This window comes from Acipenser ruthenus, chromosome 34 (assembly GCF_902713425.1).
Source record: "Acipenser ruthenus chromosome 34, fAciRut3.2 maternal haplotype, whole genome shotgun sequence".
Classification (NCBI taxonomy): domain Eukaryota; kingdom Metazoa; phylum Chordata; class Actinopteri; order Acipenseriformes; family Acipenseridae; genus Acipenser; species Acipenser ruthenus.
The window spans coordinates 12,442,435-12,514,523 of NC_081222.1; the positions used below are offsets into that span (position 1 = coordinate 12,442,435).

At 41.6% G+C, this 72,089-nt stretch overlaps 2 protein-coding genes across 2 annotated transcripts in view; one reads left to right on the forward strand and one right to left on the reverse strand.

Moving 5' to 3' along the window:
- Positions 1–11,684: 11,684 nt before the first annotated feature.
- LOC117966882 (phospholipid phosphatase 3-like) lies at positions 11,685–43,091 on the forward strand. The gene is made up of 6 exons (XM_034913730.2): positions 11,685–12,489; positions 29,691–29,848; positions 34,054–34,337; positions 34,739–34,796; positions 37,596–37,772; positions 40,092–43,091. Exons 1-6 carry the CDS (start codon positions 12,291–12,293, stop codon positions 40,194–40,196), a joined length of 981 nt encoding a protein of 326 aa, XP_034769621.2. The 5' UTR covers positions 11,685–12,290; the 3' UTR covers positions 40,197–43,091.
- Positions 43,092–71,381: 28,290 nt separating this feature from the next.
- The window catches only part of LOC117409810 (gap junction alpha-3 protein-like), a 3,326-nt gene continuing 2,618 nt past the window's right edge, over positions 71,382–72,089 (reverse strand). The window contains exon 2 of the mRNA XM_034910414.2: positions 71,382–72,089. This exon is cut by the window's right edge and continues 1,430 nt beyond it. The gene's annotated coding sequence lies outside the window, so the exon portion shown is untranslated.

Sequence of the window (72,089 nt, forward strand, 5' to 3'; positions counted from 1 at the left end):
AGTCGTCCTGGATAAGGGCGTCTGCTAAGAAATAAATAATAATAATAATAATAACAACCGGCCAATCTGAACCCATTATGTTGCCAACGTTGCCATGTCCGTCAGGATGATAGACCGCTGTGCTAACGCCATTTTCCTGTTACTGGATGCTTCTCAGTGTCACACAAGTGCAAAAGACTCTCAGCGTTAGCCTCCCGTTCAGATAGGTCTGAGATGGTAAACATGGTTTATTTATTTGTTAATCTACACGCAGTGTCATGTGACTGATGAAAAGTGCTTCTGTCTGGAAGACACCGATTTGAAATGCACAAAGAAAATACCCCTGTGGATGTTGTGGTTTTAGGGTTGTTGCCTGCATTGTATCTGTAAGCTTGTTATTGAAATATTAGAAGGGGGAAGTGAAATTCTTACAGCACAATACTGTTGAATATTAGTGATATCCACTAAGACCTCCTGCTTTGGTATTCTTAAAGATATAGTTAGTAAGGTTTTCAAATCCATCTTCATTATAATACCAGTGGATTACTCAAGCAGAATTATCATACCCTTGCATCATTGTTACTTCCCATTGAAAAGCCATGCAAACTAATCTTTTGCACAATCCAACCTTATCCCTTTTCTGATACGAGTTCTTACATTTGCAGTGCGAACATATTTTCACATGAAGTACATTGGAACTCTGCATCATAACCAGTGGTGTCTTAAAGTACCGGAATTCAAATCTACATTTTTCTAAAACAAAATTGAGGTCACATTTAATAGGTAAATGCGTCTTGCATTTACCTATTAGTCAGTCCTGCCAGATTGGCGTTTTTCCAGCTAAATGTGGCTTGTTTTGAAATCATCTAGCAGGTTAACGTTTGGTGGTTTGGTTATTTTTTGGCTATTTTTATCATGCATGTTTTTTTCTGTTCCTTTCGATTATGACATCACCAGCGCAGAACTTCAATCTCCACGATGCCCTGTAGTTAGTGTTTCACATCCTCCCCCCTGTCTTTTTCTCCTGGAGCTCTGCATCCAGTAAAACTATGAATCACACAAATGCCCAGTTATTTTTATTTTCTACATTCATCGCCAATTTAAGAACAATTTAACTGTACACTACATTATGAATATTTTTTATTTTATTTTTTCCCCTGGATTAGATTTAAAAACAGCGTTTCTGGTAATGTTAAGTTGTGAGGAAACCACAAGCAAAAGCAGCTAAATAAAGAGTTGATCACATTACTAACCAGTGTCTTTTTTATTTGTATTTTCAATAAATGTGTAGCACTTTTGTAATGAATACTCACTCCAATCCCCTTTAAACCCACGTTTATGGCCACAGTCGTAGGATGCGCTTCTACTAAAAAATTGCAAAAGCCTACCAGGAAGGAAGCCATAACAGCAGTACAGTATTTCATGCTAGATTTCGAAATGTTACATTTTTCCATTTTTGTCAGTTTTCCATGAAGTATATGGAAAACTACAAAATGGTATGTATGTCAATATGTTAATGTGACATTATTCAATTGGTTTCATTCAACCTTGTGAAGCAAAACAAGTTAATTCTGTCGGGTGATGCCACACTTTTGACCTAGTATGTGCATCTACAGACCACATTAAACATTTCATGTGGTTTACTTTTTAGCATTGCACTTAGTTCAGCTCGGATCTATTAATGTTACAGAAAGGTTCTAAGTCCTGTATTTTTAAACTCAGTTTGGCTTTTGAATATATAAATGTTACACTACAGAAGTCTGTGTTCTCTAATACCAGATAGCCAGTGCAGGTGTTCAAATTCTCAGAGTAACATTCTTCTGTGTGGAGAATGATTTTTAATCTTTTGTTGGGTTCCAAAACACTAGTCAGCTACATACCTCGACTGTGTATTCAACAGTGAAAATGACGCAAAATACATGCAATCTATGGAATCTTTTAGACAGTCAGAGACAGAGCAGACCACAAGAATTAACCCTTTAAGGCACACAAAGAAATTAGCAGTTGTTCAAACGGTTTCTTTTTCAAATCCATTTTGAGAGCGGCTCGAGCATCGCGAGGAGGACACTGACCGTGTGGATGACCAGATCCAACCCGTCAGTACATTTTAAACCGTGTTTCATGCACCCCCTCATTGGAAAAATAAGAAAGCTGGCATCATCTGTATATGTGGGACACATATGTCCCTTGTACATAAAAGGGTTAAATGGTTAATATGTTTTCCTTAGAATGGTGTGTGCTATGTGTTAAGGGAAATAGTACCAGAAAAAAACTGTGAAAAGAGGAGTGTTCTCCACTGCCTCTTTCAAAAGGCCTCTGAGTGTGACTGCAAATGGTTAAAAAATAATAATAATGAAACTGATGCCATTTCCGTAGGCTTGCCATGATACAGACCCAACAGGAACTCTGTCTCTGATTGGCTGGACTGAAACACTGATGTCACAGTCTACCTGCATGGAGCTGCATGTGTTTCCACAGATGGCCTACAAAGATACCACGAAATGTTCCTGTCAGGACAACTGAGGATGTCGGCCCTTTTTTTTTTTTTTAAAGTAACAAAAATGCTTATTCGCTGCCAAACATGAACTACTTTAGATGTGTAATGGCTGCAGTATAGGATGCTGACCTTAGGTTTAGGGTTTCGGTGTTGGGAGAGGATAATTCATTGTTTTATTAACAATAATATGACAACCAATCAGAGTGCAGTGTCCTGACAGGAACGTCTGGTTGTACCTTTGTAAGGACAGCTGTTTCCACTCATAAGCAGTTCCCTCGACTCCTTACCAGACGAAAACACATTTAACCCCTTCAGGTTCACAAGGAACTGAGCAGCTGTTCAAACGTTTTCTTCTTAAAATACAGCTACGGCCACAAGTTCAGAATCACCTAGAATTTTAGGGCAGCAGTGTGGAGTAGTGGTTAAGGCTCTGGACTCTTGACCGGATGGTCATGGGTTCAATCCCAGGTGGGGGACGCTGCTGCTGTACCCTTGAGCAAGGTACTTTACCTAGATTGCTCCAGTAAAAACCCAACTGTATAAATGGGTAATTGTATGTAAAAATAATGTGCAGCCTGTCATCAGTCTGTCATCTTTAAAATGCTGTCAAAAGGAAAAATGAAAAAAAAAATGACTGGATGTATTTTAATGCATCCCCTGTTTCATTGTAGGCATCGGAGCGAAAAACATTTCCATCGCTCACACTTACCAGTTCGTAGTTCCATCCGGCAGTGAAATAAAGCGTGTCGCTGTGAACACGGAGTTCTGTGTTGCTTAGCAGAGCCAGAGAGCACAAACAAAGTGTTCGTGTCAAGGAAACACACCCTGGAGGTGTGATTGAGTCAACAGTGCGATGTGGGATGTGTGTTTCAAAAAGGAAACTGTCTTTGCATTAAGACAGTGTAATTAGTCACAAATAAACACTGACGTTTGTTAACTGTGTTGTTTCCCCCTTCCGTTTGGGTGAAGACGCTGCTTCTCACCGGAAAGCTCTAGATGAGTTAACAGAATCACATTGGGGACCTGTTGCGGGGACAGTAGTCATCCATACAATGTTTTGAGAAGTCCTGCTTTTTGACACCAACCCATTTCAGGTTCCTGACGTTGTTTTGTGATGAGAATGAACTGGCTCTTACTCCGACTCAGGCACAGTCTCATCAATACCACTAAACTGGAAGATCACACCAATCACACCCTCCACCCTCCGGGTCACACCCTCACACCCTCTCACCCTCCAAATCACACCCTCCCAATCACACCACTCACATCACCCCCCCCCCCCACCCTCCAAGTCACACCCTCATACCATCCTACCCTCCCAATCACACACTCACACCCTCCCAATCACACCATCACACCCTTCCACCCTCCCAATCACAGAACTCACACACTCCACCCTCCCAATCACACCCTCACACCATCCCACCCTCCCAATCACACACTCCATCCCACCCTCCCAATCACACACTCACACCCTTCCACCCTCCCAATCACAGAACTCACACACCCCACCCCCCCAATCACACCCTCACACCCTTCCACCCTCCCAATCACACACTCACACCCTCCCACCCTCCCAATCTCACCATCACACCCTTCCACCCTCCCAATCACAGAACTCACACACCCCACCCCCCCAATCACACCCTCACACCCTCACACCCTCCCAATCACACACTCCACACTCCCAATCACACACTCACACCATCCCACCCTCCCAATCACACGATCCCACCATCCCACCCTCCCAATCACACGATCCCACCATCCCACCCTCCCAATCACACGATCCCACCATCCCACCCTCCCAATCACACAATCCCACCATCCCATCCTCCCAATCACACACCCCACCCTCCCAATCACACAATCCCACCATCCCATCCTCCCAATCACACACCCCACCCTCCCAATCACACACGCCCACCCTCCCAATCACACACTCACACCATCCCACCCTCCCAATCACACGCCCACCCTCCCAATCACACGATCCCACCATCCCACCCTCCCAATCACACAATCCCACCATCCCATCCTCCCAATCACACACCCCACCCTCCCAATCACACACGCCCACCCTCCCAATCACACACTCACACCATCCCACCATCCCAATCACACGCCCCCTCCCAATCACACGATCACACCATCCCACCCTCCCAATCACACCACTCACACCCCCCACCCTCCAAATCAGACATTCACCAAAATCTGACAGTGTACCACTTTCTGACATTACACGGGTCAAGTTTTGGTATGCTGGCCCTCCACCGGGAGCACAATACTACACCTCCTAAGTACCTGCCTGCTTATTTTCAGGCAGGTGTTCCTCATTACACTAGTGTCAGTGCTAGTCATCCTGGTCCTAATTCCAAGCCCCACGGTAGGGGGGATGTAGTCCTGCTAGCCATTTAACCCCAGGACTACATTTTCCTTTTTCATCCCCTCTACTCTGTTACAATATATACAAAACAGACTTCTGGTATCATTTTGTTCCCCCATATTGAACAACATTATAAGCCAGTGTTATATAGATTACAGTATACAGCCCATTTGAAGGTCGCAGTGAGGTATAACCTCCTAATTTTCTTTGACAGAATGCAGAATGCATGCAGTGACATAGTGTATTTACAGTGGGTATACAGTTGTGTTCTCTCAATGCACTTTCACTACAGGGGGTAGATGTTACCTGTCTCACTGCCACATTCTGTTTGGACATTTTTCACATTTTATTTCATTTTTTTTTTAGAATTAATTCGAACCCCTTTTGTTGCATTTCTAGACAGCAGATACGCAGTACGGCTGCTTATGTCTACCCCAGCACTGCAATTATCTACAATATAAAAATGCACTGAGGAGAAAGTCAAACTTCAAAATCTATGACAAATATTCGTCTGACACATTCTTAAATCAGGGATCCTCAGATAGCAGTGATGCAATATCCATGAGCCATTTCCACTGACATCTCTAGCCAATGACGACATCGTCTTGTGAGAGTGACTCATGCACACTGATCTGGAGAAATTCCTGTTGTGCCGTAGGAGTAAAACTTGAAGGAATCAAATATGTTTGCTGTGCTTAGGTCGCCATCTAGTGGCTAGTAATTATTTATTTTTTATTATTATTTATTTCTTAGCAGACGCCCTTATCCAGGGCGACTTACAATCGCAAACAAATACATTCAAGTGTTACAATACAATTCATACAATAAGAGCAAGAAATACAATAATTTTTTCAAGTGTGACAAACCACAATTCAATAATACAGCAGATAATAGTGAAAGTTACATCAGGATATGATTAAATAGTGATAGTTACATCAGGATATGATTAAGTACAAAATACTACAGGTTAAACACTTGGCAGATTACAATATTCTGAAGTACAGGATTAAATGTAGTAAAATAGGGGGCAGATAAGAGCAAAATAAAGCATATTTAAATGAAGGGTGATAGTGTCCCAGGATACAACAGAGGAGTTCTACAGGTGCTGTATGAAGAGGTGAGTCTTAAGGAGGCACCGGAATGTGGTCAGGGACTGGGCAGTCCTGACATCTGTAGGAAGGTCGTTCCACCACTGCGGAGCAAGGGTGGAGAAGGAGCGGGCTCGGGAGGCAGGGGAGCGTAGTAAGTGCATTACGATTAACAAGATACTGAACATACAGCTCTTTGAAGAAGTGGGCTATTTTTAACTTCATTATTTAACTGACAAATTCTCTCACTGTTGACCCTTCTAAATATTAACACATATACCAAGAAGATCTTGGTTAAAACTCCACAAGGACTGAGTCGTCATCATCAGGCCTTGTTTCATATTTTGATGATATCCTGGTTTATAAAGGGAACCGTTTTTTTTGTCGACATTTTGAAATAACTGTTAGCTTCGTATTTATCTGCAGCAATGAGAACTCACTATATTAAACGACTCTGCATGTCTTTCACATATGCCACAAGCTAAAGAAGTCACCAGTCAGAAGGAAAATAGGAGGCACTTTTTTACACAGAGAATTGTGAGGGTCTGGAACCAACTCCCCAGTAATGTTGTTGAAGCTGACACCCTGGGATCCTTCAAGAAGCTGCTTGATGAGATTCTGGGATCAATAAGCTACTAACAATCAAACGAGCAAGATGGGCTGAATGGCCTCCTCTCATTTGGAAACTTTCTTATGTTCTTATGTTCTTATGTTCTTATGAAACTAAGTGACAGGAACGTTTTACCTCCAGGTCAAGGTGACAGAATACCGCTGCTGTTCTCACAATTGGAGTCGATTCAAAATGAATAAACTTTTGCACAAATTAGTTCTTGTTCTCTGAAACAGAAGGTCATGACTCCAATCAAAAATGTGTCTCTTATTGCTGTGTATGTAGTTACTTAGTAAATACATGTGTGATTACACACAATTACAATGTTATTTGCATAGTTACAATTTTTACATGATGTAAACCTATCCCTAACCCTATCTCAAAATCTAACCCTTACCCTTTTCTGATACAACTGTATACCACACACACACCACATATATCATACAAAAAGATTTACACATTAAGTGCATTGTAACTATGCATAATACCATTGTAATTATGTGTAAGTACACATCTATTTTACTATGTAACTACTATGTAAATACACAGTAATTACAGACGCTTCATGTAAAGTGATACCCAAAAATGTAACAATACTCTATCAAGTACAAAGTTGGTTGATTATATTTGAACTGGAAATGTTTAAAACAGTCAACTAAAATAGTCTTTTTGTCACTGATGAGACTGTGCTACAATTCCTGTCACCACAGCACCCAAGGGACATTGTGGCCCTGGAGAGAGTCCACCAAAGATCAAGCAGACTAATTCCAGGGCTTAAAGGAATGAGATATGAAGACGGGCTGAAATAACTGAATCTATAGCCTAGAACAAAGAAGACTCAGGGAGGCCATGACTGAAGTCTTTCAAATCTTAAAAGGAATTGACACAGTTAACCCTGACCAATACATTCAATGTAGCACAGAAACCAGGACCAGAGGACACAGCTGGAAAAGAAGTGGAGATAGACTCAGGACAGAGGGAAGGAGACTCTTCTTCACACAGAGAGTGGGGAGGGGATGGAATGGGTTACCTAGTCATGTTGTTGAAGGAGACTCTTCTTCACACAGAGAGTGGTGAGGGGATGGAATGGGTTACCTAGTCATGTTGCTGAAGGAGACTCTTCTTCACACAGAGAGTGGGGAGGGGATGGAATGGGTTACCTAGTCATGTTGCTGAAGGAGACACTTCTTCACACAGAGAGTGGTGAGGGGATGGAATTGTTTACCTAGTCATGTTGCTGAAGGAGTCTCTTCTTCACACAGAGAGTGGTGAGGGGATGGAATGGGTTACCTAGTCATGTTGCTGAAGGAGACTCTTCTTCACACAGAGAGTGGTGAGGGGATGGAATGGGTTACCTAGTCATGTTGCTGAAGGAGACTCTTCTTCACACAGAGAGCGGTGAGGGGATGGAATGGGTTACCTAGTCATGAGGCTGAATCACTGGGATCCTTTAAGACCTGACTTGACCAAGGCTGCTAGGAACTGGACAAGCTTAGTAATCTTCCTCATGTTCTAATGCTCTCTGTATACAGTAATGGCTGTCGTATCACATATCAGAATGCATTATTCTGCTTTCGATTTAAAATGGAAGTTCTTAGGAGTTCTCAGGAACAGAAGACTAAGCAGTTGTAACAGGGAAATTTAGTTTAGTTGTTTGTTTGTTTGTTTTTACTGCCCTATCAATACACCTTTTGTTGAAATGTATACGGTGTAGTAACGCTTTGCAATCATTTTTGCTATTCTCTGTCAAACTGAACGATCAAACCGTTCGAGAAAGCAATGTTTTGAGAAAATAAAATAGTTTACTACAAGCGATCTATAGAAAAAAGAGTTTAAAAGAACATAGGCAAAAAACCCCAGCCAGTTCTTTACAGGGTTATCAAGAGCAGACGTTTCTTTAGCTACTGCTAGACTTGTGCAGCTTGTGGTTTCTCAACCTCACTTATAAAAATATCAGGTCCCTGTCTTAACTATTTTTAAACCACTGTGGTTTCGATTCTTAGCAACGTGTAAAGATAGCTCTGAGAGCTGCAGGGCTGCAGTTTTGTGTTACAAAGTGTTCTGCATGTACAGTTCACTAGACTGTCCATTGGAAAGTTTGTATTAATGAAATACTGTATTAAAACAATCTGTATTAAAACACACAAGTTAGTTGTATCAAACACTTCTGTGTTTTTTAACCAGTGTTTTTTTTAGTTATAGTTATTAGTTTAATTTTAGTTATAGTCATCATTACAGTTAACTAAAGATCATTTTAGTTATTATTTAGTTATTATCACAGTTAACAGAGTGGTTATGACTTTGAAATCTGCTGAGGTAAAAATATCCAGGCTCTACATCTCTTCACAGTGCACTCCTTCGGACAGCCGACCACAAACCTGTATTGATCAGAGATTACCATTTATTAGCCAAGGCTTGCTGTACAGCCCTCCACACACTTCAGTACGAGTCACATAGATTCTGTGTGCTGGAAACAAATAGTAGAAAGCAGGCTGTTTATTTCAGCTTGATTTTTACTGAACAATTTACAAAAGCTATATTTCGTTTTTTACATTAAACTAACTTGAGGAAAAATAATTAAACCGTTTCATTTGCAGTTGTAAATGTTTAAGCAGAACCTCAATGCCTGATGAAAACAAGGCATATAGAAGGGTTGAATATATAAGCAACTTGCATGATAAAGATCCTACACACATTAAAAATTTTCTCAAATAAACCGCAGCATATGAAAGTGTATTACACAGACTTTCATAGCATAAATTTACAGGAAAAAAAAAATATGCACAGAACAAAACTACAGATAGTAGAACAGAACTAACTTGCACTTATTATTCGGAGTCTGAGGCCCGCCCCTCTCCTGTGTCAGCTCAGCCGGACTCAGAGTCACTGGAAGGCAAGGCAGACGGGCCTGCTTCGTCCTGCCGCGGAGACTTCAGCCGTCCATCAGGGTATTGTGCACAATATTCATTAAGCAAGAAGACTAGGAATAGATTTTACTGAGGCAAAAATCTAATTTTTGTCTAAACCCCCCATCCCTGCATATCCTGTTCTGCTGGGACTGGTGCTGACACTGCTGGGACTGGTAACACTGGTGCTGCTTCTGCTGGAACTGGTAAGACTGGTGCTGCCACTTAAAAACATTGATTTAGAAGGCTTTACTTTAAATAGAGTTTGCCAATCCTCCTATGGCCTGATCTATGGAAACGCTGTAATACTTCCTCCTGGATCATGTCTCTGTGGACATATAGCAGGACAAGGCCATTCAGTCCATATAGCAGGGCAAGGCCATTCAGTCCATATAGCAGGACAAGGCCATTCAGTCCATATAGCAGGGCAAGGCCATTCAGTCCATATAGCAGGACAAGGCCATTCAGTCCATATAGCAGGGCAAGGCCATTCAGTCCATATAGCAGGACAAGGCCATTCAGTCCATATAGCAGGGCAAGGCCATTCAGTCCATATAGCAGGGCAAGGCCATTCAGTCCATATAGCAGGACAAGGCCATTCAGTCCATATAGCAGGACAAGGCCATTCAGTCCATATAGCAGGGCAAGGCCATTCAGTCCATTTCAACTGGGGGGAGAGAGAGACTCAGGACTGGGTACTGGACCAGTGTGATTTACTAACCCTGTGGATGGCACACTGTACCCTGCGGTGTTTTAATGCATACACATCTGAGTAATTAGTAACTAGGAAACTCATCTCGTTCCCAGTATCAAACTGGGGCTGCAGCCGGTTCCACCTGCAGTCTGCAATCCACTCTGACCTTGAGTCACAGATTGCCGGCGAGCATACCGGTTCTGTAGAACTGCTGTTTATAAATGAATTCTCCAACCTTCATTTTCCTGACAGTATAACATACCCACATATATTTTATTTCTGCTGTCAGATTTAAAACCCACCTCTCTCTTTTGTATCCTTCCCATTGGACGATCATTAGGTAACTTCCAGCATCAGTGTGCGGAGATGTAGTTCTATCTGGGGCTGACAGACAGACAGACAGACAGACAGACAGACAGACAGAGTCCCAGTTAAAAATGGTTGCAGTGCCATTGCCTACCACTAGAGAGCACTATGTCACTACTGTTTAAGCAATCGCATATTTATTGAGCTGCGTGAACCTACACAGCTCCCTTGTTCACTGCAAACTTGGCACGTCCTTTGATTATCTTGAACTATATACAACTCTGCGAGAGTGCAGCTATTCGGCAACAACAATGGGAAAGCAGGATGATCTCAGTCGAGACATTGTCCCTGAAAACGCGTCTCCCTGGTGTTTCTTGAATAGCACAATACCACAGACTGCTGACCTTTCCACTTCTACAGCTCCGGCCAAAAGTTTAGCACCACCTAGAATTTTAGGTCACGTTTTTCTTTTTTTTTATTAAGTAGATGGAAAACTACAAAGCGGCGTGTAATTCGATATGTTAACATTTATTAAGCAGGTTTCATTCGAATTTAATGCAGCACCTTATCAAGACCACTGACTGTGTAATAATTCTGTCGCTTGTGTAAGGCAGATATGGCTGTCGTGAATGGATTAGGTGTCTAATACATCCTAATAAGTACTGTATGTGCACGCATTGATCTGTGTTAATACGTGTTTGCATAAGAGGCTATATCTCACTGTGACCTTCAAATGGGCTATATACTGTAATCTGGATTACACTGGCGGAAACAAAATGATACCAGAAGTCTGTTTTGTATATATTAATATTGTACGTGTATAACGTATGTTTAATATAATCTATCTATCTATCTATCTATCTATCTATCTATCTATCTATCTATCTATCTATCTATCTATCTATCTAGTGTCTTAATGTGCACTAGTCTGAAATGTGTTTTTTTAAATACACGTACTGGCACTGGAACCAATTTTAAAGTGGGGGTGCTGAAAGCCATTGAACAAAACTGTAACCCCTTTCTATGATGGAAGCCATGCCGCACCCCCAGCACCCCTAGTTCCAGCGCCCCTAAAGAGGGGGGGGGGGGGGGCAGGATGTGGACTCTGCAGACAAGGTAGAGGCGGGACTGCATCATGTATTTTGGCAGCGTGTACTGAGAGATCACATGAAATAATCAAAATAGCCTACAGTTACTATAAGTGGGAGTGACTTGCAGCTTCACGGAAAGCGATCTCCGGAGGGGGTTTTGAATTGCAGGGAAAGTGCAGTCTCTGTATATGGACTACTGGAGCGGGGCTGCGGTCTGTGAGGGGGGGGCAACGTTTCAGGACACAACGTCAAGCAGTTGTCAGAGAAGACGCGCAACAACACAGCAACAGTTTCAATAAACCGTGACAGTGCTGGTGCGAGTCAGATAAATGTTCCGAGTCTCGGGAGAAAGAAAATCCTAAGGAAAGATAATTGTGGGAAGTGATGGCGTATTAGAAAGTGAAAGTGTTCACGGGACAGTAATGGAAGCAACTCCTGTTCGGGACTCGCAATAACATTGCATTATCTCGTCGTATTCCCGTCTGCGTTTTGATTCGTACTCCGCCGTGCAAACATGAAGCTGTTTGAAACATTGAAAACAATATAAACTAACAAACAAACAAAAACAGTGTCGCCTGTTGTTTAAGATTTATGTTTCTGGAAATGTATCCAAGTTAAAAAAAAACTTGGACGAGGTTTAAACAGTATACCAGCACTTGCCGGTACGTCTTTGGAGGCTAAACACAAACATCTGTAGCAAGTCGAAGTGAGATTGTAACTGCAGTATTAAGACATGCAGAACTGTAACTACAGCCGGACCGCAACTGGCGTCCTTACCCGGGATGGTGAACTCGAGCTCCGGCAAGGGTGCCCAGGTGGAGTCGATGTTTCCAAAAAGAATGGAGCAAGCAAACCAGAAGCTGACATTCCCAATAAGAAACGCGGTCAGAGGAAAATGCTGGTGTCTCTGGACGTGGCGTGCCTTATCGTAGGTAAAGAGCAGCTACCATTCCTATATGATTTCAATCATCATGTATTTTTTTTAGCTTGGCGCTTAGAGAAGTATGTTTCTTATACAGAATTATTTTCTCGCATACAAACAGGTTGCTATGTAAGTAATTCTTTTCACTTTTGGTCTGTTTGGTGCGGTCTTGTGTATAGTATTGGCTTTTAATGCATTTGTAACAGTGCAGTGTTATAATATATCTGCTTGAGAGAGGAGTGCAATCCGTGACATTTCAATAAACAGACCGTGTGTAAATTGAATACATGTATCTGATGCCACAGTTTCCACTTCAAGGAGTTTACAAGATTGAACAGCTGAGAACCCTATTATTAACATTAGGCTGTATTATAGATACGAACGGACACGTAATTACAACTGAAAAAAATAAATAAATACAAATTTGGGGGCTGTCAGCGGCTGGCGCACGTGCTTTGACTGTACAGCAGCTGCTGGCCCGTCCTGGGATTTCTGTCATTCCAACTTTGACAAACTTCCCAAAGGAAAACTATGCAGAGGGGGGGAATGGTAACGACAGAATACGTGCCCCCCCGGAGGGGGTGGGAGGGGGGAGCGAAGTCAAGTGTAGCATGGTCATGTCTTACATGACGTTATTCCACAGTCCAGTAGCACTGTGGGAGACTCCGAGTAACTTACTCACAGTACTTAACGTAATCCGTTTCAAATACAATTGTAGGTCTAGGAAAACGCGCGAATATATTACTTATAACCTACAATGGTTTCATTCCTGAGGACTCATTGACCTCCGTAATGTGTTTTTTTTTAGGTATCCCATTTCAAAGGTTTGAAAAACACGAAAAAAACCAACTAAACAAGGGCAGTCTGTGGTCTTAGGTACAGCACAGCCAAAATACAAAATATTGATGATGTGTTTCAAACATGCGACACATTTACAAGCAGAAAACTACTGAAGCGTTGTCACAGTGTAATCAGTAATCCGGTAAATGTAATCGGTAATCTGTATGACTCTTGTAGACAAAAAGATCGGAGAGCTGTGGTTTGATGGCTTACAGCTTGTGCCAATTAAACTACTCAGTGTCAGTTCAATAATCTGTAACTCTTAGTAACTCTTAAATGGAAAATGCTGCAATATAACAATGGATATTGGATTTAAGGCTGACTGAATGATTTCTGGTGTCACTGTGTGAAATGCCATGCATATAGTTAGGAAAGTAATATGACTTCATCAGTGTGAGTGAAGATCTCAACTGTTTGTAGCCCTGGGGTAATACGCTTTGAAACAGATGTCACAACAAAAGTAGTGCCGTTTCTTCATAAATATACACGTCTTTCACGTTTACTCATTCTTAAAATGTTCCAATACTTTTCTTAACCCATTAAGTTCCCAAATCAATTTTTCTTTGAAAAAAAAAAATCAGCTGTATGATTTAATTTGATACATTTAGACTTAACTTTTGCGGTTTTAATAATAATATAGTTAAAGAGAAAATTTAAATAACAGCTAGATGCCATTTAAAAATGAAACAGAAAGAAAGTAGCCTGGCCCTAAATGTGACACTTAATGGTTTAAGCGATTAATTTGATTTATTTTATTGACTCCTCAGCCTTGCAAAATATAAAGCGGTATTTACTGTATGTAGCAGCACTGCAGCAAGCTTAAGAGAAATCCACTCCAGCTGCTACACTCATGCACTATACACGTTCTGCCTACAATACCCGTACTCAATGCTACACTCTGAGTCCAGGGTAGCCTCTGTACAGTGTACTTGTGCAAGATGAATAACGTGTAACATTTCAAAATGTTGTGTTGAAAGAATGACCTTTTGGGGGCACTTGACTTTATAACAGCCCTGGTTGATATTCCATTTTGTTTAGCCCCTCCTCCTCCTCCTCCTCCTCCTCCTCCTCTTCCCCCCCTTTGAAACCAGCGTGCTGTCTCCTGAGACACTAGAATGAACAGATCACACGGTTAACTTATTATTTTTTCGATATATAAAAGGGAATTCTTTTTTTTGTTCAGTTGGGATATTATTGCACTCAGCCAACGTTAAAGTAAATCATGAACATGCTTATTAAGATTTCAAAAGACTTTTAGAAAATATACAATTAGAACTGTGCTTGCTTTTACAACATTTGATAACAAGTCTAAACTCTAGTCCTACTTGGCAACGCGTTCCTCACCTGCAACGCGGTCACTGCAGAGTTTAGTGAGTCGAGGTTCGCTAACAATAAAAGTCAGTCTGGTCAAGAAGAGCCTCCTTGTTACAAGCATCTCAATGCTCACAGCGTATTTTTTCTCGTTCATACATGACAGCTAATCGTGCTCAAACAAGACAAGATCTGGACAATATGTTAGAAACCCAGCCACATGTAAACGCACGCTTCTGTGGTGCTGTTCTTTGCCAGTTTCATCCCTGAAGCTGAGGCTGTTATATAAGTTGCATCTGCCAGTTGCTGGTGTTCTGTTGGTGGGTGCTTCTGTATGTAAGACTAAACAAATACTGATCTTTTAAATGGCAATTCTTGAGAACACCTTTTACTAACGGTGTGACCCCCAAAATATAAGAACATAAGAACATTTACGTCAGGTCTTAAAGGATCCCAGTGATTCTATTTTTCCATCCCTTCACCACTCTCTGTGTGAAGAAGAGTCTCCTTCAGCAACATGACTAGGTAACCCATTCCATCCCCTCCCCACTCTCTGTGTGAAGAAGAGTCTCCTTCAGCAACATGACTAGGTGACCCATTCCATCCCCTCACCACTCTCTGTGTGAAGAAGAGTCTCCTTCAGCAACATGACTAGGTAACCCATTCCATCCCCTCCCCACTCTCTGTGTGAAGAAGAGTCTCCTTCAGCAACATGACTAGGTGACCCATTCCATCCCCTCACCAATCTCTGTGTGAAGAAGAGTCTCCTTCAGCAACATGACTAGGTAACCCATTCCATCCCCTCACCACTCTCTGTGTGAAGAAGAGTCTCCTTCCCTCTGTCGTAAGTCTATCTCTGCTTAATTCTCAACTGTGTCCTCTGGTCCTGGTATTATGGAAGATTACAAAGCGGTGTGTAATTCAATATGTTAACATTATTCAGTAGGTTTCATTCAACTTTATGAAACACAATTAGTTAGTTCAATAGGGGTATACAAACCCACATAGGCACAGTCCATGCTTCTCCCCACAGACTGATCCTAGCGACAGAGGAATAGCGTCTCAGTTTCAGAATAAAACCCTGGGAAAGGTACATGTGCTGCTCCTCGCTGACGGGAGAGCATGCCGAGACCTGCAGCGGCTCTTTGGCACTGAAAGAGGAAAGGTAGGTTTGTAGCTGGTGCCAGACACAACGTGACATACTTGTCAAGTCAGCACAGGTTATTACACAGGCATGTGTTTTTTGTTTGTGGCCTGAGACGGAGAGTGAACTTTGGTATGGAAAGCAGCTGTGTAGATAGCCTCCCTGGGGTAGGAAAAACCACAAGCCCATATTTTTAGTTTATACAGCAATCAAACCATAATATTACTGTATTGACGGACACAAGCAGCAGAGGAGGTACAGCTATGGCAAAATATTTGTATTTCCGTGTATTTATTTTTATGATAATAAGTACTGAAGATAATATTTTAGTGCAGTTAAATGGACAGACCTGATAAGAGAATCTGCAGCTCTGGCCAAAAGTGTTGCATCACCCTATAGAATGAACACATTTTGCGTCATAAACCTGCTGAATAATGTTACGTTATCATACTGAATTACACACCGCTTTGTAGTTTTCCATACACATAACAAAATTCTGTAATATTCTGCTGTTGATAAGCGTCACGGTTATCAATTATTACATGGTACCGATAGCCCTAGTTTTGAATTTACAGATGAGGCGATGGGGGGTTGTATGTAACTGTCCTATATACACACGCCTGTGTTCCGCTTGAGTATAATCTGAGGTATATTGGTAATATTGTGAATATTGATTCCCCAGTCCTCAGGTTAAGCAAACTGTGGTTAAGAAGCTAAAAACTGGGCCTCGTTACAAACTCATGCAATCTGCCAGCGCGCAGCTCCGCTTGGCAACTAATATCTCAATGATAACAAAACCATGCTTCAGATATTAAAGCCTCTCCTCTTTTTAATTGGGCGTAGGGTTTTTACGCTCCAACTGGAACACACAGGCGAGGGAGTGACTCTGTGCTCAGGAAAGTGTGGGAGAGAAGGAGAGCTCAGAATCCAGTGCCTCGGAACTTGGGCGTTAAGGTGGACTGGAGAAATGGCGTGCTGACACTTCACATTATCCCATATATCCGGGATATAGGCAAAACAATTTGTGTTCCGCCTTAAAACAGTGCTGTGGCATGGAATGACATTATAGTGCAAACGGCAACCACAGCCACACCGCCTCAAAACCAGGGAGCACTAAGTAAAAAACTTTGACAAACATTTCTACTTTCTCAATGTCTTCAAATTCAAATGTTATGTAATTAAAACACGGGTCCTTTACTGTTAAGATTACAAAATCGCAAGCTGGGAATTTCAAAACGGCCAGCATCAAACGCACATTGTAGAAGTGATCCGTGGTTAACGGGACTGCAAAAAGCAGACTGTTACACACGCTATGAAGACACTGCTGCGGGTGTATTTTCCAGCGTCCAATTCTGTGTCACGTCTAACAGTTGAGACGGTGACAGGCTGGGAGCTGTCCGTTCGCCTGTGTGTTCCCTCCTCAGTGAGCAGGGGGTTGAGAGATCCTGTGTGGGAGCAGCTAGCTCTATATTACAGGTCAGTCAGAGGTTAAGTGGAGTTGAGATCTGCTTTGATCAGCTGCCCTGTAAGGATTTTCCTGTCTCCTAACACACCGCCTGCCCATCGTGGTAAGAGTTTACCACGGCAATCTGCACTGTCATTTCCTCCTGGTTTTTCCTGTGGTGATACAATGTATTTAGCAGAGTTTACTATGGTTTGCTGTATTTTGTGTGCTTCACTGTAACTTTCTGTGATTTCCAATGCTTGCCTGCAGTATGCTTTACCATGCTTTCACTGTGCTTTATTGCAGTAGCTTCTTGCTTGTTTTCCTGCAACCTTAGCCTTTTCTGATTATTAAAATTACTCAAATGTTTTTAATTTTTTAATTTTAATAATTGCTAATATTCTTTTAGCTGAGTTGCACTGACATGTGCAATGCAGGCTAGATCAGTCACAGTGTAATTTTATTAGGAAGTGCCAGCGCCATCTAGTGCACAGCTAGTGTATTGCCAGCGATAGAACAGGAAACTTGAACTAAAGTAGCTGATCAGTGACGCTGTCTCTTGTTTTTATTAGGAACCACTCAAAACAATTGTAAAAAACGATGTAAAGGTAGAGTCAGAATAAAAAGATAATACATGCAAACTGAAACCAGTTAACACTAGAAACCCCGCGGCGGTCATTTTGGTTTTAAAATGTAATTTTCTCCAGTCGTGTAACACATATGGGGCTGTGCGTTTGTGTACCTTTCTGTCCGTATGTATTAAATATTCTCACAAAACATGAAACGCGGGCGTGCAGAAATAAAGGAGATATATTACATTATACCTAAAAGCCCCGGGAGCAGTCACATTGACGGCCACACAGAAAACAACTGTATTGTGATTATACAGAACGGTATTCTACTTTATTATTTTTATTTACCAGTCCGCAATGTGTTTAGCTGTAATCAGATTAGTCTCTACTCTCTGCCTGAGTGAATGACTGACAGTCTATTGTTTTTCAATCAGCCTTCTCAAAGGCTGGCGCCTGCTTGCCAGCTGCGCTGCTTTGGTCAATTAGCATCGGGACGAGTGAAAATAAATACCAGAGACCGTGGAGTTTTACAACGCAACAAAATATGTAGCTGATGTTTAGGATCAGATGGCACGGAAGTATTCTGTGAAAGCTGGCTCCCGACTGTGGCCTTTTCATGTGTTTTACAATGTATTGGACCTAGCAGCCATCAACTCCTGGGTACTTTACAAAGAATGCACGGAGAAGAATTTATCAAGGAGAGAATATATTTTACAGTTAGCACAGGAACCTCGCAAGAAGCATTTGGAACAGAGGGAGTCTGCCAAGCGTGTACCCACAGCTGAAGCTGGCAACCCCGCTGAGAGCCGCAAGAGACGCCAATGCCAGGTTGGCAAGTGCAATAAAAATAAAACTTCGGGCAGCTGTGCCCCGTGCAGAAAGACGACGTGGAGAAGCGCATTGTCTCTATTGATTGTGAACAGCCTTAGACTCAAGGTAAAGGAATACCATTTTGTCGAAAAAAATAAATTAGACTTTTTTATAACTTCTTGTGCTGTGCGCATCTGTAAAGCATTTCCTTCTAAGTTTATTCATCTACGTTGTTCAGTTGCTTTTGCTCATCTGATAATAAACCGATTGCTGTTGAAAAGTTAAAATGTATTGCTATCGTTTCAGTTTTATAAATATGTATGTCGTAAACCGATGTCTGTTCAGATGTTTATTTATTTACATTTTCTTGTTTTGCGCTTCGGTTTTTCAGATGTTTATGTAACATACTCAATAATAAAAAAAACTAATTACATCCGACTGTTTCTGCTTTCACTATACTCCTTACAGTGTTTTGAATACAGCCGTCAGAAAGATTGCTGCGGGGCTTCTAGGTATATCTCCGGTCCTTCTAATGTTAATCTCAGCCCAGTCAACCAAGAAACCTGTGTTGATTTAAGAGGCAAAACCCTTTTCACCCAACTCCGCATTCTTGCTTTCTAAATAAACAGGGTTCTCGGTCAATGAGAAAGTTAATCCTCAATACAGTGGTATCCACTGACTCTTGTATCAATCTTTTTAATACCCATTGCAGAAAATCAGAACGTGCATTTTGGTGCTCCAGAAAGCATTGCTTGAAAGCATCCCCAGCAGCCGTGCCTGATAAAGTTGCCTCGTGATTTCCTGGTCCTGACACTTCAGGGGTTCAGCTCCTCGTGTGTTGTGACAAGCTGTTCTCCAGGACCAGGCACACCTGAACAACAGGTGTGTGCTCCTTCTTTTGTGCAGACTTCAAAACACCAGGATGTCTGGCTGGCCACAGAACAAAAGCACCCTCAGCCAATAGTGTGTGTATAGAGATAACATAACAGTGTGTCACCCTGAAGAAGCGCTACAGCCTGGGGCCACAGAAGACATAACAACAACAACAAAAATACGAACATAATGTAGAGCTTTTATTTAACCTCATGTAATCAAAGACACTGCAAAATGATATTGTCAGTTTTTCATCAAGTACACGGCAAAACTACAACGCGGTATGCAATTCAGCATGGTTCAGCGGGTTTCATTCGACTTTATGAAGCAAAATTGTTCTGTATAGAGGGGGATGCAAAACTTTTCTCCAGAGCTGTTGCTAGCAGAACGCTTAGCACGCCTCAGCATTACCAGCAGTGGAGACGCAATGGGTGTGGAACACGCACACTGCTGTAGTCCTTATTCATAACCCTTAAAAAGGCTCTGCAGTGCATGCATAACCACTTTCTACCAGTGACAGACCAACATCATTAACCCTACTCCCATGCTACCATACAGAACCATTATAGTATTGCACTGCCAGAGAAGATCATTTGGGAGAGGAATGCGCTCCCCATCACTTTATTTTGATTGGCTGTAAAATTGTGAACAGAGCGTTGGAACAACCAATGACTGAATACTGATCGCTATTGGCTTTTATGTTGCCTCAATTAAAAATGATCGGTCACCCAAGGGCCTTATATAGAGCTCCACGCAGCGAGCTACCCAGTAACACCTGCATACTTCGTGCGTTGCCATACTTTTCTGTTTCTATTTGTTTGGATGAAATGGTGGAATCTAATGTGTAACACTGGTTGTCTCAGAATAGTTTCTCAATATCTTCCATTGCTGTGTATAATAATGTGCAGCTGTTTTGAATTTGTAGCTTTTGATTGCACATCTGGTAGCTCATGCCCTGTAGATAGTTCAGCACCATCATGGTGCCACTGATGCATTCCCGTTGAAGATCACATTCGCCAAGGGAACCTGGTCCGCATTGCTGACCGCTGTGCTCTCACGACTGAGTTCCACGGCACTCTGGCTCGCTGTGTCCAGCCCCAGGTCACTGGTCAGGGCTGTTTATAGCACACAGCTCTCCCGGGAGCAGATTCTCAGCTATGGAGCACTGAGAACATGGAGAGATTCCAGAGAGCGGATTCCCAGAAACACACGATGGGGGGTTGGAAGATGGGCTGGCTTTCCCATCACACAGAAACACGCACACACATTTAAAGACACAGTCAGACAAACCCTGTACGAATCAGAAAGGGAAGATCAATGCTTGTCTGGTTCCTAGTAGCTAGAAACCAGACAAGCATTTTAAGATTGTAAAGACTTCACTCAGCTCCCCCCCCAATTCTTCTTTGTTCTCGGCTAAATAGAATCAGTTCACTCAACCATTCTTCAGAGTTTTTTTAACAACATCGTTGCTGAAACGTTTAAAACCCTTGCGTGAAGAAAAACCACGGTGTACAGGTGTGTCATCCTGAGCATAGAACGTATGACAATCCTAAAGGAAAACGCACACACGCACAGAACATCATTTTAAAATGGGCAGGCATGTAGGCTAGCTACAGGTCCCCTACTGCTCCCTGCTGACCCCTAGAGGTGAGGTGGCAGGTTGACACACTCTTTTTGTTAGGGCTCCGTTATCATTGCAGCTAGCACTCTTTTGCTTAGGTGACATGTCAGACTAATTTGATGTATATAAGATCAAACCCTATGCATGTCCTGGGAGGAGACTTGCAAATCTCACAGTTCCATCTAACCAAATCCTTTCATGCAACTTGTGCAAAGTTTTGCATCACCTATAATTTTAGGGTTGAGAAATCATTAAAAAAAAAAATCTATGTGAACTTAATTTAGATCTTTTATTTAACACCATGTCATCAAAGAAAGTACAAAACGATATCGCGGTATGCAATTCAATATGTTAACATTATTCAGCAGGCTTCATTCGACTTCATGAAGCAAAACGAGTTCATTCTACAGGGTGATGCAAAACTTTTGGCCAGCGCTGCACAGTTTCAAAGTTTGCAAGCTTGCATTTTCATTTGAAAACTTGTTAATCTGTTCTCAGTTTGCTAGCCTTGCTTTCCAGACACTTGCACTTCCTAGCTCATTTCACCTCAGCGGCTTCCTTCAGGCTCAAAGCATCCTACTGGCTGCAGTGCATGCCAGTCATTAGAGGAAGCATCCATAGCTATTAAACACTCGATAGAATTACTGTATTAATGAATTCAATAACACACGTTTGAAGCAGAAGCGGCTGATTGGTTACTGACAGGAAAGACGGCCCTGAAGGGGCGGGGACAATTTCAATCTCCAGGTGAAACGACAAGGGGCTGTCTAAGCCTACAAACAGAGTGTAGTGCAAAGTGTTTTCAAATGAAATATGCGTCTATATAAAACGATAGATTGAATGAATGTGCAGGGAGAAAGTCAGTTTCACAACCCAATAGGAACTACACACAGGAACGCAGCGAACCCCTACAAAAAATCTGGTAACCAGGTGCGAACATCCTCAACCCAGGATGTTTCTCAGTCAACATCAAAACGCTTGGCCTCTGTTATCAATTTACTGAGAGCAACGACCTCCATTAACAGCGGAAAAAATCTAATCAAATAAATAAACACAGGGGACAAAATACTTGGAAGCTGTTTTGCTTGAGAAAATAAAAAAAAAAAAAACTAGGCTGTAAAGTTCAATAAGGGTTTCGCATTCTGAGTTCCCGTGTGGGAAAATATATGTTGTGTGTAAAATGCACAGCGGGCTGGACAAAATAATGGAAACACCTAGCAGATGTAGTACACACTTGTAATTTGTGTAAGTTATTATTTATTTCTTAACAAAAAATACATATCAAGAATTACAAGATACAAAATACTATGACTTCAGAAATTAATTGACTGTGCGTCATGGGTTGATTTATAGAGACATTCTGTAATACAAACACACCACATCTCCCTGGCGATAAAACAGCAAAGAATTCATCTCTGCGTCTTTCTATTTAAACATCATCTGTTCTTTTATTTTTTATTTTTTTTATTTTTTCTTAATGACCTGGCTGTGATTTGCTCGGGGTTGGACTAATTTTAATCAGGTTTGCTCTTTTAGTTTTTCAGAAAGTAGTTTGACAAGTATTTGTCTTTACTGTGTGAAATTCCACAGCCATTACTAGGCACAAGCAGTGCGTTGATTACAGTAAATATATTTCCATTTAAAACAGCCTACTAGACTTGCGTTCACACCTAGAATGCTGAGCAGGCTGTAATCAGAGCGTTTTGTGTTGTGTTGCTTAGCAACGTACCATGTCAATGCTGTACGACTTTAGACAGCAACTTGCATTGTTTGCATGTAAAGTATCCAATTCCTGAAATGCAATTAAGAAAGATCACTTGCATCACCCATAGCTATTAAACACTGAACAGTGCTGGCTTTAGAAATACTAAAAGAAACTTCATAAATTCCAGGACCACTGTTTCCACTGGAGGCCTTGTTTTTTAATGTTTCTCAGTGTCCTGTGAAAAGACATTTTTGTTTTTTTCTGATATCAGTTCTATGACTGATACAAAACCGTTCTCTTCAGACCGTTAATTCAGTCAGGAAAACTCATGCAGTAGAATAGAATGATTTATCAAAGCTTAAGCAACAAATACTACATCATGCATATTTTCATTACATCTTGACCTCGCCCATACGTTAGCTCACAGATAAGTGGAGATGCTGACCGTGGGGAAGCCATGGGCAGAGGTGCAAGATAGCTGCCCTCCCCCGTTAGATGAAGCAGGTGGAGGCTGGGGAGGAGAAGGCGAGCTCTGCCACACATTGGGGACGTAATGGATTGAGGTAAGATATACAGCCCTTCCTTGCCCATCATTGGACGCGTTGTTTATCGAATGACCAATGAGATACGAGCCATTTGACTGACGAATGTGGCGCCAAATAGGCTTGATGTTTCTGATTTGAATCTAGCTTTGCTGAATTGCTGAATCCCCATGCCCTGTTCTATGAGGTCACATCGAGGAGAAAGCTCTCTGGGAAAGCTATTAGAGGGGTGACTGTGAGCTATCCCACAATGCACAGCGGGAGGAATGTGTGGCGTCCCACATTGACACACTCTGGGGGTCTGCGTTCACTCATGAGAAGTTAATTATAGCCTTGACCGAGTCGACCGCAAGCAAACTGCAGACCGAGTTTCACTCACAGGAGCTTCAGCTGCCAGAACACAGGCTACAGATTCTGAGATCTGAATTACTAACTAATCCAGCAGCTGCAATAGTGTGTCAGCCAGCCAGCTTATTTTCATGCTGGAGGATCTAAATACAGAACAGCGCTCCTCCCTCGACTAATTCCATTAGATCTCAGTTAGCCTGTGTTAACAGCAAATTGCAGAAGGTCTATAGTTTGGTGGATAAGGGCCCTTCGATAATTCAAATGTTTTCAATGTTTCTGTTTTGATGTGCTGTAGCACAATAAACAGACTGCACATTACCCTCTGAAATCATGCCCTTCTTGGCCTGTTAAAGACTAAAAAGAAGAATTAAGATGTAGTAAGTGAATTAAGATATAGTAAGATACAGTACAGGAGATTCAAGTCATCATCGGGAGACTTGGCAGGTGTGTGGTTGGTCTGAAAACAGCAGATACAAAGTAGAGAATGCAAATGAATTACCAATAAGATGGTATTGTGTAAACAGATGGGTCTCTCGACAAGGTTTGCTGCAACGGCTTTCAGAACACCTGGGAATTACAGCGTGAAAGTGACCGGGAAGTTCGAAATGGAATGAACTAAATGCCCTGTGGAAATTGCTTGTGTGTTGTGAAAATACGAGGATGTCTTCCGTTGTGACTTGTGAAGCACAGTGAAGCAAAACAAAGCATGCAAAGTGAAATGGAAATGTGCTCAAACATTGTATTGCGTGCACAGCAATGGGATCAGAGATGGAAAGTTTGATTACAATACCGTTGACTGGTGGAGTTGCGGACGGCCGCACTCATGCAAAAATGATGTCAGAATTTCTTCATCTCTTTATTTTCATTCTTTATTCGTTGATTTTTTTTTTGTCAGTCAGTTGTCTTACAATTTCCTTTTTATGTACATCTTGTGCCACCCCCCCCTCATCTGCTGGCTTAATAACAGTATATTTATCCTCCAGAAGACCATTTAATGCTAAATGTTCACCCTTAGTTAGATTGTTATGTATCTCTTAATCATACGGCTTTCTGAGGCGTTGATTTTTGAATAATTCATCCACATCCCTTTCAAAAGCCTCATTACTTGTGGTATAAATGTACTTTTAGGTCTGAAACTTGTAGCACCCCTTAGAGTAGTTTTACAATCTCACGATGAATCGTAGCTTTTAAGTTTAATATTTAGAACAAAATATTACTTTTATTTGAAAATACCATTAAAGTAATTGTAGCTTGGTGGGCCAGTGGTTGAAGAAAGGGGCTTGTTGTTACCAGGAGGTTCCCAGTTCAATCCCAGCTCGGTCACTGACTCGCTGTGTGTGACCCTGAGCAAGGATCTGAACCTCCTTGGGCTCCGTCCTTCAGATGACACGTAAAACAAACGAGGTCTTATTGGAAGTGACTCAGCAGCAGTTGTGAAGCATAGTTTCCTCCGCTAGTCACTTTGGATAAAAGCGTCTGCTAAATGATTTATTAAGACTGTACTTCTGCACTTCTTTCTGGGTCATGCTACAGAGTTCACAAGGACTCTACGGAAATACACTGTTTCTGACAAATTAAAATGACTCAAATCACACAGTCACCAGTATTTCCAGACTACAGCTATGGCCAAATGTTTTGCATCACCGAGAATTTTAAGATTGAGACGTCATTATGATATTGCAGAAGTCTCCCGGAAGCCCTAATAGTAGTACAGTATTTCATGTTAGATTTCGAAACTTGGCCATAGCTGTATATCCCACAGTAATACAAGAATGAGTTGACAATAAGAAATGGCTTCTGCTAATGAATATTACACAGTACACGTGGTCTCAGACCTGCTAGTACAGGAGACACTGTGATGAGATCTCAGTGCTATATTACACAGTACAGCACCATGCGGTCTCAGACCTGCTAGTACAGGAGACGCTGTGATGAGATCTCAGTGCTATATTATCTCCTAGTGCTATGCTGACGCAGTGTTACTATAAATGGTGCATGTTATCATTTACTGAAATATAATTTCTACAGAACTGAGGCGCTTCAGTAGAAATAAAACAGAAATGAGTAATGACCTACTCATTTGATGACTGTAACTATGGCTGTATTTTTTTCCTGGACTTCATGATTTCTGTTAAACGGGAAGCTCTAAATGGAACAAGCAAAAGCACTCTGGAAATTGCTTGTACGTTGTGAAAAATACGAGAACGTCTTCCCTTCGGACTTGTGAAGCAAAGCAAAGCATGCAGAGGAAAATGGAAACGCGCTCTAACATTGATAAGGCCTGAAGCTGAATCAGTGGAGCCCTTGAGTTTTGTATTGTGTGCGCACAGCAACAGGATCAGAGGTGGAATTCTTGAATACAAGTCATTATAGGTGAGAAAATAATGTCATGAATCTAACATCTTCTGCACATTCATTAGCTACCAGGGTGGGGCGGCTGGGGACATGATCAGGCAAAAAGGCAGACACCTGTTGAAATAGCGATGCTATTGAGGACTTATATTTGAGAAACACTATACAGTTGCTCTTGGCTGCAACCCACTTGTGCTCTTTCCTAAGCCCCAGCCTCTACAAGACTGAACCGACAGGCTAGCTGCAGCCTTATAGACACACCTGCCTCATTCAAACTAAATGGAATCATTTGTTAAATGCACCACCAATCACGGCTCACAGTCTTCTCCATTCTATTCCACATTCTCACCTGGGAATGGGCATTTAAATCATGGCTCGAACTTAACCCTTTCCTGGGTCAGTTTAATATAGAATTAAACACCAACAATGAGGCATGACGCCCCACCCCGATCCACAAGCAGATGAGAACTTGAAGTAAATCAGGGACAGTACATCAGGTCTCGAAACAAAAACGCTGTCCCTCTTCCTTACTGATAAGATCCGCTACCTTTTTGTTTGCACATGAACCCTGGTTTGTAAGAATGTGTTTTGTTTCAAAACTGGACGTGGGAGACCTGCAGCAGCCTATATAACGAAGGGTACCACACCACAGGAGAGGCGTGTGGAATTATTTTGCCAGCTGCACTTTAAGAGATTGTCTGCAGTGGATTTCACCTCTGGCTGACAGTTTTGCATCCCCCTTATAGAATGAACTCATATTGCTTGATAAAGTCCAATGAAACCTGCGTTAACATATTGAATTGCACACCGCTTCATATGGCTTCCGGTAGACTTGTGCGAGATCATTGTGTAGTTTCTTTGATTCCATTTGTCAATCCCGAAATTCTAGGGGATGCAAAACTGTTGGCCACAGCTGTGCGTTCTCAGCAGCGTGTGTGTGTTGCTGGAGGGATGAGTTCATTTGGGAGGGAGTGGGTCGCTGATCCCATCTTGGAATGCCAGCGATGCACTCGGAGCTCCTATTCACTGGCTGCACCAGAACATACTTGTCATGCTGATGAAGTAGATACCAGAGAGAGAGGGGTGAGGGGTGGAGGGTGGGGGGTAGGGGGTAGGGGCTGTGCTCTTTCTCTCGCTCCCAAAGTGCTTATCAAGTAGGTGTCCTCTCCAGCTCCATGCTAGCTGCCTGCTCTTCCTTATACTGCCTTTTCCAAGGGTTGAAAATAATTTATTAATGTCTGATTGAACCCGACATCCTTTTCAAAGCTCCCTATTTCCATCTCATAAAGTATAAAAGAGAGGCGACCTGTCCACGCTCGTCCGGTTCCTAGTAGCTGATTGATCTCAAAACGTTGTCAAGTCGGGTCTTAAAGGATCCCAGTGATTCATCCTCAACAGCATGACTGCTTACCAACGCCTGCAAAAACCCTATATTACACTTTTACTGTGACAAACCTTTATTAGAATGTGGATAGGAGATTTGCTGTAACCTGATTGGTCAATCAGGCGGGCTTAAACCACGATAAAGAAATCACAAAAATACTATAAAATCATAAAAAAATCCTATACATTTTTTTTTTGTAATGTATCCATATTCTAATAGCATTTTAGATGCTTAATAAGGGTACTGTTAAGCCTTATTGATCAGTTTAAAAAACATGTTTGCATAGGAATATAATGGACTTCATAATGGACTATTTTAGGTCCTTTAACCTTAAAAAAGTTAGAATTTGACTCAGACCTCAGTAGCGCTTTGAAGGCAGTCACCTGCGTGCCATTCAATGCAACATCAGTCTTGCACAACTGCACGACCTCCATCCTACTTTTAAAAGCTAACCCGATCTATCAGGTGTTGACTATTCCAGCAATCAGGGGCCTGTAGCAGATCTTCACAGCAGGGTCTTATCTTTCTGACTGCACGCCGATAACAGAAAAATAAACAGACATGTAGTTGAATGGAAAAAGGGCTTGCTGTACAAGCTGCTCACGTGACATTACCACACTGGCAGGCCACTGGAGGGCTTGTAAAGCATTAGCAGCATTAGCACTGACCCCCCCCCCCCCTTTTCCTGTGTCAAAGTGATTGTGTTGCTAATAAGAGGTGATTTATTTAAAGAACGCACTCACTCACTGCAGCAGAGGGCTCTGTAGCTGCACAAGGGGATACGGCCGCCATTGATACAATGGCGCCACAGTGATGTAACGTTGACCCTCCAATGGGATGGCAGTGTTCAGTGATCAGTACACACTGCTGGTAATCCATCGGAGTACCATATCAGTACTAGACAGACCATATCACTGTACTGCGCTGGATTTTATTCCCAAGCTTTCGGAACGCCATTGATCTGCAAATGGTTTCGCTTGGGTTTATTTTATAAGATCCCAAATGGTGATGTCTGTGAAGCAGAGTTCAAAATTAGTTTATTTGTAACCAATATAGCAGAACGTTTGTGGAATATTGTGGTTTTTCCACGAATGAGGGTAATTTATGATGGAAGAGAGTGGGGTTGTTTACAGCCATCCTCAAGTGTGAAGTAAACACAGCTCTCTGTGTACGGTCACAGAGCATTCTGTTTATATTAGAAATACACTATATGGCAGAGAAAGTATTTTAAACCTAAATAGAGCAGCTGGATTCTGAGAATTACTTTCATTAGATCAAGCTTTGCAATCTGCTTGGCAACAATAGGGCAGCAGTGTGGAGTAGTGGTTAGGGCTCTGGACTCCTGACCGGAGGGTCGTGGGTTCAAATCCCGGTGGGGACACTGCTGCTGTACCCTTGAGCAAGGTACTTTACCTAGATTGCTCCAGTAAAAACCCAACTGTATAAATGGGGAATTGTATGTAAAAATAATGTGATATCTTGTAACAATTGTAAGTCGCCCTGGATAAGGGTGTCTGCTAAGAAACAAAAATAATAATAACAATTTCAAACAGTTTGATACATAAAATAAAATAAATAAAAAACACTAAAAAAAACCGCACTAGGTTTTTAAACACTGGCTGTATAATAATGAATATGCCACTACGATAAATATTTGGGGGCTTGGTGGTCCAGTGATTAAAGAAAAGAGCTTGATAAGCAGGAGGTTCCCAGTTTAATCCCAGCTCAGCCACTGACTCATAAGAACATAAGAAGAACATAAGAAAGTTTACAAACGAGAGGAGGCCATTCAGCCCATCTTGCTCGTTTGGTACTCCTTGTGCTCCGTCCATCGGATGAGACGTAAAACAAGCGAGGTCCTATTGGAAGTGACTCTGCAGCAGCAGTTGTTGATGAGGCATAGTTCACCCCCTAGTCCAGTGCTACTCAACTCCAGTAATCCAGTCCAGGTTTTTACTCCAAGCAAGTTCTAATATAGTTAATTGAAGCTGCTAAGAGGCCATTTAGGACCTGGTTGTAATAAAGACCAGGACTGGAATATATTTCGATGGCCAGAGTTGAGTACCACTGCCCTAGTCTATGTAAGTCGCTTTGGATAAAAGCGTCTGCTAAATGAGCAATTCATAAATTGATAAATAATCAATGCAAAAAAAAAAAAATCAATATCACAACAATTGATCAGCCAAACTATTTTTTCAATTTTTCTACATGCAAATCTGTTTCAAGCAGCTGCATTCTTAACCCTGTGTGGTGTTTGTGTTTCAGCGTCCCTCCCTTTCTTTGCCTGCGAGTTCGGCGCAGTGCTCCCATACAAGCGGGGGTTTTTCTGCAACGACCCAAGCATCTCATACCCCTACCTGGAATCGGAATCCATCAGCGATGGGGTGCTGATAGCCGGCGGCATTGCAATCACTGTGATCTCGGTGAGTACAGCTTTAAACACGCAGCACAGAAAGGGGTCTGCTTTACATTGAGCCCAGTGGGGTCCTGCATTGAAACATCATTCAAACCTCTTCATTATGCAACAGGCTGGCAGTTAACACAGGCAATAAGAATCATGGTTTATGACTTAAAAAAGCAGCCTGACGTCTCAGACAGTAAACAGACAAGCTGGGTGCGGATCTAGTGTGGAGTAGTGGTTAGGGCTCTGGACTCTTGACCGGAGGGTCGTGGGTTCAATCCCAGGTGGGGGACACTACTGCTGTACCCTTGAGCAAGGTACTTTACCTAGATTGCTCCAGTAAAAACCCAACTGCATAAATGGGTAATTGTATGTAAAAATAATGTGTACAAAATAATGTAATTGTATGTAAAAGTAATGTGATATCTTATAACAGTTGTAAGTCGCCCTGGATAAGGGTGTCTGCTTAGAAATAAATAATAATAATAATAATCTAATGCCAGTCAGAAGGACTTATAGGACATGTGTGCCAATAAGGAGGGGCTCCCCTTATAAAAGTTTCCCACAGTAAAACCACAGCAATAAAGTATTAAAGACCAGAGAGGTATAGTGAAGCATATTAAAAAGCTTGGCACACCATGGTTAACTATCTTAAATGCATAGTTTAGTGGAAAACGGTGGTAAACTATTATTATTATTATTATTATTATTATTATTATTATTATTATTATTATTATTATTATTATTATTATTATTATTATTATTATTATTATTATTTATTTCTTAGCAGACACCCTTATCCAGGGCGACTTACAATCGCAAGCAAATACAAAATACATTCAAGTGTTACAATACAAGTAATACAATAAAAGCAAGAAATACAATAATTTTTGTTCAAGTGTGACAAACCACAATTCAATAATACAGCAGATAATAGTGATAGTTACATCAGGATATGATTAAATAGTGATAGTTACATCAGGATGTGATTAAATACAAAGTACTACAGGTTAAACACTTGGCAGATTACAGTATTCTGAAGTACAGGATTAAATGCAGTAAAATAGGGGGCAGATAAGAGCAAAATAAAGCACATTTGAATGAAGGGTGATAGTGTCCCAGGATACAAACAGAGGAGTTCTACAGGTGCTCTTTGTTACAGTGGACGGAGAAGTATTTTACATGTAATACTGCAGTTCATCTACATTCTACCTGAAAGATAAATCTGTGTGTTCCATCCAACTGATTTCCTGTCTTATCGCATTAAGTGGCGAAACCTGACAACGAACCCAACCCAGCTCATAGCACATACTTTAAAATAAACACTGACACTGAAGAGCCCTGTTTATAGAGGGGTGTGAAACTGCAGCTGGTTTGTAGATTACGAAACAGCGCTGTGTTAGACTCGCAATGGCGTTTGCGGTTCATCTTGTGGTGCTAGACCGCGGTATCCCATTCCCATTCTTTATTGAAAAAGAACAGAGTTCAAAATCAAAGCAGCATTGCTCAGGTTTCTTTTCAAATAATAAATGATAAAGAACGGGGCTGTGGCCAGCGATCTATCATTCGGGTGTTCCGCCCCTGTTTTCATCGATTGTGATCAATGTTGGGACGTTTGGGAAACTGATCCCAGAGGTAGCACCCAACAGTGGACATTGTAATTGTGTGACTCAGTCTTGTGGCTCAGTTATCCCTGGCAGGTACCATGCAAGACTAGACCAACAGGGTGATGAGTGGCCATCAATCTCCTTTAAATACCTGGAGAGAAGATGCCTTCAACACAGTCCAGAGAGGTAGAAATATATCCCCTCTGCTTCAATGAGGCTCTGCAGGTGATTAAAGTAATTGTAGTTACCAGAAATACCCCCCCCCCCCAATCTTCCCCATGTTGCACTTTCCATGAGCTACAGTAGATAGGTCTCACATGTGCAGTTTGTAAAGGAACGCAATCAATAGCAAACGTGTTTGTTACAAATCAAAACAGGCGTTGAACTCAGTCTTCTTCTTGCCCTGTGTCTTCGGGGGCGTGTCACTGGCTGAAAGCATCAGTCAATGAGGGAAGCAGCTGATTGGTTAATGACAGGAAAGAAGCCACTGAAAGGGCTTCCCTCCAGGTGAAAATGACACAGGAAGTGCAGTCAAAAAGCATGGCTTGCAAACAGAGATTTTCTTTCGCCTAGTGTAGTACCAGATATGAAGTTTTACAATGAAAATACATGTTTGAGTTTAAAACGAATGGACGTGCAGGGCAGAGCAAATGTGCTGAACTGCTGGTTAGCTACAAGCACTTTAAACTTCAGCTCAAAGGATAGCTTGTGGTTTGATTGAGGCCTCGCCATTCAAAGGAACATGTTGATAAAACCTTTTTACTGACAACACACAAGAAAAAAACTGAACAAACTTCAGCATAAAACGTTTCCGCTTTAAATGTTATTAAAGAATCCCGGGAGGTTTAATGATTCCTTCTGTGCAAACCCCCACACTCCTGTCCAAGGGAGTCGTTTGCATTTTCTAAAGTTTCATCTCACTCTGCGATCTCTGTATGAGCGCACTTTAGTTTGGCATTAAACAGGGAGTGGAAATAATTAATCTAAAGGCTAAACAGTAGATAAAACGAATGAATTATTTCTTTGTTCTGCAGTGGACACAGAACACAAAAGGCCTTCTAGTTGACGTTTATTTACCCTTTTATCGAAGGCTGAGCAATAAAGCTATCTGCCGCTCATGAATTAACACTATGCAGTGTTTTCACGCTGCCACAAGCAATGCAAAGTGGTGAAACTTCAGGGAATTGTACTGCTCTCAAGCCAGCAAAGTTAGCTTTTATTAACCTTGCACTTTTATTACGGGTCAAGGTTTTGACAGCCACTTGCAGAAATATAGTTAGCGCTACAACAAGTTAGTGCTGCAAAGATCAATCACAAAGACTGAAAGAAATAATGAAAATGTATGAATGTGGTGTGCCATATCTGAGACTTGGTAGTCCAGTGGTTAGAGTAAGGGGCTTGTTAGCAGGAGGCTCCAGGTTCAATCTCCAGCTCAGCCACCGACTCACTGTGTGTGGCCCTGAGCAAGTCACTTAACCTCCTTGTGCTCCGTCCTTCGGGTGAAACGTAAAACCAAGGTCCTATTGCAAGTGACTGCAGCAGCAGTTGTGATGCATAGCTCAATCACAAGTCTCTGTAAGTCGCTTTGGATAAAAGCTTCTGCTAGATGACTAAATAATAATAATAATAATAATAATAATAATAATAATAATAATAATAATAATAATAATAATAATAATAATGCAGTGGTCTGAAACCAAGTTCTAAACCACTAAGTGGCTTTGTGTTACCCTCAGCTTAAAGGGGAACTGTACTCAAAATAACAAGGCTCTCCAAATGCTCTGTATACATAACGAATGCATCTCGCTGCGCAGATTTTGTTAAAAAGTCAAGCGTTTGGCCAGTATTTAAGTTTTTTTTGTCAGCTTTCTGGGTCAGCTGGAAATGCATTGGATCCTTTCTGGCGCCGCTGTTCCATCATATCGTTGACGGCCCCCCGCACCAACGCCGGCAGGGTGAATGATGTCACAATGCAAAGCGTTCGGGTGCAAAAAAAACACAAGGAAAAACAGTAACAAAAAGTATTTTGTGTGCCTAAGCCTTTAAACCAACAAAGGACGGCCATAACAAAACAATGGTTACATAATCTAGAAACGAGACATGCGCTTAATAGAATACTGTGTGTGACGATAGAGCGAGTCAACGACAGGACGTCACACGAAGCACGACGGAAGAGAGCTCCAGTACATTCAATGTTCATTTGTTTTATACGATATACTGCTCAAGGAGAAGCTGAAAATACGTCAAAAGTGTTAGTTAACATGTTTTCTATTGGAATAGTTATATATTCATTAGCATTACAGTTCCCCTTTAAGAGAACCAGAAATTATGACAAATGTTTCTTTGACTTAATGTTGCCTTAAGTAATAGGGTGATACAAAACGTTTGGCTGTTTTAACTATGAGTCATGAATAAACAATGCTTACAAAGTTAATAGAGGTTTACACATTTATATTGGGTTTATGACTTCTCAATAAAGTCTTTTCTTCTTTAATTGATGGGTTTTTTTTTCGTTCTGAGGCGTGGTGTTCCTGTCTTCTTAAAAATGCTTCTGTTGATTTGAGCACTCAGCACAAGACAAAGGAACAGCTGATCAAACAGCACGGCATTTTCATTGCAGATTCTGCTGGGAGAGTTTTACCGCGTGCGCTTCCTGAAGGTGGAGTCTCGAGCCTTTGTGTCAAACCTGTACGTGTCAACGCTCTACAAGGAGATCGGCAGCTTCCTGTTTGGTTGCACTGTGGGACAGTCTCTCACTAACATGGCCAAGCTCTCTACCGGACGACTGAGGCCCAACTTCCTGTCTGTGTGTAACCCTGACTACGCCAGCCTCAACTGTTCTGCAGGGCTCTACATTACAGAGGACCACTGCCAGGGAAATGTCTCTCTCATAAAGGAGGCAAGGTGAGAACTCCCCCCATACATGTTGTCCCTTGAATTTGACACATTTTGACCCACGGAACTATGTTAAGCGTACCCAGTTGCCACTAGCCTACCACGCTTGGTACACGCCTTGAAAACTATAGTGTGATGCCGCTAGTGACATCACAATTCTAGAAAAAGAACATTCCATTCTGGGTGTCAACAGTTGTTGAGAATGTAGCCTATGGTACTTCACATCTAAGAGTTATGCCATTTCCCCCATAGACCCAGTGCTAAAGCCAGGTTACCTAACAAAGTTTCAGCCTTCAGGAGACTAAATAGAAGTGTTCTTCCCAATCCTGTGCATTCTCCACCCTTTGGGTTCTGTAATCAGGGACATTGGACAGCAGCTGTTAAAGTTTCGCTATTCTTCTCCCTTCCAGGAAATCCTTCTACTCGGGCCATGCTTCCTTTGCGATGTACACCATGCTGTACCTAGTGGTAAGTGACTCTCTACAGTGAAACTTCCCCACTGGAACTGTAATTCAGTGAGGAAACGCACGCGATAGATTATTTATTAAAACACAGACGAGTCAACACTGCTACATTATACAGATTTTAAACTAGGTTCTTTGGCTTCGAGGTGCCCATAAATTAGCCCACAGATAAGTGGAGAGGCTGACCATAAGGAAATCTAACGTGAAATATTATTCTTCCTGTAGTAGACTTATGTGATATAATTTCTTGGATGACATGAAGTTAAATAAAAGATCTAAATTCTGTTCATATATTTATATTTTTAAATTATGTCTGAATCCTAAAATTCTAGGTGATGCCACACCTTTTGCCCACAGCTGTAGATATTTTCTAACAGCTATTTTAGGGTTTAACACTGCAGGCATTGGTGTTTATTCCTGAAGTGAAAGGGCAGCTTCTCTCAATTGCTTTTCAGATACATCAGATTCCAACCATATTTGAATAGTAAAACTAAGGAGATTAAAACAAGGGGATTTGGAAACATTTCAGTAGGGTTAGGTTGTGAGACTTGGAAAGTTGGCAAATTCTTCTGCATAAGAATGTAGCTTTGACAGAATCAATAGAATAGAATAGAAAGAGAAAAGGAAACTTGGACAAAATGTAATAGAAACTGTCCCAAAAGGCATTTGTTAGCATCCCAATAGAGCGATGCTTTCTGTACTTCTATTCCAGCCCCTTGACAAACAGATCTTTGTTGTAGACAAATCCACAGCATAAGCCTCGGGGTGATGGGAGAGGGGGGAGGTACAGCCCCACTGGGAAACACAGCCAGGCCCTTTTGAGAATCTCTGAGCACTTTCTGTGGAGTATTGTGTACGAGAGAGGCCGGTTTGAGGGGATTCGAGACAGAACCGCGGCTGCTGTTTTCAAAAAGAAGAAATGACATAGCCAAGGAATGCTCTTGCAGACAGCGAATGGGGACTCGAGTACAGAGAGGAGGGGTAGAGAAAAAGGGAGGTGAACCACACAACACACTTGGGATTGGTATAACAGTATTGCTGAAGAGACCTCAGCAAAGACATCTGCAGAACACGGTGTTATCAGCCATGGCAATGGACTGAGATGCACATTCTACCAAATGGCAGCCTTCTCCCATTGCATGACCCTTGTGCTACCATTGCCCCTCACTATATTACACTGTAGTGACCCAACTTGACAGAGTTTTGAGATCAATCATCTACTAGGAACCGGACGCACAGGGCCGAACGGCACTCCTCGCGTTCGGATCGTTTCTCATGTGCTTGTTATTGATACTGAAGAGCATTCAGGGAATGCATCTGTTTTCCAAAATGTCTTTTAATGAACAGAGGAAACTGGCTCCCCGAAAACACTGAAAAAATACATTTCTGAGAGACATTTCTAGGCAACATTTCTACAGAACTTTAGTTTTCTGGCATGCAGCTATTACAAGTAAAAAAAATGTAAGGGGTGCCCACAACAGTCAAACTTAGAATTTACTACAGCATGTATATTCTAACACAATAAATGCTGCGGTTACAGCAAGTTTGATCAGTGCATTCCCGCTCTCATTGTGAAACAGAGTAGTCACATATACAGTATCGCCTATTGAGATGACTTGGTCATCCTCCAGCCTGCTGGAACCATGCAGAGCAAGTTGAAAGTTAATGATCACTGCGTCCTGCTTGGTGAATCCAGGTCACATGTCGTTGGCACTGGATCGTTGTGTGCTTTGGCAGCTATTAAAGCTGGATTAGCACACGGCCTCCCTCGGGTTCGCTCCTCAGCACAGGAACAAGGAGAGCGGACAAGGCTGTCACATGGAAACACAATGCAGCCCACAGCAGGGAACACAATCAAAGAGTCAGGGGGTCATTGAAGATGCAGGCGCTTGATACAGTACGCCCCACCTGAAACCAAAGTCAGGGCTGTGCGTGACAGTAATGGATCAACAAGTTCCTGCAGTACTATAAGTACTGCTGTCAGAGGGGTTTAACACTGCCACACACTAACAGATCTAGACACCTCTGCTGTTTTTTGGTGCTAGGGGGCATTTGTTGCCCTTCTTACCACAATTAGACCGCTTGCTTACTAAATATTTTGTTTTTCCCGTATCTTCAAATACAAGCTAGAATTCTCACAAAAGCCTAATATATAATATATATTTTTTCTTTTTTTGTTTTCTTTAAAATTACGTGAATGGGGCATTCATTGCCCATTTAACCCAAACCAGACCCTTTTTTTTTATCAAACTCCTTGTTATCCTTGCTCCCCCTATTTCATTAAGGAAGACTTCCCACAAAGCAAGATACAGTCGCATTTAATGCAGAAGACTGAAATGAACCCTAACTAGTATACTGTATAAAACTACCGATACTGAAACTCAGGCCCACCGTCCCAACAATGTTTTGGTGCCATGTACAGCTCTGCCCAAATGTTTTCAATCAGCCTGTCGAATTAAATCATTTTGCTTCCTAAACCTGCTGAGTAATGTCACGTTAACATATTGAATTACATACCGCTTTGTAGTTTTCCATATACTTTCAAAAACATTTTGAAATCTAACATGACATACTGTACTGCTATTATGGCTTCCGGTAGACTTTTGCAATATCGTTTTGTAGTTTCTTTGATTACATGCTAAATATCTAAATTAAGTTCATGTGTCTTTTTTTATCAAAATGATGTCTCAATTTTAAATACTAGGGTGAGGCTAAGCTTTTGTCCATAGCTGTATCTGGAAGCTGTGCGGGGCAGTGTGGTCGCTGGCTCTGCAGTGTAATCGATGTGTGTCTCTGTGTCCAGTTCTATCTGCAGGCCCGGTTCACATGGCGTGGTGCTCGTCTGCTGAGACCGCTGGTCCAGTTCCTGCTGTTGATGCTGGCCCTGTACACCGGACTGACCCGGATCTCAGACTACAGACACCACCCCTCTGACGTGCTGGTGGGATACCTGCAGGGGGCGCTAGTCGCTTACTGGGTGGTGAGTATCAGCAGGCGTTTAATGTAGTACAGCTCTTGCCAAAGGTTTCACCTCAGATGTTAGCACTGGGTCAGAGGCGGGGCGGTTGAGAAACAGCACACTCTGTCCAAAGAGTTTCCACTTGTTGTTGGTGACCAGTGAAGGGTGTAGATTGGAAGATTAGCTTCAGTCCAGTTCCTCCAGGGATGCAATCACAGTCACTCTGGAACCAGTTAAAGAAAGGGGAAGGAAGCTCTGACTGGGCAGTGCACTCGGAGTCTGGTGAGTAGCTATTTGCTTGACTGTGTCATGTGGAGGGCTGTATGCCTCCTGTCTCAAGACAGGATCACAGGAAATGCGTTTCACTGGTCAGAGGCAGAGAGAATCACAGCTGAACTCTGAAATGATCCCGTACCACTGTTTAAATTCGAATTAGTATTATTGTATCCTATTAGGCTCTAATAACAGCAGATCGTGTTCTTATTATATCAGTCTTTATTTGTGTGTATGCTGCACACACACACACACACACACACACGCGCACGCACACACGCACGCACACACACACACACACACACAGTGCAGCTTGCAACCATTACCCTCATTCTGCCTATACATAATATAATGAATGGCTTTGCATTATACCCAATCCGATCACATTGTCTGTTATCATATCACATCCAAAGAGTCGGTACAGAGCTAGACTGACACATTCATATGCACAGTACCGGCACAAATTATTGAAACAGCCAATGATTTCCAGCAAGTCTAGGGCTGGGGATTGCGTTGCCCGTGTTTCCTCACTCAGAGCCCTTACTTACTAAATACCTGCTATCTTTGAATAGATAACCGTCTCCTCTTTACAAAATATGCGAAACATTTTAATGAGCGAGACATCTCACAGGTAGAATGGTCCCCCAAAATGTTCTTGGAAAGCAGCACAGATGGGGACGTGGAGTCTGTAGCTGGATAACTTCACTCTGCTCATTAACTGTCTTGGTAACCCTAAATAGAAAATCAGCTCCTCTTTAAAAATATGCAAGAGATTTTAATGAACAGTCTGTCAATGGTGAAGCCCAAATCGTGCTGCAAATAGTTTGCATATGATTATCTTTTCAGGGAGACCTAGATATTTAGTAAGTAAAGGGTCTAAGTAAATGGCAATGCAATGCCCGTCATTTGTGGTGGTCCTGTGTATCTGTATCTCATCCTCATGACAGTGTTTCATGACAGTGTGTACGTCATTCTTACCCTTGATCTTAGGTACTTTTTACACACATACAGTTAGTCATGTTTTTACTCAAACCAAGATGGTGTAACTCTGGTTTTGCAGTTGAGCCATCAATGACTAAGCAAGTAAATGAAAAAAAAAACACACACACTATGTCATGTCTTCAAATCACATGCCAGGCTTAAAATTGCAACATTTAGAAAACCACCTTTTTTCACGGTTCAAGTTTAGTGTGAAATATACATATTATAAGGCATGCGGAAAGCATTGTAGACAACAAAAGCAACTTGCACCATAGTGAACTTTATTTAAAGGCAAATACCCATACTTGTTAAACTTGAGGCTCTGGTTTTAAAAAAAAAATGTTTTAATTAAATACAGTAACTCAGCACTGAGATGATGGGAAGATGGTTCACTGAATCAGTTCCCTTCATTTCCAGATTACACTGTCGATCCACAATCTGTGCTGCAAGCATTAGGGTCCCATTTGACCGCACTTGAAGTGTAATCATGAAGCTAGTCTCAGCCAATCAAGATGCCAGATTCCATTCCAGTATTTTGTGCACAGAACCATTAAGTGGAGATAGACTCAGGACAGAGGGAAGGAGACTCTTCTTCACACAGAGAGTGGGGAGGGGATGGAATGGGTTACCTAGTCATGTTGCTGAAGGAGACTCTTCTTCACACAGAGAGTGGTGAGGTGATGGAATGGGTTACCTAGTCATGTTGTTGAAGGAGACTCTTCTTCACACAGAGAGTGGTGAGGGGATGGAATGGGTTACCTAGTCATGTTGCTGAAGGAGACTCTTCTTCACACAGAGAGTGGTGAGGGGATGGAATGGGTTACCTAGTCATGTTGCTGAAGGAGACTCTTCTTCACACAGAGAGTAGTGAGGGGATGGAATGGGTTACCTGGTCATGTTGTTGATGCTGAATCACTTGGATCCTTTAAAACATAGCTTGACAAAGGTTTGAGGTCAATCAGTTAGCATAGATGGGCCAAATGACCTTCTCTCGTTCATAAAGATACTTATGTTCTAAAAAATGTCTTGGAAGAAAGTTAGAAAATATTTTTAAAACCTTCCCCCCCCCCCCCCCTGCTTTCATAGGCTTTTCACATTTCCTGCATGTTCAAGACCAAGACTCCAGCAATGAGTGACCCTTCGGACAGCTTGGACAGCCCTGTGTCCAGCAACCTCCACAGCAAGTGCTAGTGGACAGGAGGGGGGGGGGGGAGATGTCTACCTGCCGCTATGGGAGAACGAGGGACAAGCTCCCCACACAGCAGCTCCAGTGCAGATTGCACAGTTTATACCACACAAGATAACTTTTTTTTACTCAAGTTGGAGTTTGGTATTCACTTCCACAAGCTGTTGGTAATCTACGTTGCCTTGGCTGTTGACAGCTAGTCCAAAACTCACAGCACAGTAAAAAAAAACTAAAAAGCTAAAAGACATTTGACAGCGCATTGAAATCATTGTATCTGTAAATACCAGCAACCAAGGGTGCCCGTGGTTTTTAAACAGGGAGCAATGTGGACACAGGTTGAAAGTGGCTGTGCTGCGCTTGCCTTCACACACACACACATGGTATTGAATTACAGTATTAAAGCCCAGTGAAAATGTATTGTCTTTAGTTATATAGTTTAAGGTGTTGAAGGGGGTTTGAATGCACAAGCCTTTCTCCTCTGAGTTCAATCAGGACTTCCAGAAACTGTCATTTTGGCACTCGGCAGCTTGTGCGGGTCGTCCCAAGAAGAAAATGAGGTGGGAACGATAAGTGAACTGCTCCTTCACCCCCCAGTCCTGTAAACAAGACGTTCCGTCCCATCTTTCTCCCTTAGTAAAGACTGTGCACTGGAGCTGAAACAAATCACAGAATCGTTCAGTTTAACAAATCTACACACATCTATAAATATATAGAGATATGCAAATATATTTTTTATTTTTAATAAAAGCGTATTTAGCTCAAGCTGCTAAAGATTTTTTTGTAAACTTTGTAAGAACTTTTCATTTTGTAAATAGTAATAATAATAATAATAATAATAATAATAATAATAATAATAATAATAATAATACAGTAGTCTCCGGCTAAGAGAACACCCCTCAGGAAGCAAGCAAAGTGTTTTTATAGCTGAACTGTTCTCTAAGACGAAGTTAGCCACCAGACACAATCTGAATCAATAAATACAAATGTATTACTTGTCATGACGCACGTCCATCAACATGTGAAATTAACAGAATAAGAGGAAAGCAATCGGCAAGTGTATGTTAACTATAATAATAACGTTAATAAACTAACTGTCAAACTAAATTAACACGACACCCGTTAAAGAAAATACTGCAGCAAAATACAAGACATGCACATTATTTAACAGAATGGTGAAGCAACTCACCAGCACGGGAAACACCAGATTGCTCGACGACTTCAGGTTTATTTTTTCAAGAGCTCGAACAATTTCTTGTAGCAAGAGAAACAGCGGCGCATTTCGCTGTTTTGTTTGCATGCCGTTTTGTAGCGATGAGGTGCACTCGTGGAAATCAGATTGCAAAACGAGGCCATGACATGACGACGGTTCTGGAAAGATTTAATAAACCAATCGGTGTGCCTGAAGGCACTCTCGCGATGACAAGTCGCTTTTGAAAAGACTGAATAAACCATTTTGATTTAAGTTTTGACGATGATGACGATCAGGTTACAAAACAGTAACCGTTGTGAACGAGTCACTATCGGTGCCAAGAAGGTGTTCTTTTACATGAAGTTCCTGTTCTTCAGGCGAAGTGTTCTCTTAGGGTTCTCTTAGACTACTGTATTAAAAAAGATTCATAATAGATCAAAGACCGACTCTCCAGCTAGATTTAACAGACTGAATTTTATTTTTTAAAGTGCTATATACAGATCAATTGCTTTTTGGTGACCTGATTTTAAAATGTAAAAAGTAATTAAGTATCAGATGTCATTTGGATTGCTTTTGTATATTTACAGTTATATCGGGTTTGAACTCATTCTGAGTGGGTTCTGCTGCTCCATCGTGACTTCATATCGTTTTTCTCTAAATCTGCCTTTGACTGCTTGTCCGGAGAATCCTAAATGCTGGGGCTAACAGCCCCCCTCATTCCATTCAAACATGTGACAGTGTGACCTTTCAGCTTCGTTAGCCGGAATTAAGACAACAGTGCTCATACGGTTAACATGATGTGAATGGAGCGAGGAAGGGTGTTCAGTCCAGGCATTTAGGATTCTCCTGACAATCTCACAGCCAGGTAAAGGCAGATCCAAAGAAAAATAATAACGAGTCACATTTGAAGCTACGTGCTCCTAAAGATTTCAGGTCCACTCAAGCTGTTTATCAGTTTTTTTTTTACATAGCTGGTACATTTCTCCTGGAAGTTGAAACAGCTTGGCACGGCTGCTGGAAACTCAAAAACATGAAAACAGTTCATTACTGGAGCCTGAGGATTATTCAATTATATGCAAAATGTTTAATAAAAAAAAAATGATGTATTGCTTTCAAAAATCAAATGCACCTTTTATATAGCGAAGGTTCTTTCGTTTTCTTTATTTTTTTACAGTGTATAGATCAATGTAAATAAGACACTTGAAACAGTGTTATTGCAAATTTCACTTTGCATTGACCAAGACAGAAAGAAACATTCTTCCCTCTCCTTCGAGTCTGTTTTGCTGTTGGTCTTTTTGTTGCAGGCTTTTTCACGTCAGGTTATTTCCTTCCTGAGTTACAGGAAATAAGACCCCACCTAACCCTACATCGCTTCCCGCTGGCAGCAAGGCTGAGGTAGGGTTCAATTAACTGTAACACAGGAAGTGAACTTATAGTGTGGCAGGATAAAAGGGGAAATGTTTGAAAAACAAAATCATCAACATGTTGGAGCTGTTAACCTTGGATAGTGTGCCTTTATGTTATTTTTAAAGCTATGTAATGTACATAAAAATGGTGTACCGCTGTCTGTATGTGAAAGTATTAGAGATCTCTATTTCCCTGCCCTAGGTCCCGTTTTAGTGAGTAGAGACAAGGGAACATGGATTTAACCACTGTATTCATTCGTGTCAACATAAATGAATAAAAGACAAATGTGAAACCTTTTTACTAACTTGGGCTCCTGAATTTCATTCCTGTTAAAATGCAACACAGTCTTGCATGTACAAACGAGCATAAGAATGAGAGGACAGCGTTCGAGCCCGTCGGAGCTTGTCTGGGATCCTTGAAAGACCCCGGTGATTGCATGAAGTGGAATACGTCTTTCTTTCAATTCGATCTCCACTTCATTTCCACCTGGGCAGAACTGCACAAAGCGATTATTCAGATGGAGTTCTTTCCAGACTTTCCAGGTGAGGAAGGTGTTGATTTAGTTAGTTTGCCATTCTAATGGAAAGCAGATCTGTCAATCAACACCATGCCCCGCCCCTGGGTGTCATACCCTGGTGACAGATCTGTCAATCAACACCACACCCTGCCCCTGGGTGTCATACCCTGGTGGCAGATCTGTCAACACCACGGCCCGCCCCTGGGTGTCATACCCTGCCTGTTGTGGAGAACTCAACCCCAGTAATCAGATACTCAGCCTGTGTAGCTTGTATGGATCTGACGTTATGTAAGCCCAGGGTGCACAGTACTGCATTATGCTCAGAAAATCAAATTACAGTCAAACCTGTTCAATATCCCTGCTGTTAATGTTCCCCTCACGTGTCCCAGCCAGAATGCACTGTGGTGGAAATCAATTACATTCAACTCATCTGGAAAGCAAAACAGAAGACCGTTTACATGCAACATCCTGTTTAAAGTTATTACACAGCACTGAAATATTCAGCTAACACATGCAGCATATGCCGTACATGAACTGTGGCTTTAGAATGAACTGAATTAATTATATTTAATGGACTATGCTGTAATTAATGCCTACGGAGGACTCGGTACACAGAAAGAGAGGCCAGACAGTTAAACTTAATGTCACCGGTTTTGCTCTATCCCATATCTCTTAAAGGGAGCACTAAACTCAATGGTCTTGAACTGCAGCTCACGACTTGATCAGGTACCAGTAGAAACTTTTATCTACAGCATCGCCTTTAAAATATCTGCACATTCCAACGTGAAGTATGAAATACGAACGAAGGTACCGAACGATAGAAAAAGGGGGACAGGTGATGATAATGCTAGCTCTAATAAATGGTAACAGTGAAACCCTGATAAGCACCCCTTTAAGTAATATAAACAAACTGGAAAACTAAAAAGGTCTAGACCTATATTTTCCCCAAAGGGTAAATTCTAGGCAAATTGCTCCCATCACAGTAAATGTTGGGCAATTTGTATTAGGCCAACAGGCTTAGCAGTATCAAATAACAACAGCCAGGCTGTTGTAATGCAATGCAGCAGATCTGTAAAGACTAGGACTTAGTCTCAGATGGAAAAGGGACTGGAGCCTGTTAGTAGTGTTATTATAGCTAAACATTTAATTAAAAGCCTCGTTTTACTGGAAAGGCAGCCACTTGCTTTACCAGCACCATTACCCCCCGTTTCCCTCAGGTGCAAGGAGGAATGGTTTGAACTCAATGAACCGTGCGACTTTACAACCCAGATTCTTCTTGTTCCTCTCCTTGGAAGCGTTTGTTTTCCCACTGAAACATTCCTTATCAGCACTTTATCAGCGTTCACACCTCCCAGCTCCACTTGAGCGAAACGACAGCCTCTGACCCTTGACTGCTCTTGAGTCACTTGCTTTCGGTTCAAAAGGTTTCGGTTGAAACAGTGCGCTGGGAAAGAGGAGTCCTGGGTCACCTGACTTTCTGCTCAGCTCAGGGAGTGACAGCATTGAACTGGGAGTTTGAAAAACATTCCATGTTTGCCCACTGCACCACTGTGAATGTTAACGTCAGATTGATGTCACAATGGCAACACCTTAGGCAAAACTGTGAAACTGGTGTATTCACCCCTTGTGTGTGGTAATGGACTTGATATTGGCTGTTTTCAGCAATGACAGATGTGTATATACACACACTCACGTTTGCGTGTCATTCAATATTATTGAATGCGGCAACCGACTGTAGTTTTTCTAACGGTTTCTAACATAAGCACATTTTCTCCGCCATTCACAGCCGTTCAGTATAGCCAAGTCTCAAAAGTTTTGAAAGATATGTATTTTCATTTTAAAACATGATATCTGATTTAGGTTAAATATATCTCCGTTTACAAGCCTTGATTCAACTGGAGGGTGCGATTGTCCCCACCCCTTCTTTCCTGCCAATAACCAATCAGCTGCTTCCCCCATATTGATTGACATGCTTTCAGCCGGTACCATCCTTTGACCCAGAAGACACTGCTGTGCTGAAGGTAAGGCAGTAACAAACTTCCTGGAAGACAGGAAACCCTGAGAACCTGGTACCAGATTCTCTTAAAATGAGAAAACGTGTTTGCTGTTACATGTCATTCTTTCAAAACTGCACATCTGAGACCTATGTAGCTCAATGGAATTATGTTGTTAGTTACAATTTAACCCATTGAGGATCCCTCCAGGCACATTCCATTCCAGATGCTCCTGCCCTTGTAAATTAATTACATGGGCAAGACTCCCACAGTGGAAAAGATTTTGTTAATGAAGAAATGGGCATTTAAAAAAAAACAAAACTAAACCAACAAGCAATACACTGAAGGAATCACCAGCATTAGGGAGTCTACACTCCCTACTTTGTTCTTGTTTCGCTATTTCGGCTGCAGGTTATTAAGAGTTGATTTGTTAGTTTTAAGCATAACTGGTGGTTTTGAGTTTTGCAATTGTGATAAAAAAAACAGGGCAAGCTGCAATCCGTTTCAAAAACTGCATTAAATTAAGAGTCTAGACATGTTTCCTGCTTTGATCCGACTGCAGCTTACAAGCGTGCGTAACCCTGCTGGCTCTGTATGTTGCAATGTGTCTGTGTGTCTGTGTCTTAGTGCGTGTGTCAGTGTGTGTGTGTGTCTGTGTCTTAGTGTCTGTGTCTTCGTGCGTGTGCCAGTGTGTGTGTGTGTCTGTGTCTTAGTGCGTGTGTCTGTTTGTCTGTTTGTCTCAGTGTGTCTGTGTCTTAGTGCGTGTGTCAGTGTGTGTGTGTGTCTGTGTCTTAGTGTCTGTGTCTTCGTGCGTGTGCCAGTGTGTGTCTGTGTGTCTGTGTCTTAGTGCGTGTGTCTGTTTGTCTGTTTGTCTTAGTGTGTCTGTGTCTTAGTGCATGTGTCAGTGAGTGTGTGTGTCTGTGTCTTAGTGCGTGTGTCTCGGTGTGTGTCTGTGTCTTAGTGCATGTGCCTGTTTGTCTCAGTGTGTGTCTGTGTCTTAGTGCGTGTGTCAGTGCGTGTGTGTGTGTCTGTGTCTTAGTGTATGTGTCTGTGTGTCTGTGTCTTAGTGCGTGTGTCAGTGTGTGTGTGTCTGTGTCTTAGTGCATGTGTCAGTGTGTCTGTGTCTTAGTGCATGTGTCTGTGTGGCTCAATGTGCGTCAGTGTGTGTATGTGTCTGTATCTTAGTGTGTCCGTCAGTGCGTGTGTTTTCTGATAACACGTAAAGTTTTGAAAACAACCTCCTCTCTTAGTAACATCAGATTGTGGATAACATCTGTGTGCATAGCTGAGCATATCCGTGTGCATTCAAATTATACAGAAACCAAAGAAATGTTAAGATCAGCTCCCTTCATTTATTTTCAAACACAAACAGCTATAGTCTTGTTGACCCTTGCAATAGTTTCCAAAACTTTAAAGGATGTTTTGTTAAGGACTGTTTTGTTAAACACTGTACATCAGAAAGCATGCAATGCCGTATCAAAGCTACAACTATACGAAACTATGTCAAGAGTACAGTACATGGCACTAGCCTTGTCTACTTCACTTACTAGTACAGTCATAACTCTTACAATGCCCACCTATATCACCTGGCAACATGCCCACCTATATCACCTGGCAACATGCCCAAGCTTGCTATAGCTGCATTGTCTTATATACACTGGAAACCAAAACGTCTCCACCTTCGAATGCTGAGAAAGAGCATCTGCAAGTAACTGGGATGTGGTTTGTTGTCCCTCAGTAGAACTCAGTGGTGGAATGTGTAAACAGTCTACAGCAATGTAAACACTGTTCTGTGTTTTGGAGCAGAAATATTTTGTTGATCCAATAAGGCAAAATGAGTCAAAGAACACGTTTTCAAATTTTCCCTTTTAAAAAAACAAACAAACAAACAAACCTACAAAACCATTAAAACAACAGGAAATAGCAGAATAGTTTGGCCATCTAACTATTTATTTAAAGGATTCTGGGGCTCTGAAAGGGTCTGGGTGTATCTCTAGTGGTTACAAGTAACTGCTCTGAACTGGAGTTTATACAGAATAGACTGCCTGGGCGCTTCATTGGGGCATGTGTCTAATATCGCTTGACCTGATTACAGCCTTGACATGACAGATTCTACAAGGTGCTGGAAGGTGTTCCTTCATTAATGCATTACTATTTCAGACATGGCAAACTTCTCTCGTGTCGTTTCCTTCTGTCCGTCGCTGTTTCTGTCTCTCTTTGCCACCACTTTCCATTCATGGAGCAGACTAACCACGATGCCTGTCCTTACACCTGCCTGGATCCCTTGGTTACTCAGGAAGGCTGTACCAATGTCACATTGTTTGTCAGTAAGTCTGCCAAGCAATGCTGGATGGCGATGGCGGCAATAATGCACCATCTAGTATGCCAGCATTGCGCGGGCCACACTGCCCTCAACCCAGTCCAGCCTGTCTGAGATGAACTTAAACACTGGTCATCACCATCCTCAGCCTAACTGCACTGATTGAAATATCAAAGACTGAATGGATCCCTTCCAGCACCTTGTGGAGTCTATGCCATGTCAAGGCTGTGATCAGGTCAAGTTGTGTCTCGACACGGTATTTAAGATACAGGCGCTGATAAAGTGGCCAGTGTATATACATGCTGTCGGATTGGTCTCCATATATCTCCAGCTTCTGTGCGACGGAAAGTCCTCACCAACAATTGAATAGGCAGCAATTCTGCAGACATTGCAATGTATCCTCAGCTCCCTACATTCAACTAAATGACCTTACCAAGTTTCATTGCAGGTGGTTGGAATTTGTATAGATATGCAGGGTGATTAGATAGTGAGTCTACCACATCAACGCACCATATCGCTGATGTGGTAAACTTACTCTTTCTAATCACCCTGTACAATACCGGTCATAAGTCTGAGCCCACCATTAAAAAGTCCTTTAACTCCCTTAAGACCATATGCAGGACAGCTCCACTAAATCATTATTCCCGAGAGAAATTCCCTAGCACCCCATATATAATATGAAGACATTGTGTATCTCAGTGAGAAGCGTTGGAGCATGCATGTCTGATGGATTCTGGGTGACCCCCTCCCTCCTCCAACACAGCTGTAAAAATACCCCCCCCCCCTTTAGATCCAACAGCAGGCTGCAGCTGTACCAAATTACAGCAGCAAGACTCCTTGGGAATATAACTACAGGACAATGCGTAGGACTGTCCCCACTGTCCGTCTGTCTTATGGGATTGTCAGATGCCCAGCTGTTACTTTAATTAAATGCAATTTAGATTTGCCATCTATCTACAATAATAATTAAAACAAAAAACCCTTGCAAAGTCTTAATATGTGGATGAATTGAAAAACAACCAGGAGCCTTGGGGGCTGTAATAAACTGCAGAGCTCTGCAGATACTTGAATTCCCTTTAAAATAAAAATAAAATAATAATAATAATGGGACATGGCTATCAGAGTTAACATTTCTCTACAGAACCGCTTATCTGGTTGTGATATGAATTGGTATAGACCTCGGCCGTGCCTTTACCAGGGGAGACCCTCGGGGACCCCTGCGCTCCCCTGACTGTGTGAGTCCCCCTGCACGTCCACGCGGCCGTGCCTTTACCAGGGGAGACCCTCGGGGACCCCTGCGCTCCCCTGACTGTGTGAGTCCCCCTGCACGTCCACGCGGCCGTGCCTTTACCAGGGGAGACCCTCGGGGACCCCTGCGCTCCCCTGACTGTGTGAGTCCCCCTGCACGTCCACGCGGCCGTGCCTTTACCAGGGGAGACCCTCGGGGACCCCTGCGCTCCCCTGACTGTGTGACTCCCCCTGCACACCACGCAGCCGTGCATTTACCAGGGGAGACCCTCGGGGACCCCTGCGCTCCCCTGACTGTGTGACTCCCCCTGCACATCACGTGGCCGTGCATTTACCAGGGGAGACCCTCGGGGACCCCTGCGCTCCCCTGACTGTGTGACTCCCCCTCCACACCATGCGGCCGTGCCTTTACCAGGGGAGACCCTCGGGGACCCCTGCGCTCCCCTGACTGTGTGACTCCCCCTGCACGTCCACGCGGCCGTGCCTTTACCAGGGGAGACCCTCGGGGACCCCTGCGCTCCCCTGACTGTGTGACTCCCCCCTGCACACCACGCGGCCGTGCCTTTACCAGGGGAGACCATCGGGGACCCCTGCGCTCCCCTGACTGTGTGACTCCCCCTGCACGTCCACGCGGCTGTGCCTTTACCAGGGGAGACCTTCGGGGACCAACACACTTCATTTATTTTACATACTGTGGATCTCCTCAATGATACTCATAACTTTCAGTACCTCTAGTAAAGCCATGGCAGGGATGTATGAGACTTACATTTCTTTACTCACTGGTAAATTTATCTGGGTGACTGGAGATGCTCAGTTAGAGGTTATTTTAATAAGCAGTTATTCCACTGAAACAAAATGCAAGCAGACAGTGATTATCACCACAATGTTCTCTACCCAGAACACAGCCACACTGAGCCACATTCTCACTTTCCTTTGCTTAACACTAAACACGGGCTGCGTGGAGGCCAAATGAAACCAAATCAGTAAACAACAAGTCCTTGAAACTGAAGCGAAAAGCTCCTGAACAGCGTGATTCATTTAGAAAGGATCTGCAGCTGTGGCCAAAAGTTTTGCATCACCTAGAATTGTAGACATAATACAAAATAAAAATAAACTATATGAACAGAATTTAGATGAGTGCCTATTGTTTCTAGATCACTGATTACTGACTGGAAATTGAAATTCTCACCCCCAGTTTTTTTCATGCAGGTAGGTACCATATGTAAAGGATCTAAATACATGCAGTATCTGTGGGCAGTAGTGTGGAGTAGTGGTTAGGGCTCTGGACCCTTGACTTGAGGGTCGTGGGTTCAATCCCAGGTGGGGGACAGTGCTGCTGTACCCTTGAGCAAGGTACTTTACCTAGATTGCTCCAGTAAAAACCCAACTGTATAAATGGGTAATTGTGTGTGAAAATAATGTGATATCTTGTAACAATTGTAAGTCGGTCTGGATAAGGGTGTCTGCTAATAAATAATAATAATAAATAACCAATCTTGAGGTGTTCTAATAAAGTTACACACGACTATATATATATATATATATATATATATATTACCAAAATACACACAATGTGTGCATCTTTCATACAGGACCATGTAAAATCTATGATTGAAATACAACTTGGATAACATGCACTTCAATGATTTTGTTAGCTCTATTTACTTTGAAGTAATGTTTTTTGCCCTTGCACTTTGGCAAACACCTACTGTGTTCATATAATGGAACCAATATGCAAACCTGGTGTAGTTATTCAGTAACCATACCGACTATCTTTACAAGCGAAGGCAAACAAAGCAGCACAAATAATCTATTTCACAATAAATCCATTAACTAGAATTCCCATCACTCGAAGGGAAAATTCCCATCTTAAACCCTCCCATGTACAAACAAACCTCCCTGAATAAAATCGAAAGCAGACTGAATTATTATTATTAACTTCTTAGCAGATGCCCTTATCCAGGGCGACTTACAATTGTTTCAATATATCACATTATTTTTACATACAATTATCTATTTATACAGTTGGGTTTTTACTGGAGCAATCTAAGTAAAGTACCTTGCTCAAGGGTACAGCAGCAGTGTCCCCCACCTGGGATTGAATCCACAACCCTCCGGTCATCCAGAGCCCCTAACCACTACTCCACACTGCTGCCCTGTTGCCTGTTCCTGCTGCATGTTCATTTTGCCAGTGTCTGCACAGTATATACCGTACCCATATTTTCCTGTGACGAAAGTTAATGAACAATAAAATTTTGATGGTAAATCGATGACAAATGTAACAAGATGCAAGTATTTTATGAACATTATAAATTAGTGAAATAAATCAATAGTTTAGATTTTTTTTTAAATATTCACTACTTGGGTAGTTCAAGAACAGGCCACTCATGTCAAGAAAACATGCCAGTATGCTTTGACTTGACAAGCTGCTAAACGCATAGATTGATGTATGTTCTCTGCACGCGTGCGGTTTTTGACATTTGGCTGTTTATAAGATTAGGCCAGGCGTGTTCCTCTTTTGTATAACAATGCCACTCAGATTCACAGAAAACGGCTGGTAGGAGCGTCAGAAGATTTCAGATCTTGGGGATAGCGTGGTGAGCCCGTCTGTCCGTTCACCCGTCCGCCTACATGTCACACATACATTCGTGCGTTTAGCTGGAGAATCACTTCTCAAACTGTGCTTAAACATTCCATTGTTAATTCTATATACGTCATGGTCATCATTTGTTTAATCACACTGATAACCTCATTTTGAATGTACAGCCGTGGTGAGGATAGATGTTAGAGACACACTTCTCTTACACAGTGCAGAACCATTCTCTCTAGTGCCAACACCACAGTGCCATTGCAAACAGTAAGGAAAGTCTTGCCACACAGACCTACCCTGGGCCAAGGTCATTGTTGTGCAAGTACAGTCAGCTGGCAGCTCGCTTGGTACAAGAGGCCAAGCCACAACCAAGGCAAAGTGTCATGATGGTATTGATTCCAAAGCAACATTCCTGTGCTCCTCTCGCAGGGTTTATAACACAATGTGCCTCTATCATGCAGCTGTAAAGTTGTCAATTGTGAATTTACTGCATGCGGTAGCTAGAGAATGGATCATAGGAACGCCGGGACAGCTAATAACTGCCTGGGAAATGCCAGAAACACGTGACTAGGTTTGCAATATTTAAATTAAAAAATGCACAGTTGAATCCACTCACTTGCAATGCGTGTTTGTGACTGACGGGTAAGTGACTGGGTTCATGATCTTCAGGATGTCGTAGTCCCCCTCAACCGAACCTACCAAATTATCTATCTGTCAACCACATTTTTGGGAGGTAAATCTATATAATAAGATAAAAAAAAAAAAACATTTTAGAGGGTAAATTAAGGAAAAAAATAAGAGAATTGGAGAGTATAAGAGTAATCTTAAGTGGGAAACGGTAACGCACTGTTATTCTGAATGAACTAACTGGTTGTGCGATTGGTTCTTGCTCTTTTGTGTGTCTTTCTTGCAGTGTTTTGGTAGCATACAAGATATTTCCGATCATGTCAAAATTTCGTGGAAACCATTTGGATCCAGGTTTTAAAAACATGTTACATTTTCCATAAATAAATAAATAAATAAATAAATAAAACAGCTTGACTTTTTAAACGTCCTCAACCCCCATTTAAATTGTGTTCATGTAGTTTGTTTTTTAAATGATGTCAATCCTAAAATTCTAGGCGATGCTAAACTTCTGGCCGTAGCTGGATGTAATGAAATGCTACTTGCTCTTTAAGAAGACTTTCTGTGTGTTTCTGGCTGCACTTTTAGTCCTGGCACGGGAGACTGAGCTTTTTGGATCATCACCTCACTGACTGGGAGGTCCTCGTTCTCCCAGATAACACTTTAGTAACCCTATCCACCCCCCCCCCCCCCCACACCCCCCCAGCCCTGCCTTCTCCAAATGCACAACGTTCTCCAACCACAGAACAGCTTTACACCCCTCCCTCTGCATTCTGGTCTAGATTTCAGCAGTGACCTAGCGTGTTTCTCCAAGTGTGTTTCAAAGGCACTGCGCTTCAGTTAAGGGATGCCGACATTACTTTGACATTGTTACAATGGTAGTCAATCCAGCAATGCATTTGCACACTAATTTGGTATTTTCCCTCCAATGCTTAAGATATGCATTTGCCACGGTGTATCACGGTTTGACATGTTTTTAAATATGCTTTACCATACCTCTATGGGCCTTACAAAGCTTACCGTTGCTTTACCATGCTTTCACTGTGTTTTATTACACTGCTGTGCTTTTACTGTGGACACGTTTATCAGGGGAGTCAGATAATCCCAGTATAAAACGGTTTTTAGTTTTTCTCAAACATAAATAAAGTCTTACCTGTAATATCAGCTTTTGCTGCCCGCTGTAAGAAAATCAGGTTGGTATTACTGCTCAGTTGCCAAGCCTTTACTGTGCTTTGTTACACGTTGCTGTGCTTTACGATGGTAAGTTTAGAACAGAAGGCAGGAAGTGCTGTTTCACCCAGAGAGTTGTAAAGACAGGTACAGGTATAAGCAAGGAATCGCCACAAGTGTAGGACGGAAATGTCATATCAAAGAAAACGTGCTGGGAATGTTAAACCAGTGTTCTGGAGGTGACTTTGACACAAGTAGAGTTGCTAAGGTTATTTAAGCTCCGAATGATTCGAGAGATGAGGCTTGTGCAGAAATGCATGAAATGAAATAGGGCAAAACAATTAACCACGGTCACCTTGTGAAAGAGAGTAGTTAGCGGTTGGTTGCACTTGAATGGAGTGACAGCGGAATCACTCATTTCTATTATAATTAATAAGATAACAGAAACAGACTGCACCCTGCCAAAACCCTGTCGTATCTGCTTCACTTATCCTAAAATATTTCCCGCAGTAAGTGTAAAAGAATAACTTGCTGCCTCCAGTCTAGATTTCGCTAGCCGATATCACAGAGCTAGACAGACCAGCCCCTGTGAGGATGCGGTGCTGTTGTGTATTTGGGATCAGCCTGGCCCTGCCCCCTCAGGTATGCACTCAATCACAGACAGGCACAAGCCCCGCCCCCTCAGGTATGCACTCAATCACAGACAAGCACCAGCCCCGCCTCCTCAGCACAGGCAGACACAAGCCCCGCCTCCTCAGGTATGCACTCAATCACAGATAAGCACCAGCCCTGCCTCTTCAGGTATGCTCTACACCACACACAGGCACAGGACCCACTCTCCTTAAATTCCATTCCACTGTGTTTAGAAGCAGGCGCTTCGCAACACTGTATACTTTCTCTATCTTCCATTAAGATCAAGCGAGATTGCTGTTGTTTGAGCTCAATGCAGCACGTCCACACACTTTTATTATGACTGGATTTGAAGTATCTAGTGCGAACTAAAGAATGCCGGTACATTTTACTGAATATACAGCTCTGGCCAAAAGATTTGCATCACCTGGAATTTTAGGATTGAGACATACATGGAAAACTACAGAGTGGTGTGCAATTCAATATGTTAACGTAACATTATTCAGCAGGTTTCATTCGACTTTATGAAGCAGAATGAGTTCATTCTATAGGGGGATGCTAAATGTTTGGCCCCAGCTGTACTTCTTCAACAAGGTAATACAGTAAGAGCTTTCTGTTAGATTGAATACGGACTCTGTGAGCCTGCCTGCTGCTTTGGTTTTATTTTGGTATAGAAATATCTCCAGCCAGCTTGGCCTGCTATTTATACACTGGGGAGGTCAACGTGCCCTAAATGAATGTCATGAGCTTCCCAGCAATCTCTTCCTGAGACTGGGGCAGCGCATTAAAAATAAGAGGGTCTTACTGGGGAACAAGTCAGAGAAACAGAACTAAATAAACACATGGACCACAGCTTGAGTGCTGAGTATGCGCGACTGCATTTGGCAGAAACGTATTGTCTTATTGTCGTGCCACTTAAACACCCAATTAAAGTATAAAAGAGTAAGTATATGCAGAATTAATGTGTGTTTGGTTTCTTCTGCATGGTGCTGAAGTATTAAAACAGAGACAGCCAAGCCTCTCTGTGAATAACTTCAGATTGGATGGATTGTTTTTTGAAAAAAAGACATTTCTGGGAAGCCCTATGTTATCAACTGACAACATGCCATACATGTGAAAGTACTTAAACAGGCTTAAACTGCATGAGGCTCGGTTTTCTAAGGCTGTAAATCGAGTCGAGCAAGTGCAGTGCTAGAACAGAGGTATAACAGCAGAAATGTTTCACGCTGTGCCTTTGAAAAACCCAACCTGGGGTTGGACAAAAAAATTTGTGCTCAAAGCGGAACATTAATTGTTTCATAAAAAACTTCCCTCACATACTTTTGCATGATAAAGTTCTACTCCAAAAAGCAGGGTCAGTTCCTTTAAGCTTTATAAATCACAAAGCCGTACCAGAATCATTCATTAACTAATCATCTATCTGCACCGAGCACCTCATTTCAAAACGCTACAGGACCTCTCATGCAACTTTCTTCTAGCCATTCTAGCTACAGAGACTGTAGAACATCTATTCCCATTGTCTGATTGAGTTTGTTCCTGTGGCTTATTTTCTTTTCCAAGCAAGGCAACAATATAAAGCATATTCTAATGTTGCAGTGGTTTACTTTGTCAATACCAGTTAGGATTTGAAATCCCTCTTTCCTGTCTTTTAACCTCTACTCATAGCTCATACCATTAGTCCTGGGAGCAGCTGCCCTTCTCTGAACTTTCTCAAGTGGAATAACGTGTTCTTTTTATAGAGAGGTGACCAAATCTTGACACAGCATTACAAATGACGTGACATTCTGCTGCATTTGCCATTTCAATATCCTCACTGCATTGGCAATATACTGTTAAAGAGGAGTCCACTGTAACCCCAAGATCCTTTTCAAAGTTCCCTATTTCCATCACATTCATTGAGTAACACAACACAAACATAAAGCTTATAAAGGGAGGCTATTCAGCCCATCAGCGCTCGTCCAGTTCCTAGTAGCTGATTGATCTCAAAACATTGTCAATTTGAGGTTTTGAATGACCCCAGTGATTTATATCAACATCATAGGAAACCCATTCCATCCCCTCACCACTCTCTGTGTGAAGAAGAGTCTCCTTCAGCCTCATGACTAGGTAACCCATTCCATCCCCTCCCCACTCTCTGTGTGAAGAAGAGTCTCCTTCAGAAACATGACAAGGTAAGCCATTCCATCCCCTCACCACTCTCTGTGTGAAGAAGAGTCTCCTTCAGCAACATGACTAGGTAACCCATTCCATCCCCTCACCACTCTCTGTGTGAAGAAGAGTCTCCTTCAACAACATGACTAGGCAACCCATTCCATCCCCTCACCACTCTCTGATTGAAGAAGTGCCTCCTATCCTCTGTACTAAGTCTATCTCCACTTCATTTCCAGTTGTGGCTACTGTACTGCACTTAATGTATTGATTTGGGTTTTCAACTACTTTTAAGATTTTAAAGACCCATCAATCTTTTGTTCTAGGCTGAATAAATTCAATTCCCTCAACCTGTCTTCATAGCGCATTCCTTTACGCCCTGAGATTAGTCTGGTTGCTCTTAATCGGACCACCAAGGGCACAGTCCTTTCGGTAATGTGGTAAACCAGTACTTTTTAACTCCAAGAAAGCGATCATTTTCAACCATAGAACAAAGTGTTGCTTTTTTCCCCCACTGCAGCGTTTAAAGTCCTGGCAGCGATAGGGTTAAGGAAAACAACGTCATCAATTGAGTGTGATCGTCGCGTTGCACGGAACGTCACTTGTACTGAATAAATCACAGTGAAGCAGTGGACTGAACGTTTCTCTCCCTCTCACGTGGCAATGGTTTGATCAGGTCCAATCTCTCTACATGTTGTCTGAACCATTCAGCTGCATCGAGTGGGTAGTTTTGGCTGTGAGGTGCAATAGCGGTCGTGACGGTCTGGTAATTGCATTCCTAGCAGGTATTTGGTAACCTTTTGACTGATGCCTGCTACCACTTGCCCATGCATATCTCCCCATGAATCACATCCTTGCCCTTCTCTGTAAATGAATATATCTGTGTGGAGCCTTTCCATCGATGACAGGAAAAGATAGGAAGGTGAATCTTATCTAGCAGTGTTTTGTAGTCATTAGCAGTGATACTTACTCAAATGCAACTTATCATGTATATGCTAAAATATTGTTTCTTCTAATGTGCAAAGCAATTTACTAAGAATTACTCTAATTAAAGAGTCATTTGATTATCATTTAGAATTACTGTTAGTTTGTGTTAGGATATCTCAGATTTAAATATTCTTTAGGATGTATGACTGAATATCGGTTCAGTGTTCTTCTGCTATAAATTGTAATAAGCACTTGTGACAGGACGGTTCTGTGGTGACGTCCTCAGACCAGGAAGCTGACTGACACAGACACAGGTACTGCAGGTCGAAGCGCTGGTGCGCATATTTATTAAATACAAAAATAACCAAAAAGGATAGAAAAAAAACACACACTGCTCACAGAGCAAAATAAATGTGTATACCAAACAAATCACGATCACAAAACAAATACCTGCACTCAAAACAAGTCCCTTCCAGCACGAGTAGCAACTGTTATTTTTTTTTACTTTATTTTTCTCCTTCTCTCTCTCACACTCCTCCTCTCTGTACACCTGCACCATTCAGCCAAAGCTGCTGGGTTTTTATAAATGTGGCCATCTCCAGTTAGTAATAAATTAATCAATCTGGAAATTGCCACATGAGAATTTTTCACCTGCGTGATCGACAGCCAATTTGTCAATAATCATTCGCTGCCGAGATGTCTGGCAGAGATGAGCTGCTAACATCACCCCTGCCAGAACACATTTAAACCATAACAGTAATACATTCAGCTGTGATTTAACCCCAAACAATACATTTATCAGCAGGGCTTGGCCCTGCCCCATTGATTACAAAAGAAAAACTATATGACCATAATTTCAATCTTTTATTTAACATCACCTCATCAAAGAAACTACAACACTACATAATAGCAGTTAAGTTAAGCTTATGGAAAACTCCAAAACGGTGTGTAATTCACTATGTTTCCATAACATTATTTATGTAGGCAGCAGTGTGGAGTAGTGGTTAGGGCTCTGGACTCTTGACCGGAGGGTTGTGGGTTCAATCCCCAGTGGGGGACACTGCTGCTGTACCCTTGAGCAAGGTACTTTACCTAGATTGCTCCAGTAAAAACCCAACTGTATAAATGGGTAATTGTATGTAAAAATAATGTGATATCTTGTAACAATTGTAAGTCGCTCTGGATAAGGGCGTCTGCTAAGAAATAAATAATAATAATAATAATTATTCAGCAGGTTTCGTTCGACTTTATGAAGCAAAATGAGTTCATTCTACAGGGTGATTTATACGTACCTGCGTAACGTGAGTAACCTCTGGCTGGTCTGCATGTTTTGTGCAGCGGATATGGTGTAAAGAGATGACTTTCTGACCTTAAGAAAGTGAATAAATGCATGCAAAGGTTAAAAAATATATTCATATACAATCTAAGGTTAATCGGATTACAGCCAAATGCAACCTGAAATGATTACAGGAGGCTAGGAGTGGGTGATCCAAGTGTGGTGAAGATCAGTGCACAACCAAGGCAGTTCACCTAGTGCGACAGAGGGACGGACAGACAGACAGGGTCAGTGTATAAGGGTCCCCGTGCTTTTAATGAGGACCCTATAAAGAGGGACGAATTGAGATGAATACCCATTAATCAGAGTTTGGATGGATTGTGTAACGACAGTTCCCATGAGAAACGGAACCACAAGCGAGTGAATCTGACAGCATAACGCAATGTAACAAGTTAATACAGAACGCATTCAAATCATGTTACATAAAGGATCGCTGTTCCATGGAATCTGAAACCAACCATTGCTGACACGTTTAACACTGCCCACATCTATCCCACTCATAACTTATTAGATACGAATCTCATGAAAGAGAACAAAAACCACGTCATAAACCGTGACTAAGCTCATCATGAGACTTACCCATTTACACACAAAAAAAGAGAAATTGCAATACCTATACACTTTGATTTCTTTGGGAATTGTATTTCTGAAAGCAGCATACGTCCCTAAATCAAATAGGTAATCCTCAACCATCTATATATACCTTATCGATTGTCGTTTGTTTGGTCCCTCTGCTTCACCTGGCAGTGCCTTCTCTAGAGGGAATGTGACCCTTAAATGCCACTTGTTCTCCCCGCTGGCATTAGTCATTCATCTAATTCATATACTTCATTCATTCCTCATAGTTTGCCAGCATAAGGGCGGCTAACAAGCGTCAATGGGCAAGGCCATGGGGCAAACTCAAATATCAATGTAATCATTCATAGCCATGTTGATCTGTCAAATCAATACATTGTGCATTCGTTCCATTGGCGGTGTCTCCTTTCTGAAATGACTAGGATAGCTGATTCCAGGCTGCAAGGCGTGATGTCGGTCTGATCCGCTCTTCCCTTGGGTAACTGCGCTGACGTCACTTACACACGATCCTATAAGAACAGCTATACAGTCTGAAAGCATCAATAGAGATTGTGTAGTACCAGATTTAAAATGTGAACTATGTTAACCACAATCTCTTTAAAGGGAGTCAGCAATCCTAAACTATTTAAGCTTGGCATGGCAATGCACTGAACTCATGATGTCATGCCCTCCTTCTCTGCTATTTAACCCCAGAATCCTCTCTTTACACCTGGTGTGTGGCCTATGCTGTACTGTGACATTCAAAGAGCATTAACACAGCTAGAATCTCAGTACTGTGTGATCTAAGGTATTGACAATGTCAACCCAGGGGACTTTTTCGACCTGAAAAAAGAAACAAGGACCAGGGGTCACAAATGGAGATTAGATAAAGGGGCATTCAGAACAGAAAATAGGAGGCACTTTTTTTTACAAAATTGTGAGGGTCTGGAACCAACTCCCCAGTAATGTTGTTGAAGCTGACACCCTGGGATCCTTCAAGAAGCTGCTTGATGAGATTCTGGGATCAATAAGCTACTAACAACCAAACGAGCAAGATGGGCTGAATGGCCTCCTCTCGTTTGTAAACTTTCTTATGTTCTTATGTTCTTATGTAATCTCAGCTTCACATGTTGCTTATTTTTTATCACGTGTCCCTACTTTTTATATAGCTATAAAGATATTCTGCATTTACAACTTTACGTCTGTGTTTAATTACTCTATTTAGCAAAGTATTAGGTTATAAATATCAAGAGGTTTCAGTGCTTAAGTACAGTAATAAAAAACAATAGAAAAAATATCTAACATTACACTGATGAAACATTAGCTTGCCTACTTAACTTGAAAGCAGGATTTTGAGATCAATCATCTCGTGGGAACCAGACGAGCATGGACGGGTCGAATGGTCTCGTTCGTATTATCTTCTTATGTTCTATTAAATATTTTATTAAACACGGTATGTAAAATCGAAATCTACATTATTGCGAGAGCACTACTGCATTTCCTTGTGCTGTCTTCTAATAAGGAGACAGTGTAGTCTGTCTGATTTTGCCTCCAAATAAAAACAGAAAACGAAAGACGCGTATTTGAATTGTGGTCATTTTTGACTAGTTTGGTTGCTCCAGTGTTGCAAATAATTTATAGCATTTCAGCTAACTTCAGGGGAAAACATTGAGTAGAAATCTTCTAAGCTCCTTTTGTACTTTTATGAATGAGAAAAAAAATGCCATGCTGTAGTGTTACACTGCAGCGCCTCCTCTTGGTAGTTTTGTGACATGACACCTTAACTGTTTCCTTTGTATTTATCCCATCATCCAACCACACAGAGGCTAGATCTTGGAGACTATGAATGGATGTTTAGAATGAGAATGTTCTACACTATGGATGTAAAGTCACAGTGAATTTATTTTTCATGGCAGAAGTGTGGAGTAGTGGTTAGGGCTCTGGACTCCTAACCAGAGGGTCGTGGGTTCAGTCCCAGGTGGGGGACACTGCTGCTGTACCCTTGAGCAAGGTACTTTACCTAGATTGCTCCAGTAAAAACCCAACTGTATAAATGGGTAACTGTATGTAAAAATGTGTGTAAAAAAAATGTAATTGTATGTAAAAAAAATGTGATATCTTGTAACAATTGTAAGTTGCCCTGGATAAGGGTGTCTGCTAAGAAATAAATAATGCCATTTTTAATCATGATCCAAGTTCATTGATGGTTTGCGGTGTTCTATTATGCAAAATTATTATTCCTCCTAGTTTTGTAAAAACAAACCCGCATTGCAGAATTTAAACTGGACCGTTTGCGGGAATACAAGTGACAGTGCAATGTTTCTGGTAAAAACATTGTGATGCACAATCGCGATACATTGTTTCACCTCAAAACTAAACTTGTAAAAACTAGAGGGAAACAAAACATTTTTTACCATTCTAGAAGTTTCTCATTTTCTCAAATAACATATGGTTAAGGTATTTTGAAAAGTGTTTATACTGGTTCAAAATAAAACACTGCTTGACTTTAAAAATCTTATTTCTGTAGCAAGATAACAGCCAGGCAGTGATCTCCCATTGTTCTATCAATAGAGGCTTTTCAAGAGAGTAACTATGTGTGTTTATTTAACACTAACACTGCATAAAATACACAAAACAATCTCTTTATCTTTTATTATAATAAACACCATGATTTAATACTAAGACATGTCTGTGTGCAGTGCCTCCGATCTCTAAATCATGCTGTGACCTGGCTCTCTCATACAAGGGTTAATTCTCTTGTCTGATCGATTGCCAGCTTTCACAAGCCTGTTATAATGGTTTACACAACCTGGCCTCTGCTCTCCAAACAACTGGGTTAATAACACTGTCCAAACAAACATTGAGTTTAAAAGCTTATATTTATTACAGAAAAAGAGGAGACATTGATTTTTAAAAGTGACATATGAATCAGGTAGTTCTCTTAATGTAAAGAAAACTATGTGTGGCATATATTTGGTAGAACATCACTGTGGCACACTGGGGGCAAACTATTTATACAACAAGTGCTGAGAGTTCTAGCTTTGAATAGTTTTTTTTTGTATATTCAATTTTTTTTTTTTAATCAATTTTTAGGAATCTATTTTTTGTTCATTCAAATCCCATGTCAGAAGGAGGAAAGTTCTCTTCTAAGCATGGTAGTGTATCCAGTTCACGCTTCCCCCTGATTGGAAGTGAGCGGTGTATGGCAGGAACTGAAAACCAGCGCTGTTGCAGGAGGGAACGTGATCTGGGTACACTGCGATCCGTAGAATAGGAATTATTTTTCTCCCAGCGAACGCTGAGTAAAATGTTGAGAAATGAATTCTCTAGTTGATTTAAAAACTTCAAAAGAGTTGGCGATATGTTTAAAAATATAACGCTGTGATACAGACAACACAGGACAGCAAAGACAAAGTAGTTGCCCATATACTTAACGAAAAAACGTCATCAGCTCCCTTGCGTTTCTTGGAAACTCTGCAGGGTGTTCCGTGACAATTTAATTTAGAGTTAAACCTGCTGCTCTCTCCTTCGTTGCACTTGCGATATAAACAGAATACTCCAAGAACGTTCAAGGAGCTCTGTCTTTATTTCTCTCCTGAGGAATAATCACAGGGCATGAACGTTTATAATAATAAATAAATACAAAACTGCCTTCACGGCACTTTTACATTTATTTGCAATTATTTTTATTATTAAAATATATATATATGTATATATAGAAAGAATAATGAATCTGACTGCTACAGGAAAGTCATCCTTGAATTACAATCTTGTATATCACTACAGTCACATTCAATACAGTCCACTCCATTCTACCATCAGACACAAGATACTAATTGTTCTTATGCTGCCAGATTAGTTTTTTTGCAAACCAAAAAAAATAAATAAAAATGGAGCACTACATATAAATCAATCTTGTTTTACCCACCACCATACGATTTAAACACCATTAGAATATTTAAGAGAAAAAAAACTGAAAAAAAACAATTTGTCTTGATCATTTTGTCGCTCAAAGCGAGATGCATAGGCTGAATGTTGTTTGTCTATGGCTCTCCACTGTACACCGTTTTCTCTTTTGAGATGTTTTTATAATGTTTTTGAAACTGCACGCTTCAGTTACATTATGATTTTCATCCCCAATCAGATGTTGGTTGCGTGCTGCATTTTCGATTTAATTCTGTGAACAAAGAGAAAGAATGATTCAAATATACTTAAACATGAAAATATGAAGCATTAACCATTTCTCAAGTGGGTTTTATCAAGGGAAGCACTTCATCTGACCGTGATGAAACTTGCTAAGTACATTCTATATTCTATAGCACGCGTTCTTCAATGTATCCAAATCTGGGGGGGCACGGTGACTTTCTGTCTGTATGTCAAAAAAGTAACTTTGAAAAAGAGTCTAAATAACTTATGAGTTTATAAAAGGAGCCGGGAAAAACATTTTCGAACGAGAGAGGCCATTCGACCCATCGAAGCTTGTTTGGTTTCAGCCCATCTTGGCTCACCCAGTGCTTACTGGGTTACCTAGTCATGTTGCTGAAGGAGACTCTTCTTCATACAGAGAGTGGGGAGGGGATGGAATGGGTTACCTAGTCATGTTGCTGAAGGAGACTCTTCTTCACACAGAGAGCGGTGAGGGGATGGGATGGGTTACCTAGTCATGTTGCTGAAGGAGACTCTTCTTCACACAGAGAGTGGGGAGGGGATGGAATGGGTTACCCAGTCATGTAGCTGAAGGAGACTCTTCTTCACACAGAGAGCGGTGAGGGGATGGAATGGGTTACATAGTCATGTTGCTGAAGGAGACTCTTCTTCACACAGAGAGTGGTGAGGGGATGGAATGGGTTGCCTAGTCATGTTGCTGAAGGAGACTCTTCTTCACCCAGAGAGTGGTGAGGTGATGGAATGGGTTACCTAGTCATGTTGCTGAAGGAGACTCTTCTTCACACAGAGAGTGGTGAGGGGATGGAATGGGTTACCTAGTCATGTTGCTGAAGGAGACTCTTCTTCATACAGAGAGTGGGGAGGGGATGGAATGGGTTACCTAGTCATGTTGCTGAAGGAGACTCTTCTTCACACAGAGAGTGGTGAGGGGATGGAATGGGTTACCTAGTCATGTTGCTGAAGGAGACTCTTCTTCACACAGAGAGTGGGGAGGGGATGGAATGGGTTACCTAGTCATGTTGCTGAAGGAGACTCTTCTTCCCACAGAGAGTGGGGAGGGGATGGAATGGGTTACCTAGTCATGTTGCTGAAGGAGACTCTTCTTCACACAGAGAGTGGTGAGGGGATGGAATGGGTTACCTAGTCATGTTGCTGAAGGAGACTCTTCTTCACACAGAGAGTGGTGAGGGGATGGAATGGGTTACCTAGTCATGTTGCTGAAGGAGACCCTTCTTCACACAGAGAGTGGGGAGGGGATGGAATGGGTTACCTAGTCATGTTGCTGAAGGAGACTCTTCTTCACACAGAGAGTGGGGAGGGGATGGAATGGGTTACCTAGTCATGTTGTTGAAGCTGAATCACTGGGATCCTTTAAGACCTGACTTGATAACATTTTGAGATCAATCAGCTGCTAGTAACCAGACGAGTGTAGATGGGCTGAATGGCTCCCTCACGCTCGTAAATTGTATTATGTTCTTATACCACTGTAGCTGCCCTTGTTTCATTAACGTGCCAATTAACTTACCTGTTAAAGCATCTTTTATAAAAGCAGGAACAGAAAAGAGCAACAATGAAAAAAAAGATCAGAGCAACAACTGTAAAGAAAAAGAGAAACTTGGTGAAGCACACTGTCTATATCTACAGCTTATACAGAAAGCGTCCTGCATGAGAGAGTGCAATATTGACCACACAGAATATTAATTTAATCTCCAACACACTAAATAAGAATATTTGTGTCAGGAAATGAGTTACAGCATTTTTTGTATTGCATGCATCAGACTAAAATCCTTGTGCACAGCGCAACCTGCTTAAGATCACTCCTGTTAATATCACACTCTGCTTATCATCCCCAAATTAATGAGTCACTGCTTACAGACTCCCGATAATATCACTTTGCTTATTAGCACACTCCAGAGTTAATGCGTCACACTTAACAGTCAATTTACACACAGGGGACGCAGGGGGACATGCCCCCCCTCTCTTTTTCAATCAATTAATTAATTAATTTGGCAGACTTCTTTATCCAAAGCGAACAGCAGTACAGTATTTCATGTTAGGTTTTGAAATGTCACATTGTCAGTTTTCCGTTAAGTATATGGGAAAACTACAAAGCGGTGTGTAATTCAATATGTTAAGGTAACATTATTCAGCAGGTTTCATCTGAAACAAAATGAGTAAATTCTATAGGGAGATGCAAAACCTTTGGCCACAGCTGTAGGTAGTATAAACTACCTAAATATCTCTTTAATGCTAAATCACTGGGATCCTTTAAGACCCAGCTTGATAAACTTTTCAGATCAATCATCTACTAGAAACCGGACGAGCTCAGACGGGCTGAAGGGCCTCCTTTTGTTCTTAAGCTCTTATTTCCTTTTAAGACAGCTGTTTCAGCTGGCTTTCCTGAGTGTAGTGTGGGTTTAATCTATGCTATTTATTATGATTAATCATTAAACCGTGTTAAACAGAATCTAAGCTAACAGTACAAAATTCAAGTCAAATGTGTGTTGACTCTCTCTAAAATTCGTCCAGCATGATTTCAGACAAGCCCGGATTATAAACCGAACACTGGGCACTGTCTCGGCCAATCAAGACGCGGCATTTCAGATCATTATCTACCAGTGAACGCACACCAGCTCTTAAATAACTCACCTCCACCAATCCACTTGGCGTCTGTAGTCACTTCAGGGACTGCATGGAAAAGCGAAAATTAGATGAGTAACAAACGTTTGGTAACCCATCTATTACCTCACTGAGACACAGGGTAGGGTACCGGGGCACTAAAACGAATCAGATAGCTCCCCTAAGTTTTCATATCCACAGTATCTCCCCTTTAGTCACAGTGTGCATGACTGTATCATGTTTCCTATCTACGTGTCTATATATGTGTGTGTTTTTTTTCTTCAAAGTTATGGCAGGGCAACTTCTCGAACTCGAGTTCAAACAATTTTAAAATTTCTTACAAAATATAAATAAAATCCTGACCGAAGAGTCTATTCAAGGTCTTAGTTTACACTGGTCTATTCTATAGAAGATGGCCCAGGACTGTATCTGTCGTTATTAAATACATCTTTAAAAACAGGTGAAAGTCAATGCCATTAATTAATTAATTAATTAATTAATTAATTGCCTGCTTTTTATTTCAGGGAAACACTGGGAGTTGTATTAGGGAATGCTTACAATAGCAGCTAACCTGCTTTCATTCACTGTGAATGCTGACAAACTGTGTCAGTAACAGACAGGGGATTTAAATATCACTGGTGTTACTGGTGTAAGCGTCTCTAGTTACTGTGTATTTACAGAGCACAAAACACACCCTCGCTATAACGACCCTGTTGGGGTCCAAGCTGTTTGTTATATCAAGGGGTTCATTATTATTATTATTATTATTATTATTATTAGTTTATTTAGCAGACGCCTTTATCCAAGGCGAATTACAGAGACTAGGGTGTGTGAACTATGCATCAGCTGCAGAGTCACTTACAACTACGTCTCACCCGAAAGACGGAGCACAAAGAGGTTAAGTGACTTGCTCAGGGTCACCCAATGAGACAGCGGCTGAGGTGGGATTTGAACCGGGGACCTCCTGGTTACAAGCCCTTTTCTTTAACCACTGGACCACACAGCCTCCTTTGTTATAGCGAAAGGACAATCAAAATGAACGATGAACTGTTGTTAAGTTAAAGTTAACTGTTGTAAGTTGATGATGAGATTGTTAATAAAAGTAGAATTTCATGTACCTGTCCTTCTCATGTATTCAGTAAAACGCAGTACAAAAAGCAAAACTGAAGCCGAAATTTTATTCTAAATCAATCTGACACGAATCGTTTCAAAGTGCAGCAAATCTTAACCCAACACGCAAGAATCCCACACTGAGCTTTTATTCCAAATCAACCCGACATGAAAAGTTTGACATGAAAGAAAACGCAATCAGATCCTCAAATTTTTTTTTCTTTAATCAAATTTTGCTTTGCCACTTGGTTGCTGAAAAATCCGAAAAACAGAGTGCTTTTTATCCAGGACAGAGAGATGCCTGCGTTACTCCTTTTTACAAACCATCATTTTGTTGCAACATAAAATGATTTTCGTTTCGGAGGCATAGTTGCACAGCGCATGCTTTTTAAGACAAAAGAGTTGACTTCACTGCGGAGGTGGCATCCCGTGCGTACAGACCGGGATGTTGACAGTGTGTGTTTATATTATCTTTTTTTGTTATTTGGGGTCCAGGGATCAGGTTCGTTATGGCCGAAGGTTTGTTATAGCGAGGGTGTACTGTAGTTACTTAGTAAATACGTGTGTACTTACACATAATTACAATGTTATAATGCATAGTGTAAATCTTGATGCACGATATATGTAAGTGCATAATTGTATCAGAAAAGAGTTAGGGATAGGGATAGGGATAGGGTTAGGGATAGGGATAGGGATAGGGATAGGGTTAGGGATAGGGATAGGGTTAGGGTTAGGGTTAGGGATAGGGTTAGGGTTAGGGTTAGGGTTATATATTGCAATTAAACTGTCTTACCTAATATGAAATCGATTCTTATCTCCTGAAATAAATTGAATTAGACATGCATTAGAAATAATAGAGTAGGCTTACACAAAAACCCTGAAAATCATTATAAGCCACTGGCCAATCCCTAAAGTCATGAAGTAAGACAATTAAAGAACTGTGTATTGACTCACCTGCCCTTTAAGAAGGAAGATTATCAGAGTCACATTCATGCACTGATGAAGAATGATTTCTCCTGGGTTGACTCCTAGAACTTCTTTTGTAGAATTACGTTCCTGTGCCATGGCATGAAATACAATTACAGCAATGTTTGTATTCTGCAAAAACAAGAGGAGACCATAATTAGATCTCCAGTTTAGCCATCAAATTGCAATTTCAGCATCACTTTAAACTTCCAAACACGCTGACATTTTCAAAAGAGCTTTGAAACAAGTCATAAGCGTAATGTGTTGTCAGGATGTTAACAATGAAAAGAAAAACGACAGGTCAGTTATTTAAACAGTTGTAGCAGAACGTGGGGATGTGGAACGCTGGATTTTTCGGAACCCCGCTACTTACCTTTTTAAGCCGGATGGAATTCTGTATTTTTTTTTGTCATTATTTATTCAGAAGACCCACTGGACGTAACAATACGATTATGCACATTGTTCTCACCTATACTACATTTTACTGTCATCTCCTCTATTAAACGATGGACCTCTGGAACATGTGTCATTCACACAGGCTGCAGCTACCAACTGAGCGCTACTCACGGAAACTGATCAATGCATGTTTTATGACAGGTCTAAAACAGTAAATGCAGGTCTTAGGATTTTTTTTATTTATTTATTTTTTTTAAAGCCATTTCTGTCTTGGGTTAACACGCACGTACGATGCAGAAAACCTGTGGGATTACTTTGGCACGGACTGAGAATTGTTTTTGGTATGCTGTTTTGCAAATGGCCAAGTACTGCATTCCAGTGCTTTATGTTGCAATAGTTTTAGACATATTGAGGCACCTGACGTTGTTCATTTATAATGCCCCGACTGCAGTGCGGTGTAACGACTCTCTCTGAGATGCGATATTTTCACATATTTGATGGAACAATTTAATTCAGATATGACGGGTTCTGCTGTAGCTGCATTTATCAAATACATGTACTCACATTGCTAACCCAATTCTCTTCGGATAAATCAGATGCATTCCATCCTTTATTAAAAGAACTTGGTGTAGAAATCTTATAAGATCCATTTTCTTTCACATCTTTACAGTTCAGTTGAAAACGCTCATTTTGAACATTGCTAGAAGCTAGATAGGAAACAAAAAGAAAAGTAAATTCTCATGAAAACATTGCTTCCCTTCCCTCTCGTGCCCACTCCCTCAATCACACGGCAGAGTGCTGTAATCCTCCCCACCCACAGGCTACCACACTGCCCCCCCCTTACCACACTGCCCCCCCCTTACCACACTGACCCCCCCTTACCACACTGCCCCCCCCCCCCAATGCTTTACTGACTTCCTCCTGAAGTATCAATTTGAAGGTGAACATATAACTTATGTTGAATACTAAGTTGGTTCATTTTAAGATTTCCACAAATAAATGCATTAAATACCCATATATTTCTCCCTGCATTAGAATATCGCTATGATCTGTCAGTAAAACTTTTTTTTAAACCGCACAGTTATTTACATATAACCCATTTCTACATGTAAGACCGCATTGCTTTCTTGACCCAGTCCCTCAGCTCTAACCACCAGAAATACACTGCTTCCCTCCCTCCCAGTCCCTCCTCAGCTCCACTAGAGCCTCACTGCCTCCCTCCCTCCCAGTCCCTCCTCAGCTCCACTAGAGCCACACTGCTTCCCTCCCTCCCAGTCCCTCCTCAGCTCCACTAGAGCCACACTGCTTCCCTCCCTCCCAGTCCCTCCTCAGCTCCACTAGAGCCACACTGCTTCCCTCCCTCCCAGTCCCTCCTCAGCTCCACTAGAGCCACACTGCTTCCCTCCCTCCCAGTCCCTCCTCATCTCCATTAGAGCAACACTGCTTCCCTCCCTCCCAGTCCCTCCTCATCTCCATTAGAGCCACACTGCTTCCCTCCCTCCCAGTCCCTCCTCAGCTCCACTAGAGCCACACTGCTTCCCTCCCTCCCAGTCCCGCCTCAGCTCCACTAGAGCCACACTGCTTCCCTCCCTCCCAGTCCCTCCTCAGCTCCACTAGAGCCACACTGCTTCCCTCCCAGTCTTCTAGTTCAAACTTCTAGGCCGTATGACCACTTCAAAGCCTCTCAACTCTAACCACTAGGCCACAGCGCTAGTTTTATAAGAATCAAAATCTGAGTGATTCAGTTCATAATAAACACGCAGTCTGTGACCACAAAGCACGCAAAGCAATTACAGCACTCAAGCTTCACTAATCCTTTAAGGATCATCACACAGCTAGGCAAGAGCCAGCATGAATCACTTCAGTAATATTAACACCCACATAGATTTTAACTGTGTGAAGGTTTTTCATAGATTCTTTCTTGGCACCATACATACTGTAATTCAGAAGCAAACACTTTGATGCTGTAACTCTTAACAACTGCGGTTGTTGTTTTTTTGTAGCTAAATAAATGGAATAGAAATCTAACAAGTTATTTCGGCGTTTGAATGACTTGCAGTTTTTCACTGATAGGCCTCACTGTCCTTTCTTTTCAGGGATTTGAATCCTGATTTAAAAAGCAAGAGATTTGTATTATGAACTACAGATAAAACACATTTTAATACAGCGGACTCACCGTAACGACCCATAAAAACCAGAAGAATAAAGAAAATAATACTTAAATTATATTTCCCCTGAGAGAAAGCAACTGCGCTTACTGCATCCATACTTCCTGTTTTGGGCGTGTTGAGATTGCATGACACACTTCCTTTAGTTGAAAACACTTAACCTGGAACCACACGTTCAGAGTTCATTTCTCTGTTTGCATTATCATTATTTCTTTTTATGATTAGCAGACTAGAGGACTGGATGTTTCACAATATGCATCTTGCTCATATCTAGTCCTTTCTGGATTTTTTTGGTCTCCAGACAAATATTATTTTATTTCACTGTCCTTATTGTTCCTCAAGCCATTTTTCAATCATACTATTAACCCTTTAAAGTACAAGGGACATGCATGTCCCACAAATGCAAACTTAGACTGATATCAAGGGTAGTTTAATTGTAACTACCCAAGCATAACAAGTTAAAAAAAAAAGTTATATAGCACTAATCGTGCTTAACTCAGGTAGTCCAAGATGAAGGCTAATCAGCCTGTTAAACCCCATCTTTAGAGACGTGTACAGGCATGGGCTGGTATTGTGACTGTTGTGTAAGCTACAATCACTTAAATATTAACAATACAGTCAGCCACATTTAAACATGCAAAATACTATTTTGTCAGCTTCGTGGTAAACTAAACTTTTTTGTTAGCTCTGTAAAGCCTCTGGTATGTGGTATACCATCCATCCATTATCTGTAACCGCTTAATCCTATAGAGAACTGCGGTGAGCCAGAGCCTAACCAGACAGACACAGGGCACAAGGAGGGACTACACCCTGAACGGAACGCCAGTCCATCGCAGGGCAACTAAGGGGCAATTTAGAGGGGCCAATCCACCTAGCCAGCATGGCTTTGGACTGAGGGAGGAAACCGGAGTACCCAGAGAAAACCCACGTGAACACGGGGAGAACATGCAAACTTCACACAGACAGACCCCTGAGACCAGAATCGAACCCAGGACCCTGGAGCTGTGAGGCAGCAACGCTAACCACCGCATCACCATTAAACAATTTAAATGAACCAGAAAATACCAAACAAATAAACACATACATAAATAAATACATAAATACATAAATCCAAGCAACCAATATAGCATTTATTAAGAAGTTTCATAAAGTTTAATTACAATGCCATTTATTTTCGGTTTATGATAACCATGCGCCTCTTTCCTCAAATTGTATTCTCATTCCGCAAAGCAATTCTGAACACAATGCACGTCATTCACTTTCATTTCTTTTAATAATAAGCAAACATCACACAGGCTCCCATTCACAGCACACTAACATATTGAATTACAGACTGCTTTGTAGTTTTCCATTTACTACATGAAAAACTGACAGAAATTTTAAAAAATGTGACATTTTTTAAATCTAATATGAAATACTGTACCACTATTATGGCTTCCTTCCTTCCATTTCCAATATCATTTTGTAGTTTCTTTGATGACATGATGTTAAATAAAAATATCTAAATTATGCTTTGACCAAAAGTTTTGCATTACCTACAATTTTAGGATAGAGACATAATTAATCATGTAATCAAAGAAACTACAAAAAGATATCGCAAAAGTTATCGATATCGGAAGCCATAATAGTAAAACAGTATACAGTCTACAAAGTGGTGTGTAATTCAATATGTTAACATAACATTATGAAGCAGGTTTCATTTGACTTTATGAAGCAAAATTACTTAATTCTATAGGGTGATTCAAAACTTTTGGCCAGAGCTGTAGACTGCAATAATTACAATCTTGTTTTGTAGTGAAGTGCCCAAAAACAGGTAT

Excerpts from the sequence above, each read along its gene's own strand:
- LOC117966882 (XM_034913730.2), top strand. The coding sequence starts at position 12,291 with ATGCAGAACTGTAACTACAGCCGGACCGCAACTGGCGTCCTTACCCGG. Across the intron at positions 12,490-29,690 it reads CGTGGCGTGCCTTATCGTAG|CGTCCCTCCCTTTCTTTGCC; the intron begins GTAAAGAGCAGC and ends TTTGTGTTTCAG. Across the intron at positions 29,849-34,053 it reads TTGCAATCACTGTGATCTCG|ATTCTGCTGGGAGAGTTTTA; the intron begins GTGAGTACAGCT and ends TTTTCATTGCAG.